This window comes from Delphinus delphis, chromosome X, assembly GCF_949987515.2.
Source record: "Delphinus delphis chromosome X, mDelDel1.2, whole genome shotgun sequence".
NCBI lineage: Eukaryota > Metazoa > Chordata > Mammalia > Artiodactyla > Delphinidae > Delphinus > Delphinus delphis.
The window spans coordinates 93,603,133-93,675,221 of record NC_082704.1 but is presented as its reverse complement, the minus strand read 5'-3'; the positions used below and the strand labels follow the sequence as shown (position 1 = coordinate 93,675,221).

Here is a 72,089-nt window from a genome sequence, read left to right as displayed (position 1 = left end):
ATCCCACTCTGTGACTCTATCCCATATAGTCGAGTGCTTGTAAAATGATATATTCACTACAGTATTATCTTTAAGAGTAAAAAAACTGGAAACAACCCAAGTGTAGGATACTGGTTAAACTAACCATGATATACTATGGAATGGAATGCTATGTAATGGCAAAAAGGAATGAGGTCCTGTTTTTATGTGCAAAAAGTAAAACAGGCCACTGTTAATATAGTATATGGTGCTGCCGTATGGTAAACAAGGGAGAAAAAAATCAGAATATATACTCAAAAATCCTTATATTTGTATAAAGAAACATTGGGAGAATACATAGGAAACTATTAAATGAAGTTACTTATTGAGGGAGGAATGTGTTGTTTTGAATCCTAAGCTATACAAATAAAACGAGGCTTTGAGACATTTTAAAATAGGAGTTAAAGAAAAAGACGTAAGGACTTCCCTGGTGGCGCAGTGGTTAAGAATCCGCCTGCCAATGCAGGGGACACAGGTTCGATCCCTGGGTGCGGAAGATCCCACATGCCGCAGAGCAACTAAGCCCATGTGCCACAACTACTGAAGCCCGTGCTCCTAGAGCCCGTGCTCCGCAATAAGAGAAGCCACCGCAGTGAGAAGCCCACGCTCCGCAAAAAGAGTAGCCCCTACTCGCCACAACTAGAGAAAGCCTGCATGCAGCAACAAAGACCCAACACAGCCAAAAATAAATAAAAACAAACCATTAAAAAAAATGAAAAAAGTATTTAAAGGAAAATGAAAACTAGTTATTAGAATTAAAATCCAATGTCTATGTTAGACACAGCTGAAAACCTGTGAAAATTACTTATAATTCAGCAAAGGGAAATGAAGAGGTGGAAAATATAGCCAAAAATCTAAGAAACATAGAAGCAAGAATGTGCAACATATATCTAAATAAGAGTTCCAGAAGGAAAGATTAGAGAGAATGGGGTAGAGAGAGTATGGGGTAGAGATCGACATAGTGAAACTGCAAAATACCAAAAAATTGTAAAGTAATCAGGGAAAAGACCAAAGAACAAAAGTTAGACTGGGACTTAACAACAATGTCAGAAGATAATTGAATACTATCTTCAATTGTTAACCTCAATTCTATTCTCAGCTAGATTGTTTTGACTCGATCTTGAAGGAACTCAAAGACATTTTTAGAAAAACAAAGAGAGAGTTGACATGCATAGAACGTTGCTGGAAAAACTCTGAAGGATATACTTCAATAAGAAGGAAACAATCCAGAATGAAGAAGCGGGATGTGAGAGGCAATGTGAGTTGTCACTGCTCAACACGGAGTTCAAAATCTAAATAAATATTAACCATAAAAACAGTGACAATGAAAATGAGTGATGGGAGGTTAAAAACAAGGAGCGACTAAATATTAGACAAGAAAAACATGGAAGATGGGAGGACGATGCTTGGAGTTTGTGTTCCCAGGTCTTCTCTTGTTCAGGTGGAGGGTAAAGATAGTAACTTTTTAGGTCAAGTATGTATGTTAAGCAATTAAGGGTTCCCACTAAAAGGACAGAAATGGAATGATAATTTCCAAGTGAGAAAATGAAAACAGAGGAAAAAAATTAAGTAGAAACCGTGAGAAGGTACAAAGAAAATGCAAGAGTAGATATACTAGTAACCACAAAAACATGGAGGAATTCAACTCACCTATAGTTTCTCACCTCAGATTTTTTAATCCAGAACAATTCCTTAAATATGATGACAGAAAGGAGGCAAAGAACAGAGAAATCAGACAAAGCAATACGTATGTCAAATGGGATAATCTTCAAGTCAAAAAGGCATTATTTCAGATTAAGTAACTCATTACATTTACACAGTAATGAAAGGAAAAATATAACAGGAATATAAAACAGTCATGATTTGGAATGCATCCAACAGATCTTCCAAATATACAAAGCCAAAAAAACCAAAAAACAATACTGCATAGAGAATTTTAAAACTATTCAATTAGTGAGGAATTTTAACACATCTCATGGAGAGATACAGATCAAGAAGAGGAAAACTTAAGTGTACAGAAGAGCCAAACAACACAATTAACAAGCTTGAGCTAATGGAATGTGTAGAACTGAATCCAACAACTTGTGAATACTTTTCTCAAACACCGGAGAATGCTGACAAAAATTGACTATGTACTTTATTATAAAAATGTCTCTAAAATTTCAAACAGTATCTCACTACCAGGCACAAATTTTCATAGAGAAATCATTACACTACCTTACATCATCTACCATTTGACTTAGTGTTTGCTCACACGTGCATGTGTATGCACACCAAATGCACGTATCTTCGGAGAACAGAGAGTGAAAGTTTTCTAAGAAATAAAGCCTTCTTCCAAGGCTTATGTTCTTCCCACCACACGATTTTGCCATATGCTCCACAAGCTGCATATTTTGAGCTAAGAGTTTAATTCACTTGCAGGTACATTTTCTATCAGTACCAGAATCCTTATTTACCTTGCACAAGAATGGGCCAATATGGCTGTATCATTTAAGTCTCAGAAGCAGCTCCGTTCTCCTACATTTGGAAATATGACCAATTTAATCAAATTTCATGTAGCAAACCAAACATAAATCTTATTTTTTAGTTTGCAGCAACTGAGCTCTATAACTTCGTTTACTTATTGGTTCCCTTTTAAACAAGCATTTATTAGATGTCTACTGTGTGCCCAGTATCACATTCGACGTTAGAGAAAAGTTATATCTTCAGTTGCCTTTTCTCATGGAAATGCTTATAATTCAGCTGGAGAAAAGCAATATACAAATAGACACTTAAAAAACAAAACAACTAGGCTTCCCTGGTGGCGCAGTGGTTAAGAATCCGCCTGCCAATGCAGGAGACACGGGTTTGAGCCCTGGTCCGGGGAAGATCCCACATGCTGTGGAGCAACTAAGCCCGTGCACCACAAGTACTGAGCCTGTGTGCCACAACTACTGAAGCCCACGCACCCTAGACCCCATGCTCTGCAACAAAAGACGCCACCGCAATGAGAAGCCTGCACATGGCAACGAAGAGTAGCCCCCACTCACCGCAACTAGAGAAAACCTGTGCACAGCAACCAAGACCCAACGCAGCCAAAAAAAAAAAAAAAAAGACTGTAGACTGGTTCTACAATCATAGACAAATGGAATGGGGGGTTAAGGACTTTAGAATTCAAAGAAAGGGCAATGTCACTATAAAACGGCATTGAAGAGGTAAGGCTTAACTGATAAGTAGAATCATTAAGACTTGAAGAAGAGTGTGATTTAGTTCAGCTTGGAGGGCAGCTTGGCTTTAGAAAACAGGAGGAACCAATGTCAGAGTGTGGACCCGAGCCCTCTCTGACCTCCTAAACTAACACAGGTTTCCCTCTTTTGGTCCCTGCCTGAGCATCCATCACATTTCCTGAGCAATTACCAGGCTGCCTGCCTAGTTTCTAATAAGCAGGGACTCCGTCTTCTCATCTAAGTATCTCTGGCACATGGTACATTTCACATTTATCTAGTGAATGAATGGCAGGTGAATTTTGGTTTAAGAAGGACTTCATTGTGATATCATATTATGATTTTAAATACTTTTGACAGGTACCTATTCCGCAATCCTATTCTGCCAAAATACTGTTGCATATACTGAGCGAAAATTATATATTACTGCATTTTATTTGTGATATAAATGATTTTTTAAAAACAATGGTGTGTCCTCCTGGGCATGTATCTGGAGAAAACCATAATTCAAAAAGACATATGCACCCCAATGTTCACTGCAGCACTATTTACAATAGCCAAGACATGGAAGCAACCTAAATGTCCATTGACAGATGAATGCATAAAGAAGATGTGGTGTATATATATATATATGCACACATATATGTATACATACACACACACAATGGAATATTACTCAGCCATTAAAAAGAATGAAACAATGCCATTTGCAGCAACATGGATGGACCTCGAGATTATCATACTAAGTCAAATAAGCCAGACAGAAAAGACAAACATATGATATAGCTTATACGTGGAATCTAAAAGACAAATGAATTTATTTCCAAAACAAAAAGAGACTCACAGACACAGAAAACAAACTTACAGTTACCAAGGGGGATGGGGGGTGGGGAGGGGGATAAATTAGGAGGCTGGGATTAACATATACACACTACTATGATAGCCAATAAGGACCCACAGTATAGCACAGGGAACTATACTCAATATTATCTAATAACCTAGAAAGGAAAAGAATCTGAAAGTATATATATACACACACACATATATAACTGAATCACTGTGCTCCATACCTGAAACTTACATGATACTGTAAATCAACTATACTTCAATAAAAAGAATTAAAACACTGGTGTCTTTTTCTAGGTATTGATTGGGTACCTCTCAGATGCTTTCGTTATCCCAGGGTTTACTACTTTGCCAGATTTGGAGAACGTAATGGACGTATTTATGTTCTCAGCTAACAAGACGTAAATAGAAGTTTTTATGAAGGTTTTTACTTTTTAAACCAAATTTAAAATTTGTAATGTTCAGTACTTAAATGAGAGCACATGTGCCCTACCAATTATATCTACACTACTTCTTTTCCTATTGTATACTTCAGCCTCTTAGATAATATACACCTGGATGAAGATGGTTATAGAAAGCAGTCTTTGGAAATTTGGTGTAGTACTTGTCTAACGGTTAATAATTCTATAATAAATACATCAAACCTGAACATTCTAATAATAGCTTCTAGTTGGGGGCAAGATCATGATGGCAATGTAGTTTTTTTAATCTCTCCAAATCGCCTCAGAACAACTAGGATAGCAAAATAAACAGTCCACAGGCACCATCTTCAACCAAAGCAAGTGACTGTACACCCATGAGCTCCAGAACGCAGGTGAGTGGATCCAAACCCTGACATCAGCAGGACCCCTATGGGTTTAATAGCTGTGGGAGGTTAATAGAGGGGGGATAAAGCGGCGTTCTGACCATCTTAGGAGACCCAGGACACAGAAATTGCCAGATACTTCCAAAAGAAGTATTCTATTTTGAGTGGAACGTTCAGTAGGCAAGTCTGAGAACCTAACAGACATTTTCATAGCTTCCATTTGCAAGTAAGTCTAGCGAGGACCACGAGAACCCACTAAGGGGCTGTCACGGGGTACTAAGGTGAATTAAGCCCATAACAACTTCACAAATACACAACACCTGCCATCCCGAGGAACTAGAGCGCCTCCCTGAAAGAGAGTCTTGTTGGGAGTGGAATCTGAATCGAGCAAGCCAGAAACACTGGTGGGAGACAGAAGTTTCACCCTGGCCAAGAGAGTTCCAAACTGAGTAGGTGGCTACAGAGAGGCTGTGTTTTTTTAGTACTCCCCAGCAGAACCAGTTACATAACTCGCAGAGCACAGCGTAAAGTGAAAATCCAGAGCTCCTTGTTCACAAACGATTAAAAATTTCAAGACGGTAACAGGAGAGCATGAAACCCGGAGGTGGACCCTGTGTGGCTATACAGGCCACATGCCCATGAAGCCAGCCCTGCTTCTGAGCCAAAGCAGAAAGGGAACCCCTAAACAGGGAAGCCAGGAAAGCAGCTCTGGGTTGCTCTCTCCCTATTGAGGATCCTCCTAAAAGCACAGAAAAACCCACATCACTTAAACACGAGCAATAAGAAACAGAGGGCGATCAAGCCCTTTACAATGATGTTATCAGGCAAAAGAGGAATAAACATACCAACAGGTCATGAAGGCGCAGCAAAAAACTGTAATACAAAACCTATTATACAATAGTACAAAATAAGGTTAAAAGAAACTATGAAAATTATAAAACTATGAAAAAGTGTCCGAATGCAAGTTCTTGTGCCGGACGCGCAGCGAGGCCAGTCAAACCAAAACGTCAGAGCTTGGAACAGAGGGAGGTTGATTGTAGAGCAGAGCAAGGAGACCGAGCGCCTAGAGCTCAGAAAACCTCGACCTTCCCGAAGGGCGTCAGCAGAACATTTTTAAAGGCTAGGTGAGGGAGGGGCGTCCCAAGGTACGTGATCAGCCCGTGCACAATTCTCTGATTGGTTGATGGTGATCATTTAGGCGCCAGAAGGTGCGTGGGGGGGCGGGGCACGGGCTCAGGATCATCAGCTAGTTAATTCCTTCCATTTGGTGGTGGTTTTAGCATCTGACAAACTCAGGGAATATGCATCAGGTACTATTATCCAGGTACTTCAGAGAGGAGCTAAAGCAGAGGATATGGGGGATGGGTTTGTCCCGGGAAGGCCCCGTAGGGTCCTGCTCGGTTACAATTCCCCCCTTTTCTTTGGTACCTCTCAATCTTGAAAACAGGTGTTGGACGAGAAAGGGAATAATGTTTTGGGTAGAGGTTCATCATAAACTCGGCAGAGGAACTCGGTTTCAATCTCCAATCCCGTTTCATCCTTCCCCAAATCTTTCAGGGAATGGGGTGACAACACCTGGTTACTTCCTGCTCAAATGGGGCATAGTCCTGCCTCAATTTGGGTAATGGATGGAACCGAGCAGGACCCTATGGGGCCTTGCCAGGGCAGACCCCTCCCCCATATCCTCTGCTTTAGCTCCTCTCTGAAGTACCTGGATAATAGTACCTGATGCATATTCCCTGAGTTTTACAGATGCTAAAACCACCACCAAATGGAAGAAATTAACTGCTTGACGATCTGAGCAGTGGCACCCAGACCTTCTGGCACCTAAGGAATGATCACCATCAACTAATCAGAGAATTGAGAATGAGCTGATCCCATACCCTGGGACACCCCTCCTCACCTGGCCTTTAAAAATGTTTTGCTGAAACCCTTCATGGAGTTCGGGAGTTCAGAGCACCAGCCATCCGTCCTCCTAGTATTGAAACCTTTACAATAAAAGCTGCATTTTCCTTCACCACAACCCGGTGTCAACAGATTGGCTTCACTGCATGCAGGTGTGCAGACCCAAGTTTGGTTCGGTAACATGGACACAGAATTGGAAATATTCCCGAGTTTCAAGTCCCGATCCGAGTCTTGTATGATCTCAGTCCCTTAGTCCACCCTTTTGGTGCCAGCCGACCCAATTAGAAGTAGTTGGAGGAGTGACAACTGGAAGTTTAACGGACGAGTATTGGGCTGCGACCCGCAGGCCTACAAGGCCTGTGCTTGCTGTTTTAAGACCTAAGAAAGAGCCTGGAGTCAGCAACAGAGACATCAATGGTCTAGTAGATGGGGGAGCTTACACATCTGAAGCAAGGTCCTGGAGCAACACCCCACCATGTGCAGCAGGTGGTGGGCAGGACACGGTGGCAGGCTTTGCTCCCAGGGGGAAGGGGAGATTACCAGTTACAGGGGAATTGACATCAGGTGGACTCATCGGTTACCAGGGAAACCAGTAGAGGGGCACGCCCCTCACTACTCCTTTGGTAAGAACAATCACTAGCTGGGCCCTGGGGCAAGTAGGTAGGAAGGTCAGTTCTGTGAGCAGGGTGTAGGTGAAGCAGGGGAGGTACAGAGAGCAAGAGAGCAGCCATCTTGAGTGGCCTGATCATATACCAAGAGACATGTCATTTCCTGAGGAATTCAGAGAATAAGTCTGAAAACCAGTCTGGACCTGCCAGTTTGGGGGAGACTTGTAGGCAGGTAGCCAGTTGTCTATTATTATCTAAGCCAATTTTAACTTCTGACGTGGTATTAACATATACATAACAGGAGCTATTGGCCACTACACATGTCTCCTTTTTTCTGCTAACATCTGATCTAAAGCAATTTTATTGTCTAAAAATCTAATAGTTACAAGAGGAGACCTTGAGGTTATAAGGTTGCAGCTGCCATCTGCCAGCAGACACTGCTTTGAGAATGGCTGGTGGCGTCCTGAGTATGACACAGCTCAGAAAATTCGAGTTCCCAACAATACAGGAACATGCCTGAAATCACGTCCACAATGGCAACCTAGTTTTACCTTGGATGTCTGAACCACAGCTACTCCATTTTGATATTCAAAAGCATTCCCCTCCCCAAGGCCAAAGCAGATGTACAATGCATGTTCAAAAGGTCATAAAACAGGCTGCTTTGGTCAGTAAAGTATAAGTTAAATCAGGTATAAGCCAGAATGACTTCCCCATACCTCAAAAATGTGGAGATTTTTCCATTATTTCCCCTTTTGATTGCAAATCCCTGAAGGGTTTCAGCAAAACATTTTTAAAGGCAAGGTGCTCATGATCATCAAGTAGTTAATTCCTTCCATTTGGTGGTGGTTTTAGCATCTGAAAAACTCAGGGAATATGCATCAGATGCTATTATCTGGGTACTTCAGAGAGGAGCTACAGCAGAGGATATGGGGGAGGGGTCTGTCCTGGGAAGGCCCCGTAGGGTCCTGCTCATTTACAAAAGCAGCGATCAGAAACAGGCAAAAAAAAAATATCTGAAAAAAGCTGTCATGATTTAGGAGCAAATTAGCAAATAAAAAAAAAAACCATTTCGGAAACAGAGACTCAGAGTAACACAAGAGTGAAGAGACTCTATGTTGAAGTACAGTAAGAAATAGGGGATAGGAAAAGAAAATGAAACAAACAGAAATACAATCCTTCTGTGAAAAGCAAATTTCACAATCTCTAACCACTTGAATCCTACTTGACAAAAAACACTGTTTATTTTTCTCCTTTATTGGTTGAAGTTTGATTAATCTTACCTAAAGAGGTTATAGTTAATTAATTTTGTAAAAATCCAGTTTCAAGGAGCTATTCTGGCAACCAATTCTGCATCCGTATTCTTCACAATTCATTTGATAATTTGAAACATTAACAAAAACATTTTTAATCTGCTTTTCAAAGGGAACATCTGTGTGTTATTGTTTGTGACAGTAGCTTTGTTATAGCAAGTGAAACATCTGGAGAGACTTGATTACTTGTTGACAGCAACTCCAATGCAAAACACAGGTGAACAGCAATGTATTCTCCCTGGGCTCAAATAAATAAGCCCAGCCAATGGGGTTGGCCTAAGCTAATAAATTGGAACAAAGCAGTACCTGGGATCATTTCTGAGCCATTCCTTGTAGTGGGTCTAGATCTGTGGCCAATTTTGGTTCTTCCCCAACTTAAAAGAACTAGAATTAAGAACTTTTAGCTTGTGACTTTTACTCTGGATGTTACGAGTGGCCTGTTCAGTCTCCTTAGGTTAACTCCCTGCTAGAAACAAAGAAAATCCAAGTCTCAACAATCCAGATTGTTTGAACCCACGTTGATGGAATTTTTCAGTCTTTCTAATACTGATTTTCAGTTCACTTGGTTATTAGAATCAGTTGGGTAGTATTCTTATTTGCCAATGAACAGCTCAGGGCTTCAGAGATAAATAGATGAACAAGTGGTTTCTAAGACCCCAACAGGTAATTTACTGACCATCCTAACTTTCTTACAGCTTAATTAGGGAAATAATGTAATGCAGGTGAAGGTGCCTAACAGCGTGCTAAGCCCGTGCTACGCACTCAATGAAAATGAATCTGAGTGTAGAAGGCACTGCTGATTATAAGCACGAAGGCCATCTCCTCCTCCTTTCTTGATGGCAGAGAACCTCCCAACCCAGAGACTGAAAATGCCAGCTTCTCACTTTCCAGCCTCCTTTGTAGCTAAGGCACAGACGTGTGACCCAATTCTGGCCAATGATAAGTGAGGAAGGGGACTTCTGGGGAGGACTTCCTCCCTAATAAGAAATACTTCATGAGTAGAAACATCTTTTCTTCAGTTGGACATTGCTGTGTTTGCACTCAATGCTTGGGACCATGACAGCCACTTTGCAACCCTGAGGGGATGAGCCTAGGTACCTAGCTAATACCCCAAGGAAGGCAGAGCAGAAGATGGAGGGAGTCAGGGTCCTTGGTGCCATTGTGGAGCCACTGAACTGACCCTGATCCCACCCACCTCTGGATTTTTTTTTTGTATATTAAATAAGAAGCATCCTTGTGTTGAAGCAATGTTAGTTGCAGCCAAAAGCATAACTAATACATTGAAGGAGCTCTCTCCTTTTCAAATACCTCAATAGAACCTAAACCCAGTTTTCCTTTAATGTGCCGGACAAAATGTGCGTGTTGCCACTGAGGGGAACAGGTCCTTCCCAAACCCCCATCCGTTTCCACATTCAGTACTGTGTGTCCTCAAGTCTTCTTCATCCACAAAATGGAGATGGTTCCTGTTTCTCAACTCATTAAGTGTTTATGATGACTGGTAACCTAATTGATTTGTGGCCCCCAAATTAAAGGCACTAGAAAAGATTTTTTTTTAAATGGTAGTTTGCCATCTGAGCTCTGCCCAGGCTGTGCTGTAATTTATGGATGTGCTAACAGGCGAAAGGACAAAGTGACCTGTAATTCACTGCCAGAGCCCTGAGAGGCTGCATAATGTCCGTTCCTCCCCATCATCACACGAGTAATAACCATCAAACACACTGGTGGGTACTGAGGGACTCCCTTGTTTCTGAGCTTGTATCCTGCATTGGATCCAAGCCCCATGCCCAACAGCCTGTGGTGATGACATCCCGAAGAAATCAGCACAATGCCTCACAGAATCCAGCCCAGATTGAAAAGTAATAAACAATTCCAGGGTACCAAATTAATACTGAACGAAGGTGTAAATGATTAGAGTCAATACTGAATTGCTTGGTGAATCTATTCCAGCAAGAGAAAGCAGCAGTGGTCGGTAGAGGCGGGGAGCTGGCTTTCTTACGAGCCATTGTTCTTTGTAACTTCTCACCGGCTCTAGACGAGGCCTTGGTTCAGATTCCCCCAACAGCTGACGGTTGCAGCTAGAGTGAAATCAATCTTATAATCCTTCTAGCCATTGTATTCCTAATTTCCCTGTTTGTCCACCCTTTCTGTTCAGACCGTGCACTCTGAAACAAATTCCACATAGGGTTTCTGACATTAGACTTGCCTACTGCCAACACTCTGTCCCTCTGTCAGCTGGGTGTGTGCACCACTGAGAGGGGCATGATGAGTCCAAGGCAATTCCTCACCTCTGCGGAGTGGGGAGAGTGGCCGAGCTCACTGTGTCAGAAGAACCTGCCAATTCCTCAGTCAGAGCTGCAGGGTGGGTCTGAAGGTGCTGGCCCATGAAACTACACGGGAGAAAGGGGAAAGCCTCCAGAAGCAGGGGAGAGCGAATCCTGGGCTGCAGGGTGTGATGGAGAATAACAGCTGGTTGTGTAGGACACTGAGCCCCTGAGAGGCCAAAAGATGCCAGGGGCTGCATCTCTTTACTCTTGGGCTCGCACCCAGAAGAGGCAGTAACGGTGCTAGGGGCTGGAAGCAAAAAGAATTTCCCAGGAAAATAGTTCCCCAGCCAAGATCCCCTGCTCTCGAACAAGCTAGGGATTGAAAGACGAGGAAGCAAGCCCAAAGGTTTCTTTTCTGTTTTCCCAGGTCGGTCTAGGAAAGAGCGGATCCTTTGTCCACCAGGGGTAGAGGAAACAGCACCTTTGCTGTGCCCCAGCCCGCCAGCAGTCTGTAGAGACTGCTTCACCACGCTGCGGGCTGAACTCCATCCCCAGAGCAGCCAGAACATGACGTAAGCAGGATGGAGCCCTCAGTGAAGCCGTCCAAGCCCCAGAGAGGTGGGCTCAGCCCTCTATGATCACAATCGTGTCCACAGCCCTTAGACCTCCCCTTGCCCTGCTGTAGCCTCAGGGAGACCCTGCAAAGGGGAATCCCCAGGATGGCCGCTGCCACTGGGGAATACACACTCTGGCTCACACACCCTCCCTCCGTACCCGAGAATGCTCACTGTGGACTGGAATGGTGAGAAGGGCTGCTCTGCCACTCTGTCATCTTACAGAGCTGTTGCTGTGCTATCTGGTAGCTCAGCGGGTGGCTTTCTGTCTTAACCTATTTTATTCATGAAGACTGATTCCAGGACCTACAGGACTCTCCGTCCCACACTAATTTCTTTCTCTCTCTAAGACTTGTGAAGGCTCGACTGAGCATACATGTCATAGGAGATGAAATGTTTTCCCCTGCAATGCTAGAAACCACCCTAGGTATTTCAAACAGAGGGGGGTTAATACCAGCAGCTGGTTACATGGGTCAGAGAAGAGTGAGAAGCCAAAGAGGGGTCCATAAGGCAACACAGAGATCAGCCACAGCAGAAAGGTGCTAGTACCCTTAGGACGGGGGGCACATGGGAAGAGCTGTCCTCAGAGACGAGAAGCTAGGGTCACATGTCAGGAACTAGAGACATGCTGAAGGCTGCCAGGAAAGTGGGGCTACCAGGTGGGGGCTTGTATCTGTCTACTGGTGTGTAATAAATGATCCCCCAACTTAGCAGTTGTAAACAATAAATTTATTACCTTACAGTTGCTGCACGTCAGGAACCACCAGCTGAGCTGGGTCGTTCCGGTTCAGGTCTCTCACAAGGCTATGATCAAGGTGTCAGCTGTGGCTGCCGTTAGCTCGAGGCTCAACTGGGAAGGGTCTGTTTCCCATGTGGATGTTGACGGGCCTCAGGTCTTCACTAGTTGCTTGAAGACATCAGTTCTTAGTCATGTGGGCCTCTCCCTAGGGCTAATCACAAGATGGTGGCTTTCTTCCTATAAAGCAAGGGCTCTGGGCTTCCCTGGTGGTGCAGTGGTTGAGAGTCCGCCTGCCGATGCAGGGGACACGGGTTCGTGCCCCGGTCCGGGAAGATCCCACATGCCGCGGAGCGGCTGGGCCCGTGAGCCATGGCCGCTGAGTCTGTGCGTCCAGAGCCTGTGCTTCCGCAACGGGAGAGGCCACAACAGTGACAGGCCCGCGTACCGCAAAAAAAAAAAAAAAAAAAGCAAGGGCTCTGAGAGAGAGAGCATGTGAAAAAGGGAGAGCAAGATGGAAGTCACAGTCTTCTTGTGACCCAATCTTGGAAGTGACTTCCCAACACTTTAGTCATATTCTCTTTGCTGGAACAGAGTCATTAGGTACAGACCACACTCAAGAAGAAGGGATCACAAAGGGCATGAATAGCAAGAAGCAAGATCTTAGAGGCTGCCTGCCACAGGACTGTAGCCACCCGCAGAGGCAGAAGCAACTCTTAGTCTGGGGGCCCAAAGCTTATGCAATCTGGGGAGCCCTTTTAAGACAAAGCATGTAAAATTACAAATATAAAAATCACAGTCAGGTCCAGTAACTGGTGAAAGTATAAACAAAATGGGGAATAGCCATACAACGGAATACTATTTGGCAATGAAAAGGAATGAAGTATTGATTCATGCTACACCATGGATGAATCTCAAAAACATGCTGCTCGGTGAAAGAAACCAGCCACCAAAGACCACATACTATTTGATTCCATTTACATGAAAATGTCCAGAAGAGGCAAACCCATAGAGACAAGAAGCAGATTAGTGGCTATCAGGGCCTGGGCTTGGGAGCCAGGATTGACTGAAAAGACACGAGGGAAATTTGGGGTGATGGAAATTTTATAAAACTGGATTGTAGTGACGGTTGTACAACTCAATAAATTTACTAAAAACCAACGAACCATACACTTACAATGGGTGATTTTCATGGTTTGTAAATGATATTTCAATAAAGCTGTTAAAAAAATTATACACACAGGACATTGGAAGGGACCCGTGAAAGTGAGAGGCCCTGGAGCTTAGGCTTCATTAACCTTTCAGAAAATTTGTCTCCGTGGAAAAGATAGAGCTATTGCAGAGACACTGCCTGAGGCGGTGAGGGGAGAAGGCAATCACCAGGCTTCTCCTCTCCCTTCTCCGTCCAGTCTTCTGCCTGGGCCTCCAATTGCCCTAACCTGCCCGGAAGCCAGGGACATGGAGTGCTTTGTGATACAGGGTGGAGATACGAAGGTCTGGGAGGAGATATGAGAACAAAGAGGCAAATGACAGGCTCGTGGGCCCCAGCCTGCAGGGCTACCTCCACACCCTAATGCCAAGGCAACTTGGACCAGCTCTACCTTTTGGCGTTGAGAGATGTCTTGAGAGGAAATCCATAGAAGGCCCACGTTTCCAAATGAAGACCTAAGCTATGGATTATTTATCATCAAACAGTATAGAACACTGGACTGGTTGGTTCGCTTGAGCTGAACGTTCAAAATCATTTATTCATGCATATATATGTATGGGAGGATGGAGAGCAGGCTTTGGGTGGGTAGGAGGAAGGGAACAAGGAGATAACTCATGGAAGAAAAATACTGGATGTGTTAAATATTCAATATCGGATGTATTGTCGTGGCAGCTTTCCTCATTTAACTCTTGCAGGCAAGGAGTACCAAGGGCAGGGCCGTGGGAGCAGTCAGCCCCAGGTACAGGCAAGAAAAGGATGCATTGTTTGTGGAGAACTTAAAAACTATAATAAAACCTACTAAAAGTTGGTATCTTTTATTATCAACATGTCCAAATAATTCTAAGCAATGTCAGTGATAATACTGCTCCCCTCAAACTCCAAATAGCATATTGGTTTAAGTTCTAAACCTGCCAAGTTTACAGCTGAGTTTTAAATAATATATACGTAAGCTTCAAATGAGCACATTTTCACTACTTACCCTGTAAGAAACACTATTTTCTGCACGGGAGGTGATACAAAGAACCCCAGTTATACAGTAGACCACACACACAGTGGACTCAGCTACACACATTCCATTCTAGAGTAAGTTCACGTTGGTTCAGAATCATTCGGGCTCACCTTGGCTGAAGTTTGCGTCTCCAGTCCTGGCGGTACTACAGATTCCTGCATTCAAGTGGTAGATTCGGAAACACAGCGATGGCACAGTGATCGTGAAAACAAAGAAACAGAACTTGAGATGCTTCGATCTGTCATTCTAGGTGCAGTGACTTTGAACCACGAGGTGCTCACTCTATTGGACATGTTTTTTTCATGTGGTTCCCCCTCCTTCAAAAATATATTAACATATGATAACCTATATGAGAAAAGAATCTGAAAAAGAATGAATATATGTATATGTATAACTGAATCACTTTGCTGTACACCTGAAACTAACACAATGTTGTAGATCAACTACACTACAATACATTAACATAAATAAAACTATTAATCCAATTTCTTTTTCCTTTTTGGCACTATTTATTTTTATTTTATTTTATATTTATTTTTACTTTATTTATATATTTATTTGTTTATTTTAAGTATTTATTTTTTAGTTGTACTTGATTTTCTATTTCTACTAGAAGGAAGGTTCAACAAAAGAAAGATTTTCACTCTCTGTTTCTTAGTTGGCCGTTATAATCATTTGTTTTATTTCATAATTATTACTGAAAAAGGTTTTGTCATATAGAGGAAGGGAACTTTACAAATAATCTGCTCTGGGTGTCAAATATTAATAGATAAGCTACTACATATAAGCAAAAAGTATCATCTCCATAAATAAGGAAACTGAGGCTCAAAGAGGTGAAGAAATTTGCTGAAATTCACAAAAGTAGCAAGTCAGAGACCAAGGATTCAAACAATATTGTACGGTCAGCAGAAAACATGTATCCTTTACATCTATGAACTCATTTGATACTAACCACAACCAGTATCATTGTCCCCACTTGACAGATGAGGGTCAAATGACTTCCCCAAAGCTCCATAGCTAGTATATGGCAGAACAAGGATTTGAACCCTGGTAGCACTGCATGGAAGCAACCTGAGTAGACCTTTACTCTGGGCTTCCTCGTCAACTGAGGTTCACTTCCAAAGCCATGCTCAGCTCCCATGGCTGCCGCAGCTGAGTAACTTAGACCCGCTTCCGTTTGTGCTGTCCTCTCCACCATCCACCGCCACCAAGAAGGAAATCTGGCAGACGCATGTGGGTGATTTCTACGGACACAACTGCAATCTGGTCTGAAGTTAGCTCAGCCTGCTTGTTTACCTGGTTTACTTTGAGAAAGTAAGGATGAGAAAGAAGACTGACTTTCTGGAGGTCGGAATCCTTGGGGGTTCTAACATATATTTACCCCCCACCCGCCCGCAGACTCAGACTTCTTGGCGAGCTTTCATAAAGGCTGAAGAAAACTGCATGGAGCTTCCTTCACAGGTAATACTGACCTGCAACACTAGATGGCAAAATGGTGCTATGTTACTGTGTGGTTATCTGAAAAAGCCTGGTGTAAAAGTCTTCCCCCCAGATCCAAATCTGCTGAACTGTCCTTTTTTTAAAAAAAATGTTTATTTTTGGAAAATAAAGTTCTATGTGGAGTTAATATCTTAACTTTTAAAAATCATTGTTTAGAAATGAACTATTTTGGATGGTCTCAGCCTCCTAGGCTCTATCAAGTAGGTAAATATATGTCTCTGCCTAATGGCCAGCTGGTCAAAAGCTACCTCCTAATTGATCAGATAAAAACGGGAGGATAACAGAAGATAATGGAGATAGTATGAAATGTACTTTCAAAAGCTGCATGTTAACAGAAATGTGACATAAATGTGACAAATGTATACGGCACAGATGTCATCTGTCATGGCCTCTTTTGTTTAAATAAACATAGAAGCCAATAACAAATTGGACACACTGCTTTTGCTCATTTCATTCATTCAAGAATAAGCACCTCTTATGTACAGGGCAGTTGTAGGCAGCACAGAATACAAAGAGAATTCTATTCTGGCCTTTAAGAAATCGGTGTTCTAGAGGGGGACAAAAGACAAATGTGGCACTACTGTCAACCATCAGCCCCTGAATCATTCTTTCTCCGGAGCCTCACAGTTAAAGCTGCTGGTCCCCCCTTCCTCCCCCACCCCCTGCAAGCCTTGGGACCACCCAGGGTCCTGACCCGGGCAGGCAGCACGTCAGCGTATCAAGAGCGGCCCCATCCAGGGGCTCAGGGCTGAGTTTGCATTGCTCTCTGATTTGCCTGCCCAAATCAAATTTAGCAGAGTCCCTGCCTTATCAGAAGTGCAGAATAACTATTAGCAGGAGAGAGGGACGCATCATGGCGTACAGACATTGAGGAGAATTGATCCAGGAAGTTTTCTAGAACACTGCCATGAGCAATGAAGAGAAGGTGGAATTACAGGCCCAGAATATTATCCACACCGAGGCAGAGAACTCTGTCCGGGTCAGGGGAGCCTGCAGGGTTGCTTTGTGACCACCTAGAGGGGTGGGATAGGGAGAGTGGGAGGGAGACGCAGGAGGGAGGAGATATGGGGTTATATGTACACGTAGAGCTGATTCACTTTGTTATACAGCAGAAACTAACACACCATTGTAAAGCAATTATACTCCAATAAAGATGTTAAAAAAAAAAGTGTGGTCTGGTCAGCAGCCTTAGCATCCCTAGGAAATTGTTAGAAACGTAAATTCTCAGGCTCCACCCTAGATCTACTGACTGAGAAACTTTGGGGCTGGGGCCTAGCTATCTGTGTGTTAACAAGTCCCCCACGTGATTCTAATGCACACTTAAGGTCCAGAACCACAGGGCTAGAGTATGGCCCCTGCCAGGGAGGGTTGATAGACAAGGGAAGCTACACAGGGGTTAGACCTTGAAGGGCTTTGTGCTGAGGAGATCGGTGTTTTTCTGTTTGTTTTACCTTGTAGGCAATATGGGAGCCACTGAGGGTTTCTAAGGAAGGAAGTGGTCAGAACAAATCCGTGCTTCCAATCCATCACTCTCAGGACGGTGTGGAGGAGGATGTGGAAGGAGGGGAGACACCCCCTCTTCAGAGCATCTCTAGCTTCTCTTCTGCCTTTACCACAAAGCTCCCCCCCGAACCCCGCCCCAGCTCTCTTTGCTTGTTCTATAGCCTTGTCTCCTGGTGATCTCACCCACCTTCCTGGTGTCAGCCACCCCCTTGGCAGGTGACTACCAAACCTACCTCTTTAGTCTGTACCTCTTTGACTTCCTGGATGTCCAGCTGCCATCTCACACTCAGTACAGCTGAATCTGAACTCACCATCCACAAGCTACAGCTTCCTCTCCTGCCTTCTCGACTTCTGTTAATGGCAAGACTGTCTATACAGCCGTTTAGGCAACAGCTGCCCTGGGGGTCATCCCCTAAGCTTTTTCAACCCCAGACTTACTTAATCACAGCCTATTCAGTGTTCCAGGAGTCCTCGGCACATACTTTTATTCCAACACATTGACGTGAGTGTCGGGGTCTGAGGGTGAGCATCTTAAGGGAAAAACAAGCTCATTTGCATATGTATCAAGCTGGCACAGAAGCAGGGAAGCTGGATAGGGTAGACCTAGGATTTTTACTGAACAAAGGAGTGAATTCCACCCCTTAAAGCTGAGGGTCGAGACAGACCAGAGAACGGCAGAGAGATGCGAGTAATGCCAATTGGTATGGGGAGTGCAAACCCATAGAGGGTCCTTGGTAAGCCCTGGAAGCATGTGCAGCTGTGGGGTATGAGGGAAAGATCGGTTATGAGGAAATGGGATGAAGTTATAAGAAATTACAGAGGGAGTAGGTATGGAAGCAGAGGCAGCAGGTATAGATGAAGCTTTCTAGAAGTCTAGGGAAGAAAGAAAGGGAGATGGGCTAGCATTTCATAGGAGAAGGAAGGAAAAGGGAAGGGTGTTTGGGGGGTCTTGTTTTAAAAGGTAGGGGAAAACTTTGAACATGCAATTCAAGAAAAAGCAAAAAAGAAGAAATCGGTGGAATAGGAAAGACTTAAGACATCAGAGAGGGTTGAGGGAGCGCTCAAAAATCACAAAGACCGGGGTAGGTGACATCATGGACACAGAGGAAGGGGCTGGTCTAGGAGCAGAGGATTCAGCTCCATGGTGTCGGCAGGTGGGCTGAATTGACGCTTTCGGAGCATGTCATCTCTGAGGTTGGTGAGAAGGTGGAGAAAGATCCAGAGATGTTGAAGTGGCGAGAAAGAAAAGTCAGCAAGCTCACAGAGATGTCTGTGATGTTGAGGAGAGGAAAATGGAGGCAGGAAGAGGTTGGTGGTCTTTGGGAGAATGGAAAATGTTTGGAACATGAAGAATTTGATTGGCAGTCAGCAAGAGGCCCCAAACACAAGCTTCCCAGCATCGTCCACACTGGGCCCACTGCCTATATTACCTCAGCTTCTCCCCTGCCTGTTGGAAGCCTTCTCCTCTTCAAGCCCCAGGACCAAAGCCACCGTCTCTCTGAAATCTTTCTTGGGAGCCCGTCCCAGGCACAGCTGTTCTCATTAATAATAACGTTTATGTAGTGCTTTACAGTTTAAAAGCAATCACGCATACCTTTTCTTACATACGTTATCTTAATTAACTACTCTCTCCTCTGTAGTTATATAGCACTCTGTTCCTTACAGGAATGTAACACTTTATCAGTTCATATGCCCCCCAAAACTAGTGTTCATTCTGTCTACTAGACTGTGAGTTTATTAAAAGGCAGCGTTGCACCTGACTCACCTTTGTAACCCTGTCTAACATAGCACCTGGCCCCAATTAGCAGCACAAAGGCATAGGTTGAAGCAAATGAATGAATCTCTGTTGAAAGTATATGCTTAAAACAATCCTATTGATCCTCCAAGACCCAGTTCCACGGCCATTTATTCTCATGCCCCATCAGTAGTATCTTCTTCAGATTAAATAAACATAATTCCTTCTTTTTTCCTCAGAAAATGTATTTTCATTCTTTAGGTTTCAAAGTGATTTTGTTCAGACGTCTGGAAATTATTCTTAAACATTTAGTGTTATGGAGTCAGAAAAGGCCTCAGTGAGGTCTGAACCATCGATGCTTCTCTACTCCCGGTTTGGCACAGGCTTGGGGTTGGCTTTGGATAGCTTTTCCTTCTGGTTACTAAAAGATATTAACAGGTACAATGAGGTTCTTTCCCCTAACTTCAATTAGCATCGCTCTTCATTGTTAAGTAGTAAGGGCTTTTGTCTTGAAAGGCAGAGCAGAAGCCCACCTTTCTGTTGAGAACAGCCAGCGTCAATTCTAAATATGCTACGTGGTTTGGTTTTAAATACATCCCAGTGATTTTGGTCCTTAGGCAACTGAGAACCTTCTGCTTAACCTATGGCATCCAAGCGGGAAATAAAACAGAAAGATCTCCTGAAAGTCTAAAAATACGAGGGCAGGTTGCCCCAATCCAAACTTCACCTACAGTTCCCTAGAGTTTGTGGGATTCCTAGCAGGAAGAAGGTGGTGAAAGCCATATTTTAACACCGTGAGTACCACTCCACTGATGGCTACCATGTTCTGGAACACATTCCTAGCTCCCTTTCTGACTGTTGAGATCTGCTGGGAGACAGGGATTGTGGTGAAAGGATGTAGTGTTTCCCAAACTGGGCTACACATAAGGATCACTATATGTGTTAAAAATATGGATTTCCTGCGACTGACTTCCCTGAGATACTGATTCCGTTGATCTGAGGTTGAGCCAGAGAACATATATTTTTTAAAAAAATTGTCTAAGGTTGGATTCTCCCAGAATCAGACCTTGAGAAAAATGTGAGAGCAAGGAGTTTATCTGAGAGGTAATTCCAGGGGGTAATGATAGGGAAGTGAGGAAGGGGAGAAGTCCAATAAGACATGTTATTGAGCAGGTTACCACTGTGGGAAATCACATCTTAGAAATATGCCACCCAAGGTAGGTATTAGCTGGGGTATTAGTCAATTTCCATCATTGATTCCCTGGCCCTGCCAGCCTGACTGACAGGTGAACCAAGGGGGCTCTGGCCCCCGTGCCCAAAGGCAAAGGCAAGGAGTTGCAGATGGGATCAGCTGGAGGCCATCTGATTGGCTTGCACAGGGATGGTGAATGTCCAGGGGACACAGGTAGGCCCTAACAGTGTTAGCTGCAACAAGCATCCTGGGTGTTTTGGATATAGCCAAGGCTCACAAGAAGCCAGATTTGGGAAACCTCACTAGGATTTTATGTAAAAACTCAACAGTTTTTATTTACCATTTTTTTCTCCATGATCTTGCTGACCACACTCCATCCTTTGACAACAACCACCAACAAAGATGACAACTCCAACCTTTTACACTGAAATGGATTTCAATCCACTCTGAAATTTTAACGAAAACACTTATTACCAAACAACTCAGGTGAACAATGCACAACAGACAAGAAATGGCTTGGATTAGAAGGAAAGATGAAAGCACAGTGTCTCATCTACTAATGAAGAGGAAGGAGAGAAGGGTCCTAGTCTACATCAAGGTGTCTCAATTGTCTCAGCAGCTATGAAGCCAAGGACATTGACATTTCCTATGCATCAGGACTGCCTGGGATGCCTTCCAGCTGCAGCACTGGGACTTTAAGAAACGAGCCATATTATGTTTATACTTTACTGTTTAAGTAATGGTATTTCACTCTGTGTAAAGCCACTTAAAACACCAGTGGAAACACATGCATGGACCATGAAACAACTTTAAATGGATAATCAATTTTTATCACATATTGAGGGTTAGGCTGGTATATCTGAGTGAATTATGAAAGTCTGTATGTGCTCTGGCTAGGAGCGTTTGCATACCAAATCTTCTTCTTTGTTACAGAACCAATCTATTGTAAGCGTGTTGGGAGTTTCGAAAATCTAACACTGAAAAACTTCCATTCTGAAAGAATTTTTCTGAACTTTAAAAACATGGATGTATTTTATTTGGGCTTAGCTGTGAAAGATTGTATTAGAACATCTTAATTCCCCTGTACAATGATTCTCCCCTAAAATAGAGGGAATAGGATCAACATGTCAGACACCAAGAAAGTATGGCCAGCACGAAGATGAACTTACCGATGAAAGTCTAGAATGTACAATGTACCCTAAAACTTACGGGATATGGTTTTGGAAAAAACATGAAGAATTTGTTTTTGCAGTGACATGTAAACACATGGAACTCATTATATCTGCAAAGCTGGGCAAGATGAGAAGGTAAATGTGGTCAAGGAGAATTTGGATCAATTCATGGATAACAGAACCTTAACAGTTCACTAAGGGGAAATTAGGGAAGTTCAAGTTACATCCCTAGCCTCTGAGATTGATGTCATGGATGCAAACTGCCACATTCTTACAAAGGAGTGGTATCACCTTCAGAGAGAGAACACAAGATTGGTGGACCACTGATCTCACATATTATGACATTTCTTATGTTAACTAGAGGATGTTGAAAATGTCATAAAATCTGAGCACCCTGAACCACCAAGAAGCTATCAGCTCTTTGATGTCCCAAGTTCCTTGAAGCACTTGTTGTTCCTTTTCCGGTTCCGAAAGAGAACGGAGTAGAGAAGGTACCCGGTCATAATTACCCTTCCTTCCCACACACCTGACACAATACACACCAATTGTGAACTTCCTAAAGCACTTCGAAAATTGATACTCTCCTCTATTTGTAAATGAGGATGCAGAATTGGGAAGGGCAATAGGCCAAACTTAATTCTTTTTTTTTTTTTTTTGCGGTACGCGGGCCTCTCACTGTTGTGGCCTCTCCCGTTGCGGACCACAGGCTCCGGATGCGCAGGCCCAGCGACCATGGCTCACGGGCCCAGCCACTCCGCGGCATGTGGGACCCTCCCGGACCGGGGCACGAACCCGTGTCCCCTGCATCGCCAGGCGGACTCTCAACCACTGCGCCACCGGGGAAGCCCCAATCTTAATTCTTTAAAAAATGATCCACACCTCGGCCAAACAGTTCATTCATTTAGCATGTCTGACCATGTTTTAAGCACTAAAACAGAATCAGGATCAGTACTCCTGCCAACATAGCCTAATCACCAGTTGGTTTCACTTTTTAAAAAAATTTTATTGAAGTATAGTTGGTTTACAATGTTGTGTTAATTTCTACTGTACAGCAAAGTGACTCGGTTATACATATATATACATTCTTTTTCATATTCTTTTCCATTATGGATTATCACAGGATATTGAATATAGTTTCCTGTGCTGTACAGTAAGACCTTGTTGTTTATCCATCCTGTATATAATAGTTTGCATCTGCTAACCCCAAACTCGCAATCCATCCGTCCTCCACCCCACCCCCTTGGCTGGTTTCACTTTTAAATCCAGTGTTACATGAAGTTTGACTATGTGACAAGTCAAGTGAGACTATTTATTTCAACCAAGTCCCCATTTGATATTTGACCATGTGACATGTTCACACACTTAAGGGACAACCACAGGGACTACACATGTTCCTCAGATCTGAACTGTCACCCAATGACAGGTTTACATCAAAAACTCTGATGCTGGAAGATATAATTTTGTGCCTGTGATAATTTTAACTTGTATTAATTGACTGTATTAAAGCATGGAATATTTTTTTAACCATAGTCTGACCTGTGTGCTGAGATGAATAAACATGTGTCTTAATGTAAAACATTCTTACACCAGAAAGAACATTCTGGTTTTGTTTTAGGTCATTGTTCACACAGCTCTTTTCTAACTCATATTATTTTTCAAAATGTTCATAACCCTCTGATAATTTATTTTTATTACCTCTGTCCCCTTTAGGATTTGCAGGTCAAAAAGGAGGAAGAGGAGGGGGGAGGAGGAGAGGGAGGAAGAGGGTGAAATTTAAAGAGATGGAATTTACTAGCAAAGAAGAAACGATTTGTGAATAACAAATGACATAGGTCAAACCTCCGTTTTGAGTGATAAATACATAAGTCCATTAAAAAGGTAAATGATGGTAGCATTCATTTAATCAACATTAAATTCATCAAAATAACTTATAGATTTGGGTTTAAGAGAAAAATAACTAAAAAATTCCCATCTTAAAAAAGTTGTTATCAGATGCTGGACTTTGTGATACATAATAATGACTCTGGTTAAATCAAGGAATATTTTGAGTAGAAAAATAATGCATGAAAAATATTTTAAAAATTAAAATTGAAATGACTCCTTCCTGCTTAGTAAATGTCATAGAAAAGGAGCAAAATTACATTTTCATTTACTTTCAGTAAAGTCTGAAACATCTAGCTTTTGTGTAAAATTGGCATAAAAATATAAGTAAAACACAACTGAAGAAAATATTAAAATATGAAAATGATTGCTATAACTAAAGCCAAGAAATTATAGCGTTCTAAAGTTTTTTTTTTAAATATTCCTGCATCAATTCCTTGAACTCGATATAATCTACTAAGATAACTCGATGGTAAATAATACCAAAAAAAAAAATTAATTCCCTTGTTTAAAAGCAGTTGTCAAGTACCTGCGTGTCTTGCGTATTAAGCACTTTATGGGAATAGCTGAAGGAGGGTTACAAGAGAAGTTTCAAATCATTTCTAAGTTGTAACTAAATTGGGAAGTAATACACATAAAACAATCAGAAAATTATAAAATAATACATTAATAAGGAAACATAAAATAATATAGCATAATCTGTCTAGACAAATGCAGAAAGAACATAGATGGAAATGTCTGATTTCAGGTTAGAAAAAGAATTCACAACCCCTAGTAATTAGCGAAATATAAAAAGATGTATTGTATACACATATACTCTAAATATACACACGCACATACATATAATTAGACATTCCCGTTGCTTCCAGATTACACTGATAATCAGGTATTTTTCTAGCTAACACTGTATCCACTGCAGTTTCTATTTTTGAATTCCCTAGTTGGTGTTTGATGGTAATTCGGCAGTATTCAACAAATCGTAAATTAAGAAGAAATAACAGATAATCTTCCTAATGAGGAAATTCCTGTATACCCCTGAAATGAACTTCAGCTCTGCCAAATTCTTGTAAAATTCCCCACGTATTTGTTTCCGATTATTCCACATTAGGCAAAAATATGCAATATTGCTATGTTTTACCCTAATATTCTTCTTCCTATGTCTCTAAATCCTAACACATCTATAACATTCATTTGATGAATAATAACATTTCGGTGCACTAGGTAATACATATGTTTTTTATTTGCCACAAAGAACTGTATTTCCTCAACTGATTTATATACCACCTGGACAAAATTATTTTTATTACGGTTTATTTCATTTTCTCCAGCATCCACAACTGAGAAACACTTGTAAACAGCCAATGACAATGGTAAAGAGGAAAGAAAGAGAGAGAGAAAGAATGAACAAACATGAAATTCAAAATCAAAACTCTACATTTCTTCAGAGAACCCCAATGAAAAATGCAGCTGCAATACTTTGTTTTTGTTTATAACATTATTTTTAACGTCTTTATTGGAGTATAATTGCTTTACAATGCTGTGTTAGTTTCTGCTGTATAACAAAGTGAATCAGCTATATGTATACATATATCCCCATATCCCCTCCCTCTTTCATCTCCCTCCCACCCTCTCTATCCCACCCCTCTCAGTGGTCACGAAGCACCGCAGCTGCAATACTTTTAAACTAACAAATTCAAGATAAAATCAAACAGCCACCCATTTTTTTCCTGTGTTTCCTTATGGACAACTAGATAACATTCACTGACAGTTCCAAATTTTTCCAAAACAGAAATAATTATTTGGTTTATAGTCTGCATAAGGGACTTGTAAAGAAATTATACAAACCACAAAAAATTATCATGACATAATAACAAAGAAAGTTAATGATATTTTTTTAATCGCATGACTTCATTTCCTGAATTACATTGCATCTAGGACCTGAGAAAAAGTTCAGGGAGTATTCTACCACTTCTAAGTTAAAAGTACTCCTTCACAGATTATTGTGTCCTGTCGATGACTTCTATTGAATTTCCTTGATAATTTTTTAACCAACAAAATTGCAACATGTTAAAGGCAAGCAATCCAGAGAATGTTTGGGAAACATACCAGTGTTTGAGGCTATTTGCCTAATGAATATAACATGGACTCATTTCATTCCTCCTTTCCTGGAATAGCTTTGAATTTCAAACATTTGTTAGCCATTAACTACATTTTGCCTCTAATACTTCATATGTGCATTTTGGAGTCCACATGCAAAACTAACTTATTTGTGATCCTATAACTCTAGTAATGGCCCTGCCCAGAACCACTAAGGTTGACCCTCCCTCCCACCCAAATCTGAACAATTGGTTCTGACTGGAACTAAACAGATTAACAGGATTTATCATCCAAAGATACTTTCTGTGCCTTTCAAAGTCACCCAAGGAAAGTCCTCCAGAATCTTCTCTAAATGGTCCATCGTTTTGTTTTTTTCTGTTTAGCTTTAAGTTCTACCAAAGTCAACATTTGTATTACTACAAGCCCACCTTCAAAATCTGGTGACACTCGAGTTATTTTTGCATGATTCTCTGAAGCAACCAAACTAGAGATGCTGATTTGCTAGTGCACAGTTTCTCAAATATAGGCCACAACACATACACATAAACATACATACTCATAATGTAGGTATTTCTTGACTCAGAAATGCCTAGCTTATGAATTTCCTATACATACAAACAGCTATCCAGGGATGGCATCAACTGCTTTGTTAGTGGCCTTAAGAGTCTCCTCTGTTGCCCACTTTCATTTTCTCCTCAGACTGATCCACAGACTTTGGGGAGAGGAGGAAGGGGTGAGGTATGCTGAATTCCACCAAAGTGATTACACACGCCCACCCCAGTACACACGCTTATACACGTGCTCACAAAGTCGTGGCTCTATGTGTGATCTCCCTAAATGTTCACTCACGTGCAGACAGGGTGTCTTGATATATGCATTAGGAATTATCCAGGGGCTTCTCAAGCCTTCCAGATATGTTCCACAAAACTGATTCGGGTCACTTACCCCAGGGCCAACAGCACAGAATGACCTGTGTAACCTAGTTGGGGGCTGCAGGCCAGTTCCCAGAGTGGTGCAACCCAACTCTCATAAACTCTACTATAGGGCTTGAGTTATTCTTCAGGGCGCCCATAACAAACAATGACCCCTTTTCCTTAGACAAGCTTCTGCAAAGGTATTTTAGGTTCCAAGCGGCTAAACAGATAATCATTCTCATTCATCTATTGAAGAATGAATTTATTTTACATTTATTGAGCACCTACTGTCCTCAAAACTGATTTGCTTATGAACAAAGAGGACACACACACACACACACACCCTAACAAGCCAAGAAGAATATAGTAGTTGCTGTAAGAGAGGCTCAAATGGAAATGAGAATTCAGAGGCAGAAGATACTACTTTGACCGAGGAGTTCAGGGATTCTTTCCTAAAGGAAGTCTTGGTTTGGCTATGCCTTGAAAGATGGGTGTGAATTCAATGGGTGGGAATGGGGTTGGGAAAGAGGTGCATTTAGGCATAGAGGTGGAAAAAGTACAAAGTCACTGAAGAGCATAATATGGTCAGAACATGGGCTTCCCTGGTGGCGCAGTGGTTGAGAATCCGCCTGCCAATGCAGGGGACATGGGTTCGAGCCCTAGTCCGTGAAGATCCCACCTGCCGTGGAGCAACTAAGCCCATGCACCACAACTACTGAGCCTGCGCTCTAGAGCCCGCGAGCCACAACTACTGAGCCCACGTGCCACAACTACTGAAGCCCGCGTGCCTATAGCCCGTGCTCCGCAACAAGAGAAGCCACCGCAGTGAGAAGCCTGCGCACCACAATGAAGGGTAGCCCCCGCTCACCGCAACTAGAGAAAAGCCCGCGTGCAGCAATGATGACCCAACACAACCAAAAATAAATAAATAAATTTATTAAAAAAAAAATATGGTCAGAACATGAATTACACGATGAGGAAAAGAGGGGACCAGACAAGGCCAGGAGCTGGGAGCAGATATGAGGAGCTCTAATTAATAAGATGAGGAATTGGGTGGGCCATGGAGATACACAGCAGGATTTTCATTATTTGTCTTTAAACTCTTTTTGTAACTGTGAAATACAACAAATTCAGAGAAGTGTATAAATCATAAGTATAGCTAAGGGAATTATTATAAGGCAAACACCTAACAAACCAGCACCCAGGAAGCAGAATGTTACCAGTGCCTCAGAGGCCTCTCCTCATGTGTCCTCCTAGTCACTCTATCACTCCCTTAAGGGTAACCACTAACCTGACTGTTATGATAATGACACCATTGCTTTTTAAAATAATTTTACGACCTAGGCATGCACTCCTTAAACATAGTTTAATTTTGCTTGTTTTGAGAACTTTATATAAATGCTATAATTTCGTATATATTCTTTCGTGTGTCTGGCTTCTTACATTGTGTTGTATTTGTGAGACTCGCCCACGTTGCTGTGTTCATTCATTTTCATTGCTCTAGAGTATGTCTGAGTGTAAATATATCACATTTATCCATCCTATTGTTGATGGCTATCTGGATTGTTTCTAGTTGGGGGCCATCATGAATAGCACTGCTAGGAACCTTCTTGTACCTGTGTCTTGATGCACACACCATCTCCTAATGTTGGCAGCATCACAACAACACCTAAAGAAGGAGTGGACTACACAGAGACTAGTGACAAGGAAACTCCTTTAAAGATCAAGAAACTAGTTAGGAAAATCCTAACTAGTCTTGAGGATCTGACTCGGGATGTTGCCTCACTTGTCAAAAACTCACTAGGCAGAAGGTCTTTGGTCTCTAATATTCAAACCAAAGTAGGAATATTTTCCTTTCACTTTGGATTGTGGGAGCAAGAAATTGGATTTATCATAATCCTTGGTCCACAATGGACTCTATTACTGGTCCATTCCTGGTCTATTTCAATTAGTTTTTTTTTTTTACTGTTTATTTGGTTAGTTGGAAAAATGTAATGATCACCTGCAAATCCACAGCCCCAAACGAAAGCCAGGACCTTGGTAATAAATACAGTTCACTCTACATTTTCTCCCATCGTTCCATCCTCCAGCCTTTCCCTACCTGGAGTAGAGGTATTTTTGAACATTATGTAAAACTCTCAAAAAGGACTATTGACCCCAAGTAAGTATCCACTTGTGCTAGGTAAGTAGAAAAGAATATTGATTTCATTCTCTTTATGTCCTGCTATTTCCAGGGGGGTAGATAAATGATAAAACAGTAAGTTGTGTGAATCATGTGAACACATTCTCCCAGGACAAAGCAATTGCCAGGGCTCCACAGTTTCTTTCATAGATAACTACTCACTCCTTTTAGAAAGATTTCTAGTGGACATATAGCTTATGGCGCAACAGACTTAAAGATAACCCAGATCTGAGAAACCTGTTCCTTGATGATAAAACTGAACAGTGCCATGAAATTTAAATTCCTTGCTATAAAAAAATTATGATTATACAATATTGACTTTCCTTGATAATAAAAGGCAATTGGATGATTAAAACTCATTTTAATGGCAAAACATTCCTTATTATATGTTTTGCCACCAAATTGCTTGGTTTTCGGTTTAACTATGAATATACAACTTTGGTGGACTGTGTATTGCCAGGACAGAGTAAAGGAATCTGAACATCACGGTTTTGAGAAAAGAACGATAAGTCCAATATTACAAAGTTACAGTAGATGGTGCTAGACGGGTGCAAAAGATCCAACAGCCATTTGGGCCACCTTCAAGATTTCTCCTGAGCTTAGCAGTTTAGAAAATGTGCAATTTAGATTTATCAATTCAGGAGAGGCAGTCAGATAAAACAGTTGAATTAGTGAGATCAATGAATGCAGAACCCTATAATTAGACAAATGTTAAGGTTTTTATGGAAATTAACAATGAAGACAACTTTAAAGCTAAGGTCAAATCGTCTGTCTTTCTGGGGTATTGGTGCCAATGTTAAATTGCTAAAAGAATGATTTTCTATTCATTTAAAATAATGTCAGCTATCAAGTTAATTTTTAAGCTACTCTGCTCTTGGTATTAGTTATTTATTACTTATAAAGTATTGTACACTATGTAGGTTGGCTTGGAGATTTTAACGTCCTGTGTAATGTATACAAAGCGATTTACAAAGCATGACCTAGTATACATTTTTCTGTAGATGTAAATGATTATTTTTATGATTATTTACTTAAAAGTATTTTTTTTTAATATTTGTGTTCATTACTTTTTTACAGCCACTTTGGGCTAAGTATTCTTCCTCTGATTCTTTTAGCTTTTTAGGTGAAACGGCTGAGACACAGGATAATGAAGTGAATAACTTCGAACATGTCTATTTTCCCCTTGCAGCCACAGTACAAAATGACTCTCAAATCGATGAGCCGGAGATCAGGCAAGCACCAGCCCTTAATGAGAGGGTGATCTAGGGTTAAGAAGAGAGGCTCCACACCATCTCACTGGGCGCATCTCTGTAACAGATGCTTCCTTCCCATGATCTGCTGAGTGCTCAGTGGATGCACTGGTCCTTGCCTTCCCTGGAGAAAGCAGCGACACAACAGCGCTAACCATATTCAGGATGTGACTTATCTCAGAATCTGTCAGTGACTGAGGGAAAATGTCAGATGGAGTGAAACTCACCCCTTGTCTCTCCCCAAAGCCACGTTCAGTCTAGGTTCATTTATCGGACAGGGCGTGGTGGAAATTCCTTTTCTGAAAGGTAACCCACATTTTCTAGCATTCAGGCGTATGTCCAGTCCAAAATACTCTCTTAGATGCATACTTGCAAATCCTTGGAACTCCAAAGGCGTTTTCAGAGGCTGGGAGGTCCTAATTTTCAGTGAACTCTCTATTTATGAATCATTATGGCCTATTGATTGAATGTGTGAGATACAGTTCTAATACGTCCGTCTGCCTTATCTAAACAGAATAGAAAATGTCCTATGGGCAGGGATACTATCTATAGTGATAGGGTGTTGATAGTGTTTTGCTTTTTATAGAACTTAGAACCTAAATGGTTAAATAAATATAATATTAGTATTAGTATCAAATAATGATAGCAATATGAATATTTCTTTCATTTATTTTCTAAAATGTGTTCAGTGTTTATTGTCTCTAGAAGAATGGGCCTCGTCCTGGCTGTGATCAGTAGTGACAGACGTCACGGTGGCTTTGGCTTCCTCAGCCACACCGACAGTATATCCAGAGACTAATATGCGATAGGCCTGTCCAGGAAGAAGGAGGAGAAAAATCCATATTTTTAAATGTCATAAAAGCGATTCGTGCAGTCGCCCAACAGCCGACTTTCAGATGTTAATAATTAGGCTGCGGGCCAGGCCCACGGCTCAGCGGCTAACGCACAGTGCGTGCCGCCCTCGGGAGGCCCCAATCTGACGCTCCCCGGAAGCTCTCCAATCTTTCAGGGGAGCAGGAACACGGTGGAGGTGACACTGGGCGCCTTTGGAGGAGCGATTGGCGTGATGTATCACCACTCACCAGCCCTCACCGGAGACCTGTTTAGAGCGAGATTACGGTCTCCGCAGAACCTCTCATTTCTCCTGGTCACGGGGTGACGGAGCACTTTACAACTTGCGCTCCAGTTAGGCGGGGAGGGATTTAAGTGCAAGGCTGGAAGGGCCCCTCCATAAACCTCAGCCAGATCAGCCCCGATTCACATGAAGTTTCTGCTTCCTCTGCCTTCGAGCCGGCCAGATCAACGTTTATGGAAAAATGTAAACTTGAAACGTGGAATGGAATACGAGTCTCCCATATTTCATCTGATCACAAATTTAACAGACAACTGGGGAAGCCTCTGAAATTCTGGCAGGAAAATGGTTCTTTCTCAGAATTGAGGTATCTTTACTGCCCATCTCTATGGAGCCCCTACTGCCACTAATGGGAGAACAACCCCTATAAGGTCAACACAAATGTTCCTGTAATAGTGTTCATTAACAGCGCTGCTCAGTGACTGTTTAAAATCGCTCCTGCTACGATCTCTCCCATGGATGAAATCATTTGTTTCATTTTTAACCATTGCTGGTAATTCTAGGATTTCCAAATCTTCCCCTATGCTCCTTATCTTGAAGGCATGATCTAACATTATTATTTTTATTATTTGAAACTTAAAATTTCTGGGGATGGTCTCTCAGTGGTTTTTGAAAGTTAATCCACCACAATGATTAATGAGATAATATTCCTTTCTTGAGATCGCTATCAGTATTACCATCAAAGGGCCCATCAACTTCCCAAATTCAGAACCGCATCTCTTTGTTTCCCTCTTCCCCTTTGCTTCCCACATACAATTTACTACGAAGCCCAGCTGTTTATTTTTTCCCTCCACAATATCTCTAATTTCTATTTGTTAATTCACTAAATATGTATTAAGTGACAGGAACAACGCTACAAATGGGGGTCCTGTGCTCGAGCTAGGCCTGAGATCTTCTTATTTTCATAGTCATTATCCTGGACCAAGTCTGTGCTGGATTAAAGATGGCCACACACTCCTTGACAGTTCTCCCATTGAGAGGTTTTATATATCTAATGAGGTCGTAAGCCTTTTAAGGTATAGACTTTATATTCTATACATGGACTAAATAGGTGACACACCACAACTAACATTTAACCCACCAGAAATATTCATGTCAATTAGAACTTGACAGAATCCCATCAGTGTTGATGTAATCTTCAAGGTCTTCCAAAAAGTCTGAAAAGACTTTGATCTCTAGAATCAGAAACTCTGTACAGCATTGTCTTAATTTTGATAAAATTCCCTTGAAAGAGCTCATTATAACTCTTTCTTATGATGCTTAATAAAATTTGCGGGTTCTTTTCTTAAAACAGAAAAGAAGTAGATCAAATATTTCCAAGGATTTTCTAATGGATTCCAAGAGATTAGATCTGTATACCTTTTTTTTTTTTTTCTTTTTTGGCAGGCTCAGCGGCCATGGCTCATGGGCCCAGCTGCTCCGTGGCATGTGGGATCTTCCCGGACGGGGGCACAAACCCGTGTCCCCTGCATCGGCAAGCGGACTCTCAACCACTGCGCCACCAGGGAAGCCCTCTCTCTGTTTTTAATGTCCTGTTTTTTGTTCCTTTTTGGATTGAGGAGAGGAAGGAAGCAGGGTGGAAGAGACAATAATTGAAACTTTTTGAACACAGCTTGTCAAATTATTTTGACTTTGGAAATAGACATATATTTTAGATAATTAAAAACAATTTAAAAAGGAAACAAATTGGTGGCAAATATAGCCGAGAGACTGGAAACAAGAATGCTGCTTAAGAGGTTATTGCAAGAATTCAGCTCATATATAAGGGCGGCAGGAGGTGGAGAAGAGGCGCAGACACTGGTGGTGGCAAAGTCATCACCTTTGAATGCTGCTTTCCCATGTCTGCTGGAGGTGTCTGTCTGATTGAAGACAATTCACGCAGTTTTAGAGTTTACCCCCAGGGGTACAATAGAGAGCAATGGGAGAGCCACCATAGTTGAAGGAAGGAAGTAGTTTGGGAAGTGAAACTTGCATTTTATGAAATATTGATTAATCCTTACTTGCTCAGCCCACACTAGCCAGGAGGGTGGACAGATGCGGGTGTGGGTAAAATGGCTGTGATGACAAAAGTACCTTTGGCGCTGAGCCCCCTGAACTTCATAGGGTTCCTAAAACCTCAATGTCCTTTCGCCTCTCCTAGAATGATTCAGAGTCACTCAATTAGGTAGCAATGAAAGTTACCCCCTCACCTTAGCTGCTCAACTTTTCCCACTGCCATCACAGGGGCTGTCACTGGTTATGTTGGGGCTTTGCTTTGTCTATCCACAGCACTCACCACAAGCTGATCCTGCCACCAGCACTGACTCTGCTTGTCCCCTAGTCACTTCCCACATTGATGCCACTGCTCCCAAGCCTATTCAGTCAACCCCATTGAGGTGGCCTCATTCTGAGTTCTCCAGCCTCTCTCAGTGCAAAAGTTTCCTGAGGCTGGGGAAGGGAACACCTGAGAAGCAGCCACCAGAACTGGGCTCACAGCAACCAATTGATGTGACTGTCTGGAGAGACAAAGGGCCTGCTGTACTCTGAGGGATTGGGGGAGCCACTGCCTACTTTTTTTTTTTTTAAATTTTTTGGCCACGCTGCGCGTTATGCAAGATCCTAGTTCCCCGACCAGGGATCAAACCTGCGCCCCCCTGCATTGGAAGCATGGACTCTTAACCACTGGACTGCCAGGGAAGTCTGCCACTGTCTTCTTTACACTGAGGAATTTTAATCCTAGGGCCCAAATGTTAGTTAATTCCAACTGTGATCATTTCAATGAAGGCCACTTTGAAGAACTGTCAAAAGCAAGTGTATTTGCCTTAAACTGGGTGGTGGGTAATATTTTTGTTCATTGCATCATGATCCTTTATACCTTACATATAGTTTATAATTATTCCTTTCTATCTATTCAATATTCAATCAATGTTTAAAAGACTGTTCTATTCACACCTCAGGAGAATGTTGAGATTTTCTTTACCAGGGTTCAGATCCCAGCTCCAATACTTACCAGCTGTGTGACTTTGAGCAAGTTACTTAACCTCTCTAAGGCTTGATTTCCTTCTCCGTGAAATGGGAACATCCCAGTACCTCACAGATGGTTGCAAGGATTAAAGGAGAAAATACATGTAAAGTGCTTAGCCAAGTAGTACTGGGTGCATAGTAAATGCTTATTAATATTCACTAGAACTTAAAATATAATGATGATGGGAAATGATAGCACAGGAACATGCTTATAATAAAATGTGGAGTAGAAGAAGTCCAAATGACTCTAATTACCTTAAAATTATATGTATATATATATGTACATATATATATACATATACACACACACATACACATGTATATATAACATAAAAATAATATCTGGATGTTATGCATAGAAATAATGCTGGAATAGGGACTTCCCTGGTGGCCCAGTGGGTAAGATTCTGCTCTCCCAGGGCAGGGGGCCGGGGTTCGATCCCTGGTCAGGGAACTAGATCCCGCATGCATGCCGCAACTAAGAGTTCGCATGCCTCAACTAGGAGGTCCGCATGCTGCAACTAAGACCTGGCGCAACCAAAATAAATAAAAATAAATAAATAAATATTCTTTAAAAAGAAGAAATACTGGAATAAAATAAGACAAAATGTTATCAGTGATATCTTTTAGGAAGCATGATTACAGGTGATTTTCTTTTCTTTTTTATACTTCTCTGTATTTTCCAATTCTCTACCACTGAATACAATTACTTTAATCATCTGAAAAAGGACAATAAATGTTATCTTAAAAGGATAAAAGAAGGTGAGAATGACTGGGGCATCCTAGATTTGGGGAACCAGAAGTGAGATGACACTGGAGAGCTAAGTAGAAGGCAGGCCATGTAGAGCCTTGTAAGCTACCTCGGGGCTTTGAGACTTGTTATCTTTGAATGGCAATGGAAGGCCAGTCAAAGGTTTTAACCATGGGTTAGGGCTCACACTAGATTCAGGGTTTCCAACAAAAGATGGTGAAGTAAAGGTATATTTGTTACACTCTTTTGTTCCAAGCCCACAGATTTGAATGAAGGAAATCAAAGGCAAATTCCATCCATACTGAAACTAAGAAATGCCTACTATGCCCCAAAGAGCGAAGGATATTTGCTAAGCAAAGTGAACCCTGGGCCAAGTTATGGGCCAATGTCGGGCGGGGAGTAGGGGGTGCAGAGAGCTAACAAATAACTCTCCAGATCTCAAGCAGGGTGTAAATATCTCTGCACATAAGTGAGAGGGTTTTGAGGCATCTACAGGCAATGGGTTCTTTGAGAATGGGCTGGGGAGGGGGGTGTGTGTGAGTGGGCCATGGTGGAATAGAGACCATCGCTGTATAGACTTATTTCCACCCTGAAAAACTATAGGGAAAGCAATGGTGAAGAAATGGATATGCCATTGGATATGCCATTTTTGTTTTCCCCAGCCCAGATAAATGTTCTCTAGAAAGTAAGGCAACTGGTAGTCAGAGTCGGAGAGCAAAGGGAAGTCAAACCATGCCAAACCAAACCAGACAAACAACATAGGCTCCATAAAAGAAAAAATTCCAATGAGCTGAAAAGTTAAACTAACCCATCCCCCCAGTAAACAATACCTTCCCCTTACCCCGCGGAAGAGATACTGATTTGGATACAGTTTTCTAAGCCATCATACCTGATTTAAAGCTTCAGGCTACCGCAGCATACTTCCTTTCATATTCATCACAGTGTTCCTTTTGTTTGTTTGTTTGCGGCAAAATTTACCTACAATAAAAGGCGAAAATCTTAAGTTTACAATTCAATGAGTTCCAGCAAATGTATACACCTCTGTAATTACCATCCTAATCAAGAATAAAATAGAACATTTCCATCACCCAATAAAGCTCTTTTGTGCCCCCTTGCAGTCAAACTCTAACTTCCCCTTCTCCCCTCCCTCTAACACAATCACTGTTCTGATTTCTGTCACCATTGATTAGTTTTGCCTATTCTTGAACTTCATATCAACGTAATCACAGAGTACGTACTCCACTGTATTGGGCTCCTTTTGCTCAACATAATGTCTTTAAGATTCATCCACGTTGTTCCATGTATAAGCAATTCATTCACTTTTATTGCTGACTAGTATTCCATTGTGCGACTATAGCACATTTATTTATCCAGTCATCTGGTAACAGACATTTGTATGATTTCCAGTTTTTGGTTATTATGAATAAAAGGGCTGTAAACATTCTTGTACAAATCTTTTTGTGGACATAAGTTTTTATTTCTTTGAATGAACTGGAGTAGAATTAATGGTCATAGTAAAGGTGTGTGTTTCACATTACAAGAAACGGACAGTTTTCCAGAGTGGTTGTACTATTTTATACCCCAGCTGCAATGCTGGATTTCAGTTACTCCACATCTTCAGCAAAATTTAGTGTTATCAGACTTGTAAATTTGAGCCATTTTAGTGGGTGTGAAGAAGTATCACATTGTGGTTTTCATCTGCATTTCTCTGATGACTGGTAATGTCGAATACCTTTTCATATGCTTATTGGCCTTCACATATTTTCTTTTGCAAAGTGTCTTTTCAAAAGTATTTTATGCATTTCAAAATCGGGCTGCTTCTTATTTTATTACTGAAGGCATTCTTTACGAATTCTGGATACAAACCCCTTGTGAGACATATGCATTATGAATATTTTCAACTAGACCATAGATAGCTTGCCTTTTCATTTGCTTAACTGACTTTGGATGAGCAGAAGTTTTTACTTTTGATGCAGCCCAATTTACAATTTTTAATGATTAGTTTCTTTTGTGTCCTGATTAGGAAATCTTTGCCTTCTTAAATTCATAAAGATAGTTTCCTACATTTAATTCTAGAAGTTTATCATTTTCGCTTGTTTGCTTAGGTCTGTGGTTCATCTAGAAGTAATTTTTGTGTATGAGGTAAGTTTTTCTCTTAATGTGTGGATGATTAGTTGTTCTAGTAAAGCTTTTTGAAAAGCCTTTCCTTTTTCCCATTGTCTTGGCCTCTATATCATAAATAAATTGACTGTGTGTCTATATCTATTTATTATATTTTGTTTCACTAATCTATTTGTCTTTATGCCTTGATTTGATAGCTTTATAATAATCCTTGAAATTGAATAGGTGTTGAGTCCTACAACTTTTTTTTTTTAATCCCAAGACCATATTGGCTATTCTAGGTCCTGTTCTGCTCTGATCCCTCCTCTTTAATACACTGTCAGAAAATTCCATATGCTCCAGCTGCCCCAAACTCTGACCTCCTCAGCTCAGTAAGACTGGCATCCTCTGCTTGGTCTGCACCATGATCCAAAAAGTACCCTAAGTCAGAAAGGTGATGTGAATTTGAGGCTTCCCTCCTGTGTTTCCATCCTCTCAAGGATCACACTCCTGTACTGCCTGTTGTTCAAAGCCTGCAAACACTTGTCTCCTATATTTTTCCAGTTTTTTAGTGTTTTATGATGGGAGGGTAAGTCCATTTCCAGTTCCTCTGTCATGGATGGAAGCTGAAAGCTTCCTCACGCTATTATGAAGTAGTGGCCTCTTTCTGAACTGCCACCATATAAGCAAAAGGGAGGAAGGACCTTGCATGGCCTATATAGATATTAGTATCATCTCTACTCCCCCACCTGCAAAACTAGAAAAAGAGGAGAAAATAAACATATAACACAAGTTAGAGGAAGAATTTACATCAGAAGAAACATCAGAAGAAACCAAAAAAATGTCAGATACTCTAGAGCAGCACTTTCCTATAGAACTTTCTGCAATGATGGAAATGTACTTCTGAGTACATTTCTGAGCTGTTCGGTATGGTAACCACCAGCCACATGTGGCTGTGGAGAACGTGAAATGTGACAGTGCAACTGAGGGACTGAATTATTATTATTATTTTTTATTTTTTTATTTTTTTTGCGGTACGCGGGCTTCTCACTGTTGTGGCCTCTCCCGTTGCGGAGCACAGGCTCCAGACGCGCAGGCTCAGCGGCCATGGCTCACCGGCCCAGCCGCTCCGCGGCATGTGGGATCCTCCCGGACCGGGGCACGAACCCGCGTCCCCTGCAACGGCAGGCGGACTCTCAACCACTGCACCACCAGGGAAGCCCGGGACTGAATTTTTAATGATACTTAATTTAAATTTCATTTAATTTTAATTAATCTTATATTAATTAATTTTGGCTAGTGGTTACCAAATGGTTAGTATCACTCTATACTCTCACACGAACTTTTAAGGGGATAAAAAGGGAGACTTTCAGAAAATCAAGTCAGTGAGAGACTTGTTTTAACAGTTATCAGAATATACTGAAAAGTCACTTTTAGCCAATCAATATGATATTGACATAAGAAGAAACATAGTAATCAGTATAAAAGGATAGAGAATCAAGAATTATAGCCCGTGTATATGAGAAATTAACAGATGACCAAGTCATAGTTCAAATCACTTTTTTGGAAAAGTATGAATTTATTCAAATAAGTGGTATATTACAATTGGATATCCATATGGAAAAAATTAAAATGGACTCCATCTTCCATGATATAAAAATAAATTTCAGAAGAGTTAAAGATGTAAATATAAAATTAAGCAACTAGAATCTTCAGAGACAATTAGGCGACTACATGTACAATATAGGGTCAGAGGAAACATTTTTAACCAAGATTAAAAACACAGAAGCTATAAAGAAAAAGATGTATTTGGCTTTACATATAAAAAAAGTATCTAATTTGCAAGGACAGTTGTTGCTGGTAGGGGCTGATTGCATCACTCTATATGGGACAGAAAGCTAGGGGAGGGGGGCGGGCTACAGAATCAGGCTCTCCACTGAGGGACTACTAGATTCCATGACCACTTCTCTCTTTTGGAATGGGAATGTCTATCCAATGCCCATCTCATTATTGCATTTTGGGAAGCAGATAACTTATTTTCTAGTTTCCCAGGTCCACAGATGTAGAGGAAGTTAGACCCAAGGTGGATCATATCCAAATCCTCACCTATACCTGATTTAGATGATTTACAGGACGAGATTTTGAACTTTTTGAGATTTTGAACTTTGTGAGTTGATGATATTTATATGAGATTTTGGATTCAGAGTCAATGCTGAAATGAGTCAAGACTTTGGGGGATGTATTTTGCACACGAGATTGATGTGGTTGTTTTTGGGGTGGGATGCAGGCAGAGGGCAGACTGTACGGGGTTGAATAGTGTCCCTAAAAAATTCATCTCCACCTCAGAATGTGACTTTATTGAGAAATATGGTCTTCGCAGATGTAATTTGTTAGGTTAATATGCAATCATCACGGATTATAGCGGGCCCTAAATCCAATGACCGGTGTCTTTATAAGAAGGCCATGTGAAGACACACAGGGAAGAAGGCCAGGTGATGATGGAGGCAGAGACTGAAGTCATGTGTCTACACGCTGAGGAAAGCCAAGGATGGCCAGCCGCCACCAGAAGCCAGGAGAGAGGCAGGAGACAGGTTCTCCCTCAGAGTCTCCAAAAAACAAACAGCCTTGGGCTTCCCTGGTGGCACAGTGGTTAAGAATCTGCCTGCCAATGCAGGGGACATGGGTTAGAGCCCTGGTCCGGGAAGATCCCACATGCCGTGGAGCAACTAAGCCCGTGCGCCACAACTACCGAGCCTGAGCTCTAGAGCCCGAGTGCCACAACTGCTGAAGCCCACATGCCACAACTACTGAAGCCCACGTGTCACAACTACTGAAGCCCGCGTCCCCAGAGCTCGTGCTCCGCAACAAGAGAAGCCACCGCAATGAGAAGCCCGCGCACCACAACGAAGAGCAGCCCCCGCTCACCGCAACTAGAGAAAGTCCACGCACAGCAACCAAAACCCAACACAGCCAAAAATAAATAAATAAATTTATAAAAAACAAAAAACATACTTGTTAACACCTTGGTTTCAGATGGTTAGAATTGTGAGACAATAAATTTCTGTTGCTTGAAAGCATCAAGATTGTGGTGCTTCGTTACAGCAGCCCTAGGAAACGAATACAGTGCCCTAGCTGAGCCTCTCCTTCAGTGCTAGTTAACCCAAGTGGGCTTTCTTCTATTAAATAACAGTTGCTGGGGCTTCGTCACATGTCCTTTGCCTGTGACTTCTCATTTATCTCTCTCCTTTTTCAATTTTGTAGAGGTATAATTGAAATGCCCTATTTCATTTCTCTTTTGCATGCACTGAGAATTTGGGGGAAGCTCTGGGCAGTGTCAAGAGATGATCCACCTCCCCCGCTCAGCCTCCTAATGATTACAGTGGCTTAGTGAGCACAGCAGTGTTTCTAAAACCCTTTAATTCAATAAGTATTTAAACAGTAAAAACAGCCTCAAACAAAACTTTTGCATGACAAAGGATACCATAAACAAAATGAATAAACAAAGAGCTGGAAAGATATCACATAAGACAATCAAAGGCATACTTTCTGCAATATACAAAGAGCTCTTATAAATTGACAAGAAAATGAAAAACAACTCAATAGAAAACGGAGGAAAGGGTATAAACAGACTAGTAACAGAAGTGCAAATTTAAATGGCAAAATCATATGAAAAGATGCTCAAATTCATAAGCAGTTAGAGAAATGAAAAATGAAGAAGCAATAGTCACTTTATATACAACAAAGTGGCAAAGATTAATAAAGAACAGCACCACCACTTCTTAGCGGTAATGTAGGGAAGAATGACATAAATTGTTGATTAAACTGAAGCACTGCAGCCTTATTTAAAAAGTAACCTGGAAATTCCTATTAAAATTAACAATACAAATATCTTTTGACCCAGGAGAGATTTTTTTTTCTGTACTGTTCAAAATAAATGACCAAAAAAAAAGAAACAAGAAACAAATTGAATACCCATCAGGAGAAAAACAGTTAAATAATTATAGGAGATTTACAAGATGGAATAAAATATGCAGCATTTAAAAACTGAATCAGAGAGGGACTTCCCTAGAAGTCCAGTGGTTAGGACTCTTCACTTCCACTGCAGGGACACAGGTTTGATCCCTGGTCGGGGAACAAAGATCCAGCAAGCCATAAGATGACTTAGAGATATTTCCACGAGGTGTCACTGAGAAAAGGAAGATGCAAACAAATTACGTAGTATGAACCTATGTTTTTAAACACTCACCAGATGAAGGCATATATGTTTGTTTATCATATCTGTTTGTAAGATAGATTGCATTATGGTTGCAATTTTGTGCTCCTCTCTGTTCTCATGCCTTTGCCATGTAACTTCACAGTTTCTTCCATCAAGAGATGAAATAGATTTCCCTGCCCATTGATTATGATGTGAGCCAATGAGATGTTAGCTGATGTGACACGAGCAGACTCTTGAAAAAGTGCTTGGGTGATTGGACTTGCCTGCCTATATTTCTCCTATCTCCATGGGAAGGATATTCCTGGGCTAGCTCACTGATCCCAGGAGGAGGATGAGGGATCCTTGAATCAGAGCAACTCTAGCAAAGATAAAAGCTATTCCAGACAAACCCAATCTACAGCAGAGCCCCTAGCTGATCCTGAGATGTATGAGCAAACCCAACCAAGAGTGACCAAACCCCAATCTCATTATTTATGAACTACAATATTATGTAACTTTCATATTAAATTACTGAGTTTTGGGTAGTTCATTATGCAGAATAACTAACCAATACTGTGTGTGTGTGCATGTGTATGCGCTTATCTGTGTATATACATTCTGTCTGCATAGGATTAAATGTCTGTGGATAAAATAAAAGTATCCGTGGGACTTCCCTCGGAGTGCAGTGGTTAAGAATCCACCTGCCAATGCAGGGGACACAGGTTCGAGCCCTGGTCCGGGAAGATCGCACACGCTGAGGAGCAACTAAGCATGTGCACCACAACTACTGAGCCTGCGCTCTAGAGCCTGTGAGCCACAACTACTGAAGCCCAAGCACCTAGAGAAGCGCTCCACAACAAGAGAAGCCCCTGCTCATCGCAACTAGAGAAAGCCTGCGTGCAGCAAAGAAGACCCAGCACAGCCAAAAATAAATTTTAAAAAAATAAAAATAAAAGTATTCACAATAGGTTAACCAGGATTATGTATTATTAGTATCATGTAGTTTGATGTGGGAAGAGAGGGAGAAGAATCAAGCAAAAATTAAAATATAAAGAAATAAATACATAAATAAAAGGATTGCTCTAAAACAAAAATACATGTATATTATCCCATGTAGCTACACACACACACACACACACACACACACACACACGCAGTGGATTAGATAGTGCCCCTCACCAAAGACATGCCCACTCCGTATCTCAGAATATGGCCTTATTTGGAATAAAGGTCTTTGCAGATGTAATTAAGGTAAGGATCTGTAGATGATATCATCCTGGATTATGGTGGACCCTAAATCCAAAGACTGGTGTCCACATAAGAGACAACAAAAGACAATATACAGAAACAGAGAGGAAGGCCATGTGAAGACAGAAGCAGAGATCAGAGTAATGCATGTACAAGCCAAGGATTGCTGGCAGCTGGTAGACACCACGAGAGAAGCCTGGAACAGATTCTCCCTCAGAGCCTACAGAAGGAAGCGAACTGGCTGACACCTTGATTTTGGACTTCTGGCCTCTAGGACAGTGAAAGAATAAATTTCTGTTTTAAAACACCAAGTTTGTGGTACTTTGTTGTGGCAGCCAGAGGAAACTAATACATACTCTATCCACGGTGTTCATCAGTCAAGATGGTGTTCAGCTGCACATACCATAAAACTGACCACACCCACTTTCTTATAGATTCATGCTTTATTATGGGTATATATGGTTATCTTCCTTATGGTGACAAATGCATGCTGCATCTGAGGCACCAAGCTGCTTTTCCAATGGTAGGAAGGGCAAATAGAAAAAGGTGAAAGGCAGATGCCAGTGTGGTCTGTCCTCTTTTAAAAAGTTTTTCCTGAGAGCCGCTGAGAAATTTCATCTTTCAAGTCACTGGCCAGACCTGACCTCTCCTAGCTGCAAGAGGGCATAAAATGCAATCATATCCTAGAGATATTCTGAAGATTGAGCCAGTGTGATTTATTGATGGGTTCAATGTGAAGTTAGGAGAGATGTAAAGAAGTAAAAAATACACAACTGGAAAAATGAAACTGCTCTCAATTAAGAAGAAATGTACAATTATAAATAAGTTACATGTTTAACTACAATGAAGTATCACCTCACACCGGTCAGAATGGCCATCATCAAAAAATCTACAGACAATAAATGCTGGAGAGGGTGTGGAGAAAAGGGAACCCTCCTACACTATTGGTGAGAATGTAAATTGATATAGCCACTATGGAGAACAGCATGGAGATTCCTTAAGAAACTAAAAATAGAACTACCGTATGATCTAAGCAATCCCACTCCTAGGCATATACCCAGAGAAAACCATAATTCGAAAAGATACATGCACCACAATGTTAATTGCAGCACTATTTACAATAGCCAGGACATGGAAGCAACCTAAATGTCCATCAACAGAGGAATGGATAAAGAAGATGTGGTACATATATACAATGGACTATTACTCGGCCATTAAAAAAGACAAAATAATGCCATCTGCAGCAACATGGATGGACCTAGAGATTGTCATACTGAGTGAAGTAAGCCAGACAAAGACAAATATCGTATGATATCACTTATATGTGGAATCTAAAAAGAGGGTACAAATGAACTTATTTACAAAACAGAAGTAGAGTCACAGATGTAGAAAACAAACTTATGGTTACCAGAGGGGTAAGGGGGGAGGGATAAATTGGGAGACTGGGATTGACATATACACACTACTATACATAAAATAGATAACTAATAAGGACCTACTGTATAGCACAGTGAACTCTACTCAACACTGTAATGGCCTAATGGGAAAAGAATCTTAAAAAAGAGGGGGTATATGTATATGTATAACTGAGTCACTTTTCTGTACACCTGAAACTCACACAACACTGTAAATCAACTCTACTCCAATAAAAAGTTAAAAAAAGTAAGTCATATGTTTTTGAAGAGGAAAAGGAAAGGGGCTCAAGGAAGAGATAGTAAGGGATGATAAGATGCTGAGTAAGAGATATAAAATGTACTGACAGGACTCAGGAAATATGGATAATAACAAAACAATTATAGAAATAACAACTACATTTATAATGTAAACTATGGACTTTGGGTGATAATGATGGGTCAATGTAGGTTCATCGATTGTAACAAAGGTATCACTCTTGTGGGGGATGCTGAGCGTGGAGGAGGCTGTGGGTGTGTGTCTATTTCGGGGACTTCCCTGGTGGTCCAGTGGCTAAGACTCCGTGCTTCCCACGCAGGGAGCCTGGGTCTGATCCCTGGTCAGGGAACTAGATCCCACATGTATGCTGCAACTAAGAATTCACACGCCGCAACTGAAGATCCCACACACTGCAACAAAGATCCTGCATGCCGCAACTAAGACCCGGCACAGCCAAATAAATAAATAAATTTAAAAATAAATAAATAAATAAAAATTAAAAAGTCTATTTTTAAAAAACCAAGCATACAGAAAAATATAGATGTTAATAAACAACCCAGGTACCCCCAACCCAATTTTATCAGATGTTGACCTATTCACCATGATTTTTAAAAATGCTTCTTTAAATGAAGTATTTCAGATTGCTGGAAAGAAACCACCACATTTGAAAGGCAAAAAGTAGAATAGGTATTACTGCTATCAGAAGAAAGTAATATGGAGACAGGCTTGAAAAAATTCTCCAATATGAAATGCAAAAGGGGAAATAAATGAAACTAAATAGGAAAAAAGTAACAGCTATGAAAGGGAGACAAAAGAATACCGATAAGCTCCAGAAGAAAAGGGTAGAAAACCTAGAGGAGAAAAAATATTCAATGATAAAATTAAAGGAAACTTGCTTGAAATTAAGGAAGCCACGAATCTGTGGATTGAATGTATACTAAATTCAAGGGAAAAAATGATTTAGAATAGTAAATAGTGAGACATATACAAGTAATGCTACTGAACCTCAATGAATACATAGAATCTTATGGGCATCCATAAAAAAAGCTAGAATAACTCAGGGAGACTTCAGACTTCTCCACAGCAACACTCAGCCATGGAAGATAGTAGGGTATATTCAGAGTTCTGGGGCAGAGAGTGTGATCCAATAATGTTATAGTCAGGCTAACTGTTGTCCAGATTAAAAAAAGAAAAGAAATATATTTTAAAACCTACAAAAACTCACAGAATATTGCACCCACAAACTCTTCTTGGGAAAAAAAAAAAAATCACCTGATGACAAAATCAAGCCAACCAAGAGATGAATTGAAATTAAAAAACCAAGGAATGAGGAAGCTGGTAAAATCCAATTACCATAAAAACAGTTTGATATACAGAGATTTAAATTAAAACAATGGGCAAAACATCAGGCAAATGGAACGGAAGTGAAAAATTAGTCAGCAAAATTAATATCCTGTAAGGTTAAATTTTTAAAAACACATTAAAATGGCAAAGAGAATCCATTTTTAATGATAAAAGGTATAATTCAAATAACAAACTAACATTTGTGCAACAAGTAATATATATTCAACATGCATACATTAAAAGCCTGAAGGAACTACGATGAGAAATCGATAACATGTCCAAAATTGGAGACTTTGACTTACTCTGCAGTAACACAGACCAAGTATACCAACTCCCCACCTCCCACCATCATCAAAATCTAAGTAAGGTTTTACTGAGGATTTAAATAACATAATTAAGATAATTGATTGAAGAGATATATATTAAACTTTATACCCTGAAAACAGGTTATATTTCTTTTTCATGTATCCATAGAACCATAAGAAAGACTTTGTCTTTAGTTCTAAGATTTCATCAACAATAAGATACACCAATGATTCAATAATAGCAGTAGAGGGCTTCTCTGGTGGCACAGTGGTTAAGAATGTGCCTGCCAACTCAAGGGACATGGGTTCAAGCCCTGGTCCTGGAAGATCCCACATGCTGCAGAGCAACTAAGCCCATGCACCACAACTACTGAGCCTGTGTGCCACAACTACTGAAGCCCGCGCACCTAGAGCCCGCGCTCCGCAACAAGATAAGCCGCCGCAATGAGAAGCCCCGCACAACGCGACAAAGCGTAGTCCCCGCTCGCCGCAACTACAGAAAGCCCACGTGCAGCAACGAAAACCCAATGCAGCCAAAAAAAAAAAAAAAAATAGCTGTAGGGAAAAAACCTTAACAGTTGTCAATTTTCTTTTAGTAGACATGTTGAGGTATGTTACAATTTTAGAGTGATTTAAACAAAACACATTCATCAAATTTAAGATGTCATCAGATTGTAAAATCTAACATTATTTTATGTTCCACTAAGAAAGTAAAAACGCTGCCAATTATGTAACTGCAAGATACCATTAATTGTTGATAAGATGTCCCATTTCATAAACATTAAAATGTGTCTTAGAATCAATAAAAAGGGCAGTAAAATTAAAATTTATATTAGAATTGAAGGAATAAGGCATAATCAAAGAAAACTTTAATAAATTCCCAGAGTAGAAATCATGCAGATTATATTTGTTGACCCCAAATAATGAAACTTAACTTAATAACAAGCATAGAAACTAAAATAACTTATATTATATAGAAATTTTAAAAATCTCAAGTAACTTTTGGGCCAAAGAAGATATCAAAGCCACAAATAGAGTCTATCTAAAGAAGAATAATTAAAAGAACTAAAGCAGTAATCAAAGAAAAATCCATACCCTTAAGCAGTTTCATTACTAAATAGGATAGATGAAAACAAATGAATTAAATAGTCAACTTAATAAGTTTTAAAAAACTGGCAAAACAACAAAGGAAAGCAGAAAGAAGAAACTCATAAGATAAAAAATATAGTAAAACCAAATGTAAAATAGATAGCTAGTGGGAAGCAGCCGCATAGCACAGGGAGATCAGCTCCGTGCTTTGTGACCACCTAGAGGGGTGGGATAGGGAGGGTGGGAGGGAGACGCAAGAGGGAGGGGATATGGGGATATATGTATACGTATAGCTGATTCACTTTGTTATACAGCAGAAACTAACACAACATTGTAAAGCAATTATACTCCAATAAAGATGTTAAAAAAAAGAGATGTGGCACATATATACAATGGACTATTACTTAGCCATAAAAAGAAACGAAATTGAGTTACTTGTAGTGAGGTGGATGGACCTAAAGACTGTCATACAGAGTGAAGTAAGTCAGAAAGAGAAAAACAAATATCGTATGCTAACACATGTATATGGAATCTAAAAAAAAAAAAATGGTTCTGAAGAACCTAGGGGCAGGACAGGAATAAAGATGCAAGTGTAGAGAATGGACTTGAGGACATGGGGAGGGGGACGGGTAAGCTGGGACGAAGTGAGAGAGTGGCATGGACATATATACACTACCAAATGTAAAATAGATGGCTAGTGGGAAGCAGCCACATAGCACAGGGAGATCAGCTCGGTGCTTTGTGACCACCTAGAGAGTGGGATAGGAAGGATGGGAGGGAGACGCAAGAGGGAGGGGATATGGGGATATCAGTATACATATAGCTGATTCACTTTGCTATAAAGCAGAAACTAACACACCATTGTAAAGCAATTATACTCCAATGAAGATGTTAAAAAATATATATATAGTAAATTAGAAAAAATGACAGAATTCATAAATCAATTCAAAAGCAGTTGTTTCTTCAGAAAGGGGACAAAAAGCTAAATGGCCTAAATGAGAAAAAAGGATGACTATGAGAATGAATACAAAAATCTACAAATGAGATTAGGTTTATTATCATAGAAACAGAGGATCTTGATAGAACTAGAAGAAAATACTTTACACAACTCTGTTGATAAAATGGATAATTTTCCAGGCAGATAAAAAGTATTAAAAATGACTTAAGAAAAGATTAAAAAACCCCAAATGGACTCATAACCAAAGTTGTGTCAGTAAGGCCCATCCGAGGAAACAGAGACTGCCCTAGGTATTTTAACAGAGAGGTTTTAACATTGGAATTTAATTACACAGGTGGTGGAGGGCTGAAAGAACAAAAAGGCAAAATTGAGGAAGTGCAGAGATAATAGCTGTTAGAAGCAGCTGCCACTCATAAGGTTGGGGGAACAAGAAAGGAGAGGTTGGCATTACTCAAACCTAAGAGGTCAGACAAGACGCTCCAAGAAGTTGCTGCTCAGACCTTTGTAGAGGGGTCCTGCCAGCTGCTGCTAGCGTCCCAGTGCTCAGAGGAGCAGCTCCACAGGGCTGGGATATGGAGCAGCTGAGAGAGATTTGTCTTAGGTAGGGTGATTAGAGAAGACCCTTGAGTCTAGATCGGAAAGACAAGAATGAGCCAGCCGAACACAAAGCCAGGGAGCTGAAGGTGACAGATTGGAGATATGTTAGGATTTTGTGACTAATTGGATGTGAAGGATGAAGAGTAGAAAGATGTCCAGGGTAACTTCCGAGTTTCTGGCATATATAACTAACTGGCTGGATAATGGTACCATTTCATGAGAAACGTGATACTTAAGGGAAGCAGGCTTGGCAGCGGTGAAAGTATGGTTTTGGACATGTTGAGTTTGAGATGCCTGGGAGGCATGACTGTGGAGAAATGGGGTGAATATATGGGTCAGAGGCTAAGAAGAGGGGTCTCGGCTAGAGACATATCTTTTTTCAATTTATTTATTTTATTTATTTATTTCTGGCTGAGTTGGCTCTTCGTTGCTGCATGCGAGCTTTCTCTAGTTGTGGCGAGCGGGGGCTACCCTTCATTGTGGTGCGTGGGCCTCTCACTGCGGTGGCCTCTCTCTTTGAGAAGCACGGGCTCTAGAACGCAGGCTCAGTAGCTGCGGCGCACAGGCTCAGTTGCTCCGCGGCATGAGGGATCCTCCCCAACCAGGGCTCGAACCTGTGTCCCCTGCACTGGCAGGCAGATTCTTAACCACTGTGCCACCAGGGAAGCCCCGAGACACATATTTTTGAGTCAACCACATATGGATGACATTTGACACCATGGCAATGCCCAGGGCAAAAGCACAAGGGGAGAAGAGAACAGGGTCTAAGAGGGAGTCCTTATGAACTCCAACATTTAAAGACTGGGTAGAGAAGGATAAACTAGCAATGGAGACTAAGCAAGACAGAAAGGAGGAAAACATACAAGCTGAGGAAAGAGCACAGTCCAATGAGGATGTGGTCGGCAGTGTCAAGTGCTGACAACATCAAGTATCAGGAGAACTGAAAACTTGCTTTGCACCATATAGACAGTGACTAGTAGCACCAGCAAAAGCAATTTCTGTGGAGTGATGGCTCTGGAAGCCAGAGTGGAGTGGGTTGAGGAGTGAAAAGGAGGTGACAGAGATGCTTAGGCAACTCTGGGGAAGGTAGCCCATGAAGGGAACAAGAAAGATGGTGTGGCTGTTGGTGCTGGAGTTTTTATAATCAAAACCTTTCTGATCCATTGCACTCTTACGAAAACTAGAATTTGGGGCAGCACTTAAAAAACACTGTGATTCAACGCTGATATCTGACCACCAATGCAGTGTCTCTGCTTGATGTATAATATGTATCTTGAAATTAACATGTTTAAAATTGGATTCTTTTTTCTTTTTTTTTTTGCGGTACGTGGGCCTCTCACTGTTGTGGCCTCTCCCGTTGCGGAGCACAGGCTCCGGACGCGCAGGCTCAGCGGCCATGGCTCACGGGCCCAGCCGCTCCGTGGCATGTGGGATCTTCCCGGACCGGGGCACGAACCCGTGTCCCCTGCATCGGCAGGCGGACTCTCAACCACTGCGCCACCAGGGAAGCCCCTAAAATTGGATTCTTGATCCTCTCATTCAAACATGCTCTGCCAGGACTCTTTCCCATTTCAGTGTTAGCTCTTTTTGGTTGCTTGGATCAAAAACTTGTCTTCCTTGATTATCTTTTTTTCTGACACCTAAATGCAATCCATCAGCAGATTTTACGGGCTCAACTTTTTAAATATACCTAGAACACAACCACATCTCACCACTGCCATCTTTGTCTAAGCCACTTTCATCTCTCTCCTGGATGATTTCAGTGGTCTTCTAACTGCCCATCTACCTTCCACCCTTGCTCCTCTGGGGACTATTCTCAACCCAGAGAATAATACAGGGTTCTTTTCATATGTAAATCAAAGCATGTCATGCTTTTGCTCAAAACACTCCAATGACACCTCTTCCTCCACTAAGAGCTAGAGTCTTTAAAACAGCTTACAAATCCCTCTGTGATCTGATCCCATTGCCTTTCGGATCTCATCACCTAACACTCTCCCCTTTACTCTACCTGCTACTGCTACACTGGCCTCTTTGTCATTCCGTGAATATTTCAAGCACGCCTCTGCCTCAAGGCCTTTGCACTGGCTGTTTCCCCGTTTGCCCTGCTTTCCCCCCAGCTATCTGCATGGCTAACTTCCTCTCCTCCTTTCATTTATGATTTCTCTTTAAATTATTTGTTCTTCAAATACTACCTTTCTTGGCTAAATAAGTTTGAGAGATTTAAACCATGAATGTTGTAAATGTTCACGTTATGTATGATGAGGAATTTGTGAACTGTTTTAAGAATGTGTGCTGAGGGCTTCCGTGGTGGCACAGTGGTTAAGAATCCGCCTGCCAATGCAGGGGACACGGGTTCGAGCCCTGGCCCGGGAAGATCCCACATGCCGCAGAGCAACTAAGCCCACGCGCCACAACTACTGAAGCCCACGTCCCTAGAGCCCGTGCTCTGCAACAAGAGAAGCCACGACAATGAGAAGTCCGCGTACTGCAAAGAAGAGTAGCCCCCGCTTGCCACAACTAGAGAGAGCACATGCACAGCAACAAAGACCCAACGCAGCCAAAAATAAAAACAAGTAAATAAATAACTTTCTTTTAAAAAAAAGCAAGAAAAAGAATGTGTGCTAAGAGAAAGCATAGTGACAGAACTGACAAGAAAGGAAGGAAGGAAGGAAGGAAGGAAGAAAGGAAGGAAAGAAAAGAAAGAAAAGAAAAGAAAGAAGGAAAGAAAAAGAAAGAAAGAGGGGAGGGAGGGGGGGAGAAAAGAAAGAAAAAGACATCATATATCCCAAAAACTTGCAAGCGGAAGAGGTCCAAGGCCCCAAACAATGCTTCACATTACAAAAGATAGATGAGCTACAAGAAAATACAGGCATTTCTTGTCATTCACAATTCTCATATACAGCCTCATGATACAGACTAATACAATATACAGTGAAAATATATCATAGCCAGGTGACATATTAGCAGCCTACCATGTGCTTGATATTCTATAAGGTGCATACTTCATCTTTAATGCTTCCATTAACTCCGCAAGGTGAGGAAACTGAGGCTTACAGAGGGTATGTGTCTCCTCTGAGCCCACAGGCTAGGAAGTGGCAGAGGAGTGACTTATACCTGGGGGTTGTGGGGTGGGAGATGGAGATGGGTCTGACTCCAGAAGCTTTGCTCTTTCCATTACACTATGTGATCTGACACCTCCACCCTCTCAAGTAGATAGAATGTTTGTTAGAGAAAACTTATTTCTACCTAATTTTGGTATTAAAACACAAATTTACTTGGATGTTTCTATGGCCTTAATAAGAATGCAGTCATAATTTTGGAATTAATCACTTACTTTGCAATGTGTGGTGGGTTTAATTTTTTCTGTGGTTGACTTATTGATATTATACCATCATATACAGCATCTTGTAGGTGAACTTGGCCTCCTTGCACACCTCATTGTTTGGAATGGATCATAGAAGGATTCCAAAATAGTTCGAGACTTGGGAGTACATCATACTCCTATTAAGCATTCCTCCCATTTCAATTTCTGGCCCTGTGGTGGGGAGAGAAAGAGGAGGGGGGTAGGAGCAGGGAGGGAGGGGAGGGGAGAGGAGACTGTTTCTGTCTGGAAGATAGGTTAAGAATTGTGTTCTAGAAGGAAGGCAAATTAATACCTTATGCTTGAATAAATAAAAAATAGAATTTTGAGTAAACATGACATTAGATAGTAATAACCCAAGCACTCTATTTTCCAGCTTTGGAGGAATTACACAAATGGTACAAAGAAATGCAAAGTACTTGAACCAACTGGTTGAATGCACAGAGGTCTGGTCCCTAGAATAGGTCAAGAGTGACATTTATAAAAGCAGCTGAAATGGTCATTCTTAGCGGCATCAGTTTGCTTCAATCTGGAGCTAACGAAGCTGAACGTGGTGTCTGAAACTAAATGAAAAAACAGGAGGGAATGAACAAACCCTAAACCCACATTAGAATTTCTTAATTTAATACTTCATAGATTCCTAAGAATCTTCAATTTGTAATATTCTGGATTCTGAATCCAAAGCCCCAGTGATTTAGATAATATGCTAGTGAAGGAGACTAAATGAGAGAGAGAAGTTTTCATACACAGCAACGTTGTTCAATTTTTCTCTTATAGACTTTTTGTTAAGTAAATAAAGATTGTTCTTTCTAAAACCAAAATCTAATTACTATGTGAATCACCTCAGCATTTCCACTTATAGTTTTTTTTTTAAAATTTATTTTATTTATTTATTTATTTTTGGCTGCGTTGGGTCTTCATTGGTGTGTGTGGGCATTCTCTAGTTGCTGTGCGCGGGCTTCTCATTGCAGTGGCTTCTCTTGTTGCAGAGCATGGGCTCTAGGCGCACGGGCTTCAGTAGACATGGCACACAGGCTTCAGTAGCCATGGCACACGGGCTCAGTAGTTGTGGCTCACAGGCTCTAGAGTGCAGGCTCAGTAGTTGTGGTGCACGGGCTTAGTTGCTCTGCGGCATGTGGGATCTTCCCCCACCAGGGATGGAACCTGTGTGCCCTGCATTGGCAGGCGGATTCTTAACCACTGCGCCACCAGGGAAGTCTCTCATCTATAGTTTAAATCAGGATTGTAATGATATTTGAGCCCCTCCAATAGAAACCAAGTAAGTCGTTTCTAAAGATACTGTGTAGCCCCAAATAAACATTTTTGATAAATATTGCTGACTGAATGCTGTGCCACAAACACTTTCTACTTCCAGCCAAGCAATCACCCATTTGGCACAAAATGAAATTACACGAGACATTCTGTGTCTTAAAGATGGAAAACGTTTCCCTGTCTAATATTCTTCCAGGAACAAAACGACAATTATAACCATGATAATTATGACAAAGTCGCTTATTAATGGTGTACACATGAATTTGTTTCCAAATTTCTACTAATTGTAAAACAAAGAGAAATATCGTATGATATCGCTTATATGCAGAATCTAAAAAGAAATGATACAAATGAACGTATTTACAAGACAGAAACGGTCTCACAGACTTAGAGAATGATCTTATGGTTACGGTGGATGGGGGGAGGGGGGAGGGAGGGGATAGTTAGGGAGCTTGGGATTGACATGTACACGCTGCTATATTTAAAAAGGATAACCAACAAGGACCTACTGTATTTTACAGGGAACTCTGCTCAATGTTATGTGGCAGCCTGGATGGGAGGGGAGTCTGGGGGAGAATGGATACATGTATATGTATGGCTGAGTCTCTTTGCTGTGCACCTGAAACTATCACAACATTGTTAATCGGCTATACTCCAATATAAAATAAAAAGTCAAAAAAATAATAAAGAGGCTTTTTAAAAATAAGATTGGGACAAAATGCTAACCACAACACATTCAGACATGCCAGAACCTGAAAGCTTAAGGCTGCAGGCCAGCAGACTCACTACTGCCATGTTCCCAGGTTTTAGCATCTTCCTATCTTCTCCCAACTAAATCTTCATGAGGGTGTTTCCTATAATGACGATTACATTGAGATTAAATACCACCCCCTACAATTTTAACTTGGAATATTATGATGCGATTTCTGCATTTTTGTATCACGTGACAGTGGCTCCTCCATGGCAGATGACAAAAATGCCCTTCTTCCCGATTCCATAAAAGAAAAACTGGCCATTAACCTGGGACTCTAGCAAGGCATTTAGCAAGGCCTCTCATAATATTCTGTGGTCAAGAAGAAAAATATAGGCTAGATGATTATACAATTAACATGATTCATAGCTGGCTGAAACAACATACGCCAAAAGGTGCTAATTAATTAATTAATAAAAGATGCTAATTAATGGGCTGATATCAAGCTGAAGAAGCTTTCCAAATGTTCCAAAGTACTTTGCCCTTTGCCCAGCCAGTGCTGCCTGTAAATTATCAATAACTTGGATGAATATGTAGGATAGTTATCAAATGTATGCGTAAGACTCAAACACATTAGAGCACCGAGTTAGGACCTAAAATAATGAAGTAATGGGCTAAATCTAATGAGATAAAGTTTAAGTAAGATAAATTAAAAGTTCTGTACTTTGGTCCAAAAAGATCTGCCCTGCTCAAGAAATGGAATACAGAGAACTGGACAACTACATGTAAAAGAATGAAATTAGAACATTCTCTAACACCATATACAAAAACTCAAAAGGGGTTAAAGACCTAAAAGTAAGACCAGATACTACAAAACTCCTAGAGGAAAACATAGGCAGAACACTCTGACATAAATTGCAGCAATATCTTTTTGGATCCGTCTCCTAGAGTAATGGAAATAAAAACAAAAATAAACAAATGGGACCTAATTAAACTTAAAAGTTTTTGCACAGCAAAGGAAACGATAAACAAAGCGAAAAGACAACCTATACGATGGGAGATAATATTTGCAAACAATGTGACCGACAAGGGATTAATTTCCAAAATATACAAACAACTCATATAGCTCAATATCAAAAAAACAAACAACCCAATCAAAAAATGGGCAGAAGATCTAAACAGACATTTCTCCAAAGAAGACATACAGATGGCTAACAGGCACATGAAAAAATGCTCAACATCGCTAATTATTAGAGAAATGCAAATCAAAACTACAATGAGGTATCAGCTCACACTGGTCAGAATGGCCATCAACAAAAAGTCTACAAATAATAAATGCTGGAGAGGATGTGGAAAACAGAAACCCTCCTACACTGTTGGTGGGAATGTAAACTGGTACAGCCACTATGGAGAACAGTATGGAGGTTCCTTAAAAAACTAAAAATAGAATTACCATATGATCCAGCAATCCCACTCCTGGACATATAAGCAGAGGAAACCATAATTTGAAAAGATACATGCACCCCAATGTTCATTGCAGCTCTATTGACAATAGCCAGGTCATGGAAGCAACCTAAACATCCGTTGGCAGATGAATGGTAAAGACGATGTGGTACATATATACGATGGAATATTACTCAGCCATTAAAAAAGAATGAAATAATGCCATTTGCAGCAACATGGATGGACCCAGAGATTATCATACTAAGTGAAGTTAGCCAGAGAAAGACAAATATCTTATGATATCGCTTATATGTGGAATCTAAAAAACAAATGATACAAATGAACTTATTTACAAAACAGAAATAGACCCACAGACATAGAAAACAAATTTATGGTTACCAAAGGGGAAAGGGGGGAGGAGGGATAAATTAGAAGTTTGGAGTTAACAGATATACACTACTATATATAAAACAGATAACCAACAAGGACCTACTGTATAGCACAGGGAACTCTACTCAATATTTTGTAATAACCTATAAGGGAAAAGAACCTGAAAAGGAACATATATACACGTATAACTGAATCACTTTGCCGTACACCTGAAACTAACACAACATTGTAAATCAACTATACTGCAATAAAAAAAAAAAAAGAACGGGATACATAGAATTTTGTTAACCAGCTACATATGGATGTAGCAGTTAAAAGAAGTCCATTTAAATAGTAGGCAGCATTGTAAGAAATAGATATTTATTGGGTAGTAGAAGGAACATTGGTTCCGGCATCAGCAAACTAGGTCAAATCCCAGTTCTGCTACTTTGGCTACTTAAACTCTGTGATCCTTACTTCCTTCTCAGGGTTGTTGTGAAGTTAAAATGTGTTAACATGTTTAAGTTCCAAGCACTTGTGTGCAATCGATATGTTCTAGAAAAGTTACCATTTACAGTAAAACAGGTGGCCACGCCACTCCATTCTGTCCTAGAAAAAATGGTGCTTGAATGAATTCCAGGTGCCACACTTACAAGCAAAGTGGAGCTACTTCCGGAGACAGTGAGCAGGATGGAGGAGCAACTCCAGAGAGACCACGAAAAACTGCTGCAGGAACTTGGAATAGCTGGCTTGAAAAATAGTGGATTGGAGACCCTATCTATTGCTATCTGACGGTGTGCTGCATGGCCTCCCAGAGGGCTCCAAGATGGGAGAACTAACCTAGAAGATGGAAATTACAAGAATGTGGGCCAGGGTGACCACTTGGTGGGGATGTTGTGAGCAATTTCAGCACAAGTGGATGGCTGGACTACATGGCCTTTAACGAGACAGTCTGATTGTCATATTTCTATGACACTTAGCATGAAGTGGTTCCTTCTAATTTCTACCTCAAAGTAATGCAGAGTCTCCACTATCTTGAGTTGGGCTGGTTTCTAGCTTTTCAAGGATACCACCCTCCCACCAGCTCTTATTTCTAAATCTCTTATTTCTCCAATGTGCCTTCTTTGACCAGTTTACTGTTGTTCTGTATTTTGTTTAGGAATTTCTGGTTACTTTAAATGCCATCTTTCCCGGAACTATCCAAAGGACACAGAAGGGGTCATTTGTGAACGCTTTTTGGGAGATGGACCAGCAAAACGTGATGTTATGGTTGCTGAAGTAAGAAGGTAAATGTGGGAATTAATCTGAACTGAGCTCCAGAGTTGGAGCTGTGGACCAAGAAGTGGGGTGGGTGCCAGACACCAGACAAAGCTTTTACTGAGAATTTAGCGTATTGGAGAGGAAGCAGAGACCAGAGGCCTGGAGCCTGCTGGCCTGCAAAAAGTACTCAAAAGTTGTTTGCTCACCAGACGACTTCTGTTTTCCAGAGGCAAAATGAGGCCTGGGCAGGTTGCTCAGCATCTCCAGCCTGTTCCGGATTGTAACTGGGAAAGCGCCTAGGGCAACCGCAGAGGCTCTTCGCCTCCGGCCGGGCCAGACCCGCCCGCTCCCCTCCCAGGTGACCCCAAGGAACCAATTTTTTTTTTCCAGGCGCAAGCGGAGGGGAAAATTGGCGGCGCTCCGGTTGCCAGAGACGCCGCCGCCACTTCGGCTCTGCTGGGGTGAAAGAGGACGCTGGGGGGAGGGGGCCGTGGCTCCTGACTGGCTGGGGCACGAAGGCTTATTTGCATAATATTCCTTGATTGGCTGAAGCCGGAGGGGCGGTGGTGGGGTGATTCCAAGGGCCTGGAGCTCTGGCTCCGGACCTTTCCGTTCAGGAGTTACCCGGGTGGGCGTGAGTTGTTCTTCCGGCCCTGCGGGAGCCGAGAAGGCCCGGTTTGGGAAGTTTTGCAAGCAGGTGCATGAGCCATCTTTTTCTTATAGTGTTTAAGAAATGTGAAAGAACAGGAGTCAAGAAGCTGGGGGATGGAGAGTGACCTCGACACCAGAAGAAGGAAGGAAACAGACCGGGGAGGAGTGGAGGCCAAAAAGAAGGCATTAGGGGCTTTCTCCCAAGCTGGGCTTTTTTTGCTGGGATCCCTTTGCTAGATCACTTGAATTTCCGTTTTCTGCGAGTCATTATCACACTTTGCTGAAACTGGGAAGAAAAGAGGCAGGATCCCGGCATTTTGTAACTCAGATTTGAATACCAAGTTTTCATCAGAGGTATACGGACTTAAAATATCCAGAGGGTCTGTCATGGGAGACAAAATACGTTTTAATTTATAGAGAATCAGTTGTTGGAAACTGGATGTGTGTGTGGTTTTTTCCGAGATTACTTCTTGCAATGTTTTTTGTATGTCATTGCACATAGGGCTTAAAATCAAGCTGGACTATTTTGTACTTGCCGGTTGCTGAAGCAATGGGGGGAGGGTCTGTGGATCATCATAGACCATTTCCACATTTTAAGGTTTCTGACTCTTCACATAAACACCTTTAGACTATGATAAGATCCTACATAAAGTACAATTTCATCTTTGTAAAGTACTTTGTATTTACATAATAATTTGTACATCTATTATCTTATTCACCACAAATCTGGCACAGCCCATGGGATAAGCTCCATTTTATTGATAAGGAAACTGGGGCTGGAAAAGTTTGCAAGTCTCCACGTGTGTAAAGAGGGGGGTGAGATTATTTTAATGCTTGAAATTTATATAATGCTTTTTTGGCTCTATATTTTCCTTTCCATTGATTCTCCCAAAGCCCCTGATAGGTTGAGCAGGTAACATGATTCCAGTTTTTCTAGATAAGAAAACAAGGGCTATGACCTAGCAGAGCTAATAAGCCCTGGGAAGGGGGCTCCCCAGGCTGAGCTCTGTCTCCATAAGTCACTGACTCCTGTCCAGCCCTTGTCACACCAAGTCACAGTTTCATTCAAAAGACAATTAGGAAGATGGTTTGCTGTAGGAAAAAATTAAATATATATTATTAAGGTGAAAGAAACAGGGAAAAAATAAACCTCTTATTATGTGCTTCTCCCTTTTGGCACTTTTTGTCCCGTGAAAAAACAGTGTACTGAAAACACCCCTGAAAGGTTTTGGAGAAAAGAGATTCAAAATTAGAAACTTGAGTCTTCTTGAATTATATGTAGGACTGTTGGAGAAGGCTGGTGTGTGAAGGACAGACATGGCATGGGGATTGAGACGGTGAAACAAAAATGAAAACAGGCTGTGGTTTGGAATCTCAAAGTGAAATTGAAGGTGCAAGGCTCTTAAAAGTTAAATCCAGCGATTTGGTACCTACTTTAGGGCCTATTAAATGACCTTGCGTTTTAAGAACTATTTTTGGAAAGGTACATTTCAAACACCCCTCCAAAAAAAAATATTGGACACCTCCCCCCTTTTCTGTTAAATGATTAAAGACACCCAACACCGGACCTACCTACTGTCACTCTGTCCTGGCCCTTTGGCAGCCAAAAGGCCACAGGGCCTGGGGCCTGGGATCTCTGAGTAGCGGGACTTGGACAAAAGTCAGGAATTTGGCTGCTTCACCGCATTGTCACATCTGATCTCTTGGAAAAATGTGCAGATCCGATTGTGGGTCGCTCTTCATCCCTGGCAAAGTCTGTTACAGGAAATATTGGAGAAGACATCGCCAGCAGGGAGACAAAAGCCTCTGAGGTCCCCCTCCCCCAGCAGCTGGCCAAGGCCAGGGCCACGGCGGGAGCACCACGCGTCCACGTGCACCCGGCATGCCCAGTCACCCTTCTTACGTAAGAGTCTTGGGATGGAGTTGCTGCTGCTGCGGGTCCCTCTTCCCCGACGGCTATTAATAAACCGGATCGGTAGTTTCCGGGCCACTGCCAGCATAGATGCGGGGTTGGGGGCCTCACTTTACAACCTGGGCGCCAGCACTTCGGTCATCCCACCCTGGGAGCGTGAGCAAGGCGCACCCATCCCCCCCGCACTCCAGCCCGCCCTCTTGCGGGACCGGACGCCGGCACCTTCTTTACCCGCACTGTGCCTGGCCCTCCCCCCAAGCTGGCCTGCTCTGCACTCGGCATGGCTGGGTGCGGCTGTTCTGTCCCTCCTCTGCCCTGCCCTGCCCTGCTACTGCGCCCTCCCTCCGCCCGGGTATCAGGCGAGAGGCGGGGCTGGCCCGGCGCGCCCCGCCCCCGCTGTAGAAAGGGCCTGGAGTGTTACTCGCGGTCATCCCCAGCTCGGGCCTTTTATCTCCGCGCTACCGGGGAGGCGGGAGGAGGAGACACGGCGAGTGGCCCTGAGCGCCGGCGACACCTTTCCGGGGCTCTATAAATTGAGCACCTGGGATGGGTAGGGGGCCGACGCCACCACCACCGCCCGCAGTCACAGTTCGGCCACTGACCGCAGCAGCGTCCGCAGGCAGCAGCATCCAGCAGCGGGAACACTGAGCTACCCAGCAGCAGGGGATCTCGAGGCGCCGGAGGAAGTGCGTGCCCCCGCCCCACCTCTGCCCCGTCAGCGTGGGTGCTTGGACTCAGGCTTTGCGGAGGGAGACGGGAGTGGGGAGCACCCCTTCCTTTTCTCCGCGGCCCTGGGCGGGGGGCGAGGAGGTGGGACTCCTGCTGGGAGTCACCTGGGAGCCGTCCCAGACAGGCTGTAACCAGGGAGGGAGGTGCGCGCGGGTGGGGGCGCCGGGCACCCTAGCCGCGTGAATAATCTGCTCTTTCGTCCCCGTCTCCCAACCAGGCCAGGGCTCGACCCAGAGACCACGCGCCGATATCGCGAGCTTCCGGACGCCAGAGCCAGAAGTCGTGCTTCCCGCAGGGCCGGGCTTCGATCTAGACGAGAGTTGGAGAGGGCGGAGGAAGCCGGGAATCCCGCCGCACCGGCTGTAGCCAGGCCCCCGGCGCGGGCCTCAGAGAGCGCGTGAAAGGCGTACAGCCCCTCGCCCCGGCCGGCCATCCCGTGCCCCTGCGTCCCTGTGCTTCGGCGCCCGCGCGGCCACCATGATGCAGGTTTGCGACACCTACAACCAGAAGCACTCGCTCTTTAACGCCATGAATCGCTTCATCGGCGCCGTGAACAACATGGACCAGACGGTGATGGTGCCCAGCCTGCTGCGCGACGTGCCACTGGCCGAGCCCGGGCTGGACAACGGCGTCGGCGTGGAGGTAGGCGGCAGTGGCGGCTGCCTGGAGGAGCGCAAGCCCCCGGCCCCCGGCGCGGGCGGCGGCAACGGCAGCTTTTTCGCGCCCTCCCGGGACATGTACAGCCACTACGTGCTGCTCAAGTCCATCCGCAACGACATCGAGTGGGGGGTCCTGCAGCAGCCGCCGCCGGCGGCGGGGAGCGAGGAGGGGAGCGCCTGGAAGTCCAAGGACATCCTGGTGGACCTGAGCCACCTGGAGGGCGCGGACGCCGGCGAGGAGGACCTGGAACAGCAGTTCCACTACCACCTGCGCGGGCTGCACACTGTGCTCTCCAAACTCACGCGCAAAGCCAACATCCTCACTAATAGATACAAGCAGGAGATCGGCTTCAGCAATTGGGGGCACTGAGGCGGGTTGCCCGCGGCTGCCCAGCACCCTTCCCGGCCCCATCTCTCACCCTCTCTTTCCTCAAAGCTATTTTCTTTCTGGCTCTAGGGCACGATGGGCAAACTGCAAAGTTGGGGGGCTGCGTACGTGCAGGGGACGCGGCAGGGCTGCATGGAGGAGGGGGCTTCTTTGGGGAGAGGAGAGGAAAGCGGTGGCAGAAGAGGTGGGGTAGTGCTCAAGGATTTCCCTCTCTCCCGCGGGGGTGGGGAGGGGGAATGAGGGGGCTGTGTTCTACTTTGGTGGGAATAGGACTGAGTTGACGCCCTGCATTCAGTCTGTGCTTTTCCTGGAGTTTCTTTTCTGTTCTTTCCGGAGGAGAAGGGCCGAGAAAGAGCCATTCCAGGGCGCGGCGCTGGGTTGCCACATTTGGGAGCGCCGCCTGGAGTTGGGCGCTAGGGAAGGCGGGGCGGGCGCACAGCCTCCCGCCGCCCTGCCGTTGGGCTGGTGGAGGCCGCAGGGCTGCTAGGGTTGCATCAGTTTTCCTGTTTGCACTATTTCTTTTTGTAACCGTGGCCCCGTCTTAAGTATTTCCAATCTCCTCGCTCTGAAACTTCGGCGATTCCATTGTGGTAAGCGCACAAACAGCACTGTCTGTCGGTAACCGGTACTACTTTATTAATGATTTTCTGTTACACTGTAGGGTTGTCCTGTGGTACCCCTATCCCATCCTTTTCACGCCACCCCCTCAAAGTGTGTAAGCTGGCACTGTGCCAGCTCGTACGAAGCGTGCCACTCAGTGAAAGTAATGTTATTATGAGAAAGCGGACTTACCCGAAATGGAACCAACTGACATTCTATCCGTGTTGTACATAGAATGATGAAGGGTTCCACTGTTGTTATGTGTCTTAAATTTATTTAAAACTTTTTTAATCCAGATGTAGACTATATTCTAAAAAATAAAAAAAAGCAAATGTGTTAACGAAATTTGACAAAAGTTTGTTGCTTTCTAATCCACCAATGGATGGCTTAGTAGTTAAATAAAATACAGTTAATTGATTTTTTTTTAGCAAAAACCAATTTTATTTTTCTCTGGTATTTCAAAGTGGTAGATAATCATCTCCGTAAGTGTTCAGTTTTGTTTGGGAAGAAGCTACCAAGCTTTTTATTTCTAATTCAGTACCAAGGTAAGCACATAACATCTCAACAAAAAGTTCATAAATATTCAAAGAATTTGGGAAGGTACATATATTACAGTTTTCAACCAACTTGACTAGCTTATTGGAGTGCTTAGTGAACATTTTGAATCTTTTAAGGGGCTCAAGCACGACCTATGCATTTTGAGGCCTAGAAACTTATTTTAAAGGCAGAAATTTCACTTGGCTACTGAGAAGTAAAGAGTCGGAAGAAAAACACCAGCTAACACTAGTGCACGCATCTTGCAGGTCTTTATTTACAAGTCTTTTGCGTTAATCTTAGGAGAGACTTAAATGTGTTATAACATGTGCTGTGGCCTCTTTGACTAGTTCCCAGTGAAGTGCTAAGCTTTGTTAAGCAGTGTCCAGCAATGCTTCCAGTTTTCCAGGGAGCCAGTCTGCCGCTGTGGACAGCAGATCTGAGCATGGCTGCAGTAGGGCCCTTTGGAACACTTCCTTAGATGCCATTATGATGCTTTCCTGGGAGGGTGGGACAGGTGAAACGCAATGCTCTGTATTTTCTCTATTTCGTGATTCGTTTAGGGGGGATAAGTGTTGGATCGACTTCAGTTTTCCATCTTGAAGTCATGAGACATTCTCTAAGCTCATAGAGCTTGAATTTAAAATACATATAACTTTGCAGTTTAAAAAAAAAGGCAAGAAGTTTTTTTGTGCTGTGGGCAGCTCAAACCTATTATCAGCTTTTAGCAGCAGTGAAAAAATGGGGAAATGTTAAGGCTGGTGCCTGTGCTCCCAGAGAAAGTTAATAGTTAATATATAAAGATAAGCTAGGCAGCGCCAGAAGTAAGGTGTATGGCCTCTTGCCCTGTATCCCCTTGAAAATCCCAAAGTGCAAGCAAAAAATACAAAGGAAGGAAACTACAGAAGCCACATGGTAGAAACGCCAAGACTTGGAGCCAGAAAGTTGTGTGTTCAAGTCCTCTTGTTATTACATATTAACTGTGAGAATTTAACTCCAAGCTTGTTGCCACATTTGAAATTAGGCATAATAATAACTACAAGGCTTACTTTGTGGAGATGCAGTGAGTGAAAGGAGATGGTATATAGAATGTCTGATGCTTAGAAGTTTCTTTAGGTGCTACTGAAGGGCACTGCAGGTTCTCTCCAGCTCTCTGAACGTGGCTTGTATCTTTATCTCCCTCCTTGCCTTTCTCCAGGAATATATGAAGTTTAGGACAATATGTTCACTTTAAAAGCATAATTTCAATTACATACATGAAACCACAGGTAAACTATTTCCTTTCTCAAAGTCTCAGGGAAGAAGCTGAATTAAAATCAAATAGTCATAGTTTGGGCAAGCGATAGCAAGAGTTTTATGACATGTTAACACGATGTTTTCAGAACATTCTTGTATATAGAATACAGAAAGGTAGATGTTGATAGCAAAACCAAACTGTAAATAAAGCTATTAACTTTATTTTTTGAAAATATTCATGTGAGAGTATTTTTATATATAAATAGTGATTCTGACCTAGGAGTAGTGATGATCACTGTTAAAAGAGGATTGGATTTTTTCATGAACCAGTAGCGTTTCCCAGGCCCAGTAAGTGTTATTCCACTGATATAACTATTTTATTCAAGTTCAGTTTATGCAATGATACAAAGTCAGATCCCTGACCAGATTTACCTGTTAAAACTTCTCAAGCCGTTTAAAACTTTGCAACTTCTGAGGTAAAGTGATAAGTGACTTCATATTTTTAGGTCTTTCCTGAGGAAGCTCAAAGTACTTCATAGATTTTAAAAGTTGCAAAATTGTGTGGACCCTCCTTCAAAGAGCTCTCAGGGATCATGGTTTTCTGCAAGTGCCCATCTCCGTGGCAATTTGGGACGAAAGGGAAGGCAGGGATAGATGAGCTGGGCAAAGAGGAACAGCTTAGATTGGAGTTGATTACCCTCCAGATATTTACATTTGATAAGAATTTTCTACATCAAAACCTCACACCAGAGCCTTTGAGAAGGCCTGCGTTTGCCTCTAAAAACAGCTTTCTGCTTTGCGCACATGGGGCTTTTCGTGTTTTACATTTACACAGTGTTCCTTAGTGGTCTAGCCTGATTTACTCTTGCTCTGAACCTGAACCCATTGTTAGCATGTCACAGCTGCTGGGATTATCCTTCTCTGGACCAACTTGAAAACTAGTCTACTCTTAACAATGTTTTTAAAAAATGAAAGTTATTGTCATTTGCGTATGCCTCCTCGCTTTTAATTGCTGAACAAAAATCATTTGGGAGGCTCGTCTTCTCCACCCGCCTCCCCGCTCACGCCTTCTCCCCTTACTCCTGTGGTTCTCGGATGTTTCCAAATTGGATACAGTTCTGGTGGACTGAGGGCTCAAAGTTCATATACCTTTTTTCTTTTTCAAAGGTAATTATCTTTTTATGGGGCATCTAGTACATTTATACCAATCATCACATCCTTGGGTGATTTATTTGGAAGAGTTTTGAACAAAATAATGACAGAAAGAATGTTTTCTTTAAAATTCTAGAGGTAATTTTTACTCCCAACAGATAAAAAATTCGGAATCAGAAGCTTATGGAAAATTTAAACATGTGGACTATTGGATTGGTCTCAAAAATTAATATTATTAATCGTTTTAAAATTTCAAACTTTATGTAGTTTCTGATCAAGGCTAAGTTGCTTTAATTAGCAAGATAATTTAAGCTTAAAATTATTTTTTAAACTTTTTTTTCTTTCAAGGCCATGTTTCATTTTTTTTAAAATAACTCAAGAAAATTTAAAGGTTGTCCTTGAGTTACTCTAAATATTAGGTCTCCAGTTAGTTCATCTGAAACTATGGGGAACTTTCTGATAAGTGGTGGAGATAATGATAGTCTATGACCAATATAACTATTTCAGTATCTGGAAGTCAGTACTGTCCTTTGCCTCATGCAACCAGGGCTCCTTCTCTGGGATCCCCACTTTAGAGGGCCTCCACACTGACTCTTTGTAAGGCCTTGCAATTCCCCATGGGCAAGGAATCTTCAGAGCCAAGGGAATGCCCAGAGCTTGTGCCCTTCCTTCTAGACCACACTTGGGTTCCTGGCTCCCCAGAGTTCCCTGTCCAGATGGCCCCGAGCCCATTCCAGGGATTTCATAGGCATTTGCCCTGAGTTTATCCTCCCGATAGCGGACAGGCTTGCTTGGTGGACAAGGCTTAGCCATGCAAACTGGGCTGTCCAAGGATGGAACTTGGGTGGAAAGATAAGGGGGTAGAATGTAGGCTGGAGGTTCCCGTTCGTCCTCGTGTCTTGGCCTCCCTGGGTTTCAGGGTGAACAAACGTTTTGAAAGCCTGCAGAAAGGAAATAGGAGGGGAAGGCAGCTCAAGCTTTAAGGCCTCTTCCATTATTGACAAACGAGGATTCTATGGTTTTTCTCACTATTTCCCACATCCCTCATGAGTCTCCTTGTGCCATTGATAGAATGTTATTTAATTAATGAAATGTTGGTTAAGGAAAAGGAAAACCACATCTGTATACAGGCCTTTTCCAGCTGCTTGCTATTCAGTGCTGGAAAGGTGGTGATTATGGTAAAGACCTAAATGGATACATCTTCCATAAAACCATGACGATTTCGCCTCCTCAAATGTTCTTTCATCTTGTTTTTATTATTATTATTATTATTATTGAGTTAGCTGTTTTCTTTTTGGCGTCAAAAGTCTTGGTCAGGTTAAAGCAGAAAACTTAATAGTTGTGCATCTGTCTAAACAAAGCCTGCTAAAACCACAACTATGTCATCGGCCCTTCCTGTTTTGGCGTTCTCTATTTTTAAGAGGAAAATTTTTGTATCTTCCCATTCTTTTTCTTATATTTTATTACTTCTTTGTCTATTGTTTCAGAACGCTTTGCCTAGCAGTTTTAAAAATATATCTGCCGGTGTGTCCAACTTCAATAATCCCAAACTGGTAAGAATTTTGACTGGAGAAAGTTCTTATCATTTAGTTAAGAACAGAGTTATAGAAGGTCACTTTCTGACTTTGAACTGTCTAGAGAAAGTGCCTTCAAACCCAGTAGACAAGGAGACTGGGAAAATACTAGCAAAACATAGAGCCCAGCTCTTTATTTTAGTGAGGAAATAAACAATGTTGGAGGTGGGGCGTTTTCTCAAATCCATTTTACTTTTGAATCCCAATCTTACTAGTGTTGATATGTGCACTTTTATCAACAAGCATTCAGTTAACAGGATGAAACTGAACGTGATTCATTTGATGTTTTCAAAGGTAGAAACTAACTTTGTAGTTTTTTTTTTTTTCCTTTTGAATACCACACTGCTGAGGTAAAGAAGGTTGTAGCTTGTGGGTGAGCTCAATAGGGCCAGTTAAAACCTGACTACTCTTCCGCCATGTTGAAATACCTGACAGGACTTTCTGTGTCCTTGGATAATGGCATTTTTTTCTACTTAGCATACATCTAATTGAGGAGATTTCCTGTTTGGTAGTCAAGGAAAGATGAAAACAAAAGTACCACATTGTTAATTCTGACAGAGGTATTTAAGTTTTTCTAGTTGTTCACAATGTGATGCGATTTGAAGCCCTGTTCTTTGTTTTTGTTTTTAATGAAACATATACATTGTGAAAGAACATGCATATGTTCCCTAGCAGCCAAACTATGTGTAGAATGCAAGGAGCGTAGTTAGTGTACATTGGTCATTCAAAACAAGGTGTAGTATTTTGTGGCATCTGATGGACATTGCAGCTTGTAACTCATGGATGCTTTGGGGGTATAATTCATTTCTGTTGTGGTAAATACTTGTTGACAGTGCTTTCATCGCTTAAATGTTTGAGGGGAAAGTGCCAGAAACTTAGATGTTTAACCCAGCTATTGGGGCGTAGGGGGAATCTCAGAAACCAGCAGCCCTTTCCCTTTAGTGGGTTGGGGAGCAGAGGAAAAGGCCTGATACCTGCAGCCAGTTTGGCCCCAAGTGGAAAAGCCCAGCCACGCCTGCCTTTCCAAATTTACCAGATGTCACTCCACCATTCCTGGGTCAATGTGATATGGGAAGTGATGGAGAAGTGCAAGGTATCTCTCAGGACCCTCCCCACCATTGGAAACCTGAGGAGTGGGGAGGGAATCATTTCTCTTCTGATAGTAGGTTGTGGTATATTTTCCTCTCCCTAGACAGGCAGCAAATGTTAGGTTGAAGCATATGAAATTGCCATTTTTGTCAGTCCAAAGTGGTTGAATAATCCCTGATTCCAGCAATTAGATGTCCCTTTGTGGACATGCTATAGTCTTCTTACATCACCTCATGAAACTGTTGTTTTCCAACTCAGGGTTGACCTGATTTTGAGATAGAAGGAGTGAGGGACAAAAAAAAGACCAAGGTGGGCAACTATATAAGGGAGACACATACAATGGAAGAAAGAGGAGACTTAAAATGAAGAGAAGAAATGGGAAAGTGGCAGAGACGTTGTGGCCAATTGTATTTTCTCAAAGAGATTGCAAGGTTATTTCTGGCCCTAAATGCTCTTCCATCAAGAGGTAGAATCTCTTGTCTCCTCACCTTGAATTTAGGTGGGGCTTTGTTGCTGCCTTGACAAAATCAATGTGACCATCACTTCCAAGGCCAGACCATAAAGGGTGATACATCTTCCTCTTGTATGAGATCCATGGCTGTCTCTTAAGAGATACTCATCCTTGGAACCCAGCTGCAATGCTATGAGGAAGCCCAGGCCACATGGAGAGGTCACATGTAGGTGTTCCTGCTGACAGCCTCACTGAGGTCCCAGCCACCAGCCAGCATCAAACTGCCAAACACGTGAGCAAGCCTTCAATTGATTCTAGCCCCCAGCCTTGGAGCTACTCTAGCTGATGCCAAGTGGAGCAGGGACAAGCTGTCCCCATCAAGCACTACCCAAATTTTAGACTTGTGTGCAAAATATTTTCATTCTTTTAAGCCACTAAGTGGTTTGTTACACAGCATTAGATAATTGGAACAGAGACCTTTTTCCAAATTTCAGGAGATTGTAGAAATAAGTGAAAGCAATTGAAAGTAGAATGTAATCTATGAAACACGGTCTATTTTATCGCCTGTACCTGAGTAACAGCTTAAAATAAATCCAGAACCTTTGGAAACATTCATCTGATGGCTGATGTAGAGAATGGAAGGATTAGAAGTGATGGATGATGAGAGAGATGTTATAAGTAACATTTTACAGTTCTGTTAAAGCTCGACATGGTAGGCAGAATAATGGTCCCCCAAAGATGTCTGTGTCCTAATCCTTGGAACCTGTGAATATATCGCTTACGTGGCAAGGGGCGATTAAGGTTGGCTGCAGCTGGAATTAAGGTTGCTAATCACCTGACCTTCAGATGGAGAAATTATCCTTGATTATCCAGATGGGCCCAATGTAATCACAAGAGTCTTTCAAAATGGAAGGAGAAGGCAGAAGAGCCAGAGTCAGAGTGATGCAGCATGACAAGGATTTGACTTGCCCTCGATGGCTTTGAAGATGGAGAAAAGCACCGTAGCCAAAAGATGTAGGCAGACCCTATAAGCTGGAAAAGGCAGGGCAACAGATTCTCCCTAAAGCTTCCAGAAGGAATAGAGCCCTGCCAACACCTTGATTTTAGCCCAGTGAGACCCATCATAGACTTCTGACTTCCAGAACTGTAAGAGAATAAGTTTGCATTGTTGTAAGTCACCAAGTTTGTTGGAATTTGTTACGGAAGCAATAGGACACTAAAACACTCTGCCTCTAGCCTGTGGCACTTAATCCATTCGTTGCTTTTGGGCTGGCTAAAATAGAGAATTTCAAACACAGCCACTTGTTGAAAACAGGACTGAATGGTACTTTTAGTCTTCTTTTGTGAAAGAGACTTTATTTTTCTTTTAAGCTCTAATCTTGTTGACAGTAGCCCTGCATAAACAGACACTACTTATGGGGCTGCCACTGTAGCACTGAGAGGGCTTGATTCGAATATAGCGGCATTATTTATTACATATTTTGTCGTTAAGATCTTAGATCCACTCTCTAATTTTTTTTTTAATTCTCACTTCTTTCCCTTCTGAAGATATTTTTGGATCTTTATGTGTAGCATTTATTTCTGCAGCCCCCATCTCATTATTATTTTCTTTTTTATTGACATATTACATGCAATAAAATGTATAGATCTTAAGTGTATATAGTTTGTTAAGTTTTGGCAAATGCATACACCCATGTAACTGACACCTCGATAAAGGTACAGACCACTCTCATCACCCTAAGAAATTTCCTTATATTCCTTTCTGATCATCTCCCCCCCCCCCCACCAGGCAACCACTATTCTGATTTCTATCCCCATATATTAGTTTTGCCTGTTACTGATCTTCATATAAATTGAATCATACAGTAGGTACTCTAGGGTCTGGCTTTTTTCACCCAACATATTTTTGAGGTTCACCCATACTTTTGCCTAAGTTAGTAGTTCATTCCTTTTTATTGCTGAGCAGTATTACATTTTATAAATTTTCACAATTTATCTATTTTCCTCTTGATGGACATTTAGGTTGTTTCATTTTTTAACTTATTTCTTTTAGCTTTTATGAATAAATCTATAAATAACATTCTAGTTCAAGTCTTTTTTTTTTGGATAAATACATAGGGGTGGAATTGCTAGTTCATAAGATAGGTATATATTTAACTTTATAAGAAACTGCTAAAGAGTTTTCCACAGTGGTTATACCATACACCCTCTCACCAGTAATATATGAGAGATACAATTATGCGGCCCCTTCTGATTAGTGATGTCTTCACCACTGGGACCTGGTACTCCTAGCTCTCATTGAATGGTGATCAGTTAGTGCTGGGATGGAGCGTAAAAGCTTTTCAATGGAGAAACACATTAGATGTTGCCTTGGTGAACATGAGAGACGTTAAGAGAGGTGGTTGTGGTGAGGTGAGGTAGAAGGCAAGGTGGTACCCAGTGGTGAAAGAAAACCAGGATTTAGAGTCAAAGAATCTCTGTTTAGCCCCCGTTCTGCCAGTTCATTCTGTGTGTCCTGGGGAAGTTAACTGTTTGGATTTTCAGTTTTCTCTTTTGCAAAATGGAGATACCAGCTCACAGGCTTCATAGTAATAGCAGTGAACTACCATTCAGTGTACACTTATTGTGTATACTTCTGTCTTATTATGAAGGAAGTCATTATTACTGTGAGTGTGGCAAACTTCCTGCGTTATCTCAGTTTCTACTCACAAGGACTCTATGCGGTACGTATTAATATTATTCTCATTTTACAGATGAGTAAATTGTGTCAAAGACTGCTTATTGTTTCCCATTATCTGTTCTCTCCTTATTCCTCCAGCTTTAGCTGGGAACTGGATCGCCTCAGATAAAAGCTATAATTCTCAGCTTCCCTTACAGCTAGGAGTGACCACGTGACAAGGCTGTAGCCAACGAGCTGAAAGCAGGAGTTCCACATCTGACTTCCAAAAGGTGTCTTTAGAGGATAGAAGAGTACCTTTGTTCCTTTCTCCTTCTTGTTGAATGGAATGACATGGGACGGCTGGAGCTCCAGCAGCCATCTTAGCTAATAAGGTAGCAGCAACATGTTCAGAACAACAAAACAACAGGAGAGAAGGAACCTGGGTTTCTGATTTTCATGGATAGCCTACCTCTGAACTTTGCTTTCAAAAGCCAGAAATAAACTGCTATCTTGTTTAAGCCACTGCCATGTCTATTGCTCATGGCCAAATCTAATCCTAATACTGAAAGGGCTTAAAGAAGTTGTTATAAGGAAAACCGAACCTTCAAGATATTACAAAGATTAAATTATAATTTGTAAAATCTTGAAGTAAGTGTTTGCTAGTTGTTAATTAAATATGAGGGCCAGGGAAAGGAGAAAAAGGAAACCCTTGGGGAAGGAGCTCCTTCTCTCACCTGATTTATTCATTTAGGCTTCATAAGACAGTAGAGCCAAGTTCTGGATTATTCTGACTATTTAATCTGTGAGTATTCCAGGCCTCTTTTTCTTTCTTCTCTTTTTTCTTCCTTTATTTATTTCACTGCTTATTAGTATATACACTGATGAGAATTTACCCTAGAAAAGCTTTAGAATCTTGTTAATAACTCTCACAAAGAGCATAAACTCAACCTTAACGCAACCATTCCAGAATTGGGACTGACAGGGAGTGAGAAGGCGGCTAAAGCAACTGGAATGGTTCCCAGCCCCACCCCTCCCCAGTGCAATGCTGGAAGGCAGAATAAACAGGAAGTGGGGTGCGAGGGGAGGGGTGGCTGGGAGAGAGGCTCCAAAAAGCTCTGCACCTGCTCAACACAAACTCAGAAGGAACAATGTTCTAAGACAAAAGGTCCAATCTCTTCCTTCCTCCCTCCCTCTTTCTTTCCTTCTGTGTTCAGGTGTACTGGAATCAAATGCAAGAGCTCAGATGTGGTTCCAGGAATTTTCTAGCAGGGAACACCAAACGTAGGCAAACAATCTAGCAACACCATGAAAGACACAATGGAGTTATGCAGGGCTCTGGGAACATGCAGGAGGAAGCCTGCATGGAAGCACTGCTTCATTCAGTAAATATTTGTTGGGAGGCTACTTACTATGCGCCAGACCTTGGGTATGTGCTGGTGGTGAAATGGTGAAAATGGGGCTGGCAAGGATTATCTGGGACTATGTCTGAGAACCTGGGAGCAAGGATGGATAGAGGGTGAGCGACGAGGATGACACATAAACAGAAGCAACGTTATGAAGAGGCTTTTAAAAACATGCTAAGGATCTGCCTCCTGATGTGATACACTGAGAAGGACACATCACTTCTGTGCTCATCCTGCCCCACAGGCACAACCTAAATCTAACCATGAGGAAACATCAGACAAATCCAAACTGAGGGGCATTCTACGAAA

At 41.9% G+C, this 72,089-nt stretch overlaps 1 protein-coding gene and 1 long non-coding RNA gene across 2 annotated transcripts; one reads left to right on the top strand and one right to left on the bottom strand.

The window, feature by feature from the left end:
* Positions 1 to 30,644: 30,644 nt before the first annotated feature.
* On the bottom strand, positions 30,645 to 57,076 carry LOC132418354 (uncharacterized). Its single transcript, XR_009517986.1, has 3 exons — positions 56,950 to 57,076; positions 35,730 to 35,818; positions 30,645 to 30,765 (listed from the first exon to the last, which is right to left on the bottom strand). It is a non-coding gene; the product is annotated as an uncharacterized lncRNA (long non-coding RNA).
* Positions 57,077 to 59,706: 2,630 nt separating this feature from the next.
* Positions 59,707 to 62,048, top strand: MID1IP1 (MID1 interacting protein 1). Its single transcript, XM_060001939.1, has 2 exons — positions 59,707 to 59,992; positions 60,253 to 62,048. Exon 2 carries the CDS (start codon positions 60,513 to 60,515, stop codon positions 61,062 to 61,064), a length of 552 nt encoding a protein of 183 aa, XP_059857922.1. The 5' UTR covers positions 59,707 to 59,992; positions 60,253 to 60,512; the 3' UTR covers positions 61,065 to 62,048.
* The last annotated feature ends 10,041 nt before the right edge of the window (positions 62,049 to 72,089 follow it).

What these genes read in the sequence shown, in the direction of transcription:
- MID1IP1 (XM_060001939.1), top strand. Translation starts at nt 60,513, where the DNA reads ATGATGCAGGTTTGCGACACCTACAACCAGAAGCACTCGCTCTTTAAC.